The 72,089-nt window shown below is 46.3% G+C and overlaps 2 protein-coding genes and 1 non-coding gene across 3 annotated transcripts; 2 read left to right on the top strand and 1 right to left on the bottom strand.

The window, feature by feature from the left end:
• The first annotated feature begins 27,842 nt into the window (after positions 1 to 27,842).
• On the top strand, positions 27,843 to 29,939 carry LOC135398000 (coiled-coil domain-containing protein 97-like). The gene is made up of 4 exons (XM_064629458.1): positions 27,843 to 28,630; positions 29,445 to 29,563; positions 29,634 to 29,754; positions 29,811 to 29,939. The coding sequence occupies exons 1-4, from the start codon at positions 28,101 to 28,103 to the stop codon at positions 29,914 to 29,916; spliced, it is 876 nt and encodes a 291-aa protein (XP_064485528.1). The 5' UTR covers positions 27,843 to 28,100; the 3' UTR covers positions 29,917 to 29,939.
• Positions 29,940 to 32,244: 2,305 nt separating this feature from the next.
• On the top strand, positions 32,245 to 32,317 carry Trnat-ggu (transfer RNA threonine (anticodon GGU)). The gene has a single exon. It is a non-coding gene; the product is annotated as a tRNA-Thr (tRNA).
• A 1,040-nt stretch (positions 32,318 to 33,357) lies between these two features.
• LOC135396635 (thioredoxin-related transmembrane protein 1-like) lies at positions 33,358 to 58,405 on the bottom strand. The gene is made up of 9 exons (XM_064627709.1): positions 58,218 to 58,405; positions 57,821 to 57,936; positions 57,583 to 57,628; positions 56,030 to 56,158; positions 51,353 to 51,398; positions 46,143 to 46,244; positions 43,428 to 43,547; positions 38,914 to 38,970; positions 33,358 to 34,495 (listed from the first exon to the last, which is right to left on the bottom strand). Exons 1-9 carry the CDS (start codon positions 58,358 to 58,360, stop codon positions 34,391 to 34,393), a joined length of 864 nt encoding a protein of 287 aa, XP_064483779.1. The 5' UTR covers positions 58,361 to 58,405; the 3' UTR covers positions 33,358 to 34,390.
• Between the last annotated feature and the right edge of the window lie 13,684 nt (positions 58,406 to 72,089).

Raw genomic sequence — 72,089 nt, 5'->3', positions numbered from 1 at the left:
GCACTTCAAAGACGCGACAGCGTCGCTATCCCACCCTCTGATATGTCACGGACGAAAGAACTCCGCCCGGGGACTAGCTGGAGCGCCCAGAAACTAGCATATATACATCCGTGGAGCAGCGCGCCTGGTGGCCGTCTTCCGCAAGAGTCCCGCTCCGTCGGTAGGGGGCTGTGGGAGCTCCTCACACCAGACAATATTCATCTAGCCACCATAACTCTAGGAGCCTCCATGTGCGACCCCTTTTCAGGGAGGCGACAACTCCGTCGTCTGCTCCGAGCGCCAGCACCTTGACTCCCACACATAGGTCGGCGAATTCATTCATGATGGCCTTCACCGACTTCATTCACCATCACCTCATAGAGAATGATGTGATGTTGAATGAAGGGCATGATGTGATGTGAAGTTGAAGTTGAATCAACGGCATGATGTGAAGTGAAGTTGAAGTGGAATGAAGGGCTATGATGTGATGTGAAGTTGATGTTGAAGTTGAATGAAGGGCTATGATGGGATTTGAAGTTGAAGTCCGCGTGATGGGTTTTGAAGTTGAAGTCCGCGTGATGGGATTTGAAGTTGAAGTTCGCGTGATGGGATTTGAAGTTGAAGGCCGCGTGATGGGATTTGAAGTTGAAGTCAGTGTGGTGGGATTTGAAGTTGAAGTCCGCGTGATTGGTTTTGAAGTTGAAGTCAGCGTGTGTGGGTTTGGAAGTCGAAGTCCGTGTGTTGGGTTTTGAAGTCAGCGCGATGGTTTTTAAGGGGAAGTCAGCGGGATTGGTTTTGAAGCTGAAGTCTGCGCGATGGATTTTGAAGATGACGGATAGGTTTCGAAGTCCTCATAATAGGTTTTGAAGCCGACAATGTTTAGTCGATGTCTGACGTTCACGTGTCGTGACTGCTACTTGTGCGAACGCATGCGGAGTGAATGGCAAATGTGTATTGGAGTGCACCGAGCGCACGTAAACGCTTCGCGTTTCGTGTCTGGTGTGGGCGTATGGGCCTGACACTGCAGATGCCTGGCGGACTTCCTCCCCCCCCCCTTGTTGTGTATCGGCGGTCGCAGGGAGGGAAGTGTTTGGAACGCGTTACTCTCTGGTGTAGTGGGGCGCGGAGGGCAATGTCATGTAGCCGGAGGTAACTGTATGTTGCGAATGTGAGCGGTAGATTAGATCGAGATGCGATTTGGCGTTCTGCGGTCGCACGGTTTGCACGTTGCGGTTGTTCTGTTTGACTCATTTGCTCGCCTACAGCTATAATGTGCGTGTATATTGGATGGGTTTGGATTTGAGCCTCCGCCTTCGGTCGCGTACGCGCGTTTTACTAGACGACAGTAGATTGCTGTCGTGCTGACGAAGTGTGTTTTGTTAGGCTTATTTTGTGTCTTCTTAGATTACTTATTTTTCCTTTGTGTGATTGGGATCCAAATTGGACAAGATCGGGCTGGCATTGTTTTCGTGGACGTCTTTTATTTTAAATGTAATACACAGAGGTCACTATAGGTCCCTTATTTATCTGAGGTGCATAGGTCATGTTTTTGGGAATTATGTGTTCGGCATGCATGTAGCATCCATCGGACACAAGTGTTCCATCAGAGCACGCAGCTGCTATTTCTTAGATATTCATCGCCAATAAAGTACATTTCAGCAGAGGCGGGGAAGTTAATTACCACCCAAAAGTTGCTAGTTACGAGTTACGTCATTAAGCTAAATATATAATGAAGTTACAACCTTCAAGTTATCAAAATTAAATTAAGTGAGAAATGAAAGTTCTTGCAACCATGCCGAAAGTAAGTTCGGAGCGGAGTTCCGAATATACCTTGTCAATTGGGCACAAAGTGAGAATTGGAATTCCAAGTTCTGCGAGTTCCCATTTTCCGCGCACATTTCATAGAACGTTGCCAGTGGCCTTATCACCTTCCCCGTAAAAAAAATGCACTCCAGACAGGCTGCTGGCGCCGCGCACGTGCAAGAGGCGGGGTCACTGTCGTCGGATTTTTTAGCAGCAAAATAAAAAGAAAGGAGCCCGCGTTGTGCGCTCTGCCTGCTTGAACGTGAAGCGAAATAGAAATTTCTAACTTTGCTCATGATACTTTTGCGAAGTTACCTCAAAAAGTGACTAACACTACATGCAGTCAAGTGATTATAATGCGAGGTTGTTTCAAACATCAAATAACAGGTAAGAGTGGGAATTGTTGTGTCGTGGGAAATGTGTCGACACATATTTATTTAGAGATTGTGAGAGAGGAAAAGAAACTGTTTCACGGACTGTAAGTTGGTGGTCTTCCGGGCTCCTAGCAGTCTTCACTTCAATTTGTGCCTCACATTCTGTATGTATTACATGTGTCCAAACGCTTCGGTCGTTAAGAATTCACTTAGTATTCGTCCGTATATACCCTCCTCGGAGGAAAAAGAATACAATGGGTTACACTTTTCTGAGGACAGATTCTCAGTTTTTGGTGTCAGTGATTTATCCAGACCATGATACATCCCTGTGACACCCCACCCCCCCTCCCACACACACACCAAAGAAAAAAGTTTGGCGACACCCCCTGCAAAAAAGGGGGCTTGCCGTTTCAGCTGTAATGACCTGTCGGTAATTATACGTGTAAAGCTGTTATCACGTAGCTGTAATAATGACCACGCCCCCTGCTTGGGATTCCGGATAAACCACTGCAGTGGTGTATTGCTTGAAAGAATTAGAGTAAAAACATATGTCCAGCGAAGGTGATTACAGGCCGCTGAATTCGTTCATGACGGCTATTTTCAGTGTCAGTAAGCATCATATCACAAGAACTCATGTAATACTGAGTGGCTGGCCACAATGTATTCCGATGCCGAAGCTAATACCCCCGCGTCACGAGTGAAAAATGGCACGGCGGAAAAGCCAGACGTACGAAGCCACATGATCGTGCAATGTACCGGCAGAGACGGCGATCGTACAAAGTCATATGAACGTTCAATGTGCCGGCAGGCAAGGATATCGTACGAAGCCACATGAACCTGCAATGTGCTATGCGCTCACTTAGCTGTCAACAACGGGCGCAACATTGTGCAACAACCCTACCGCGTAAGCAACACACCTCCCGCCGCCGTTCACATGCGACAGCGGAGGTCAAACGTTGCATCCCTCCCTTTCCTCCTGTCTTGGTGCACCCTGCTTCCAAGCCCAACCCAGAGCAAGGCGACCGCACCCTCCAAACAGCATATCCCTCCTTCGCTTACGACTTCAATCACCGACTTCAGAACCCATCATAGGAATTCAACTTCAAAACCCCATCACAGACTTCAACTTCAAAATCCATCACCGACTTCAGAACCCATCATAGGAATTCAACTTCAAAACCCCATCACAGACTTCAACTTCAAAATCCATCACCGACTTCAGAAACCATCATAGGAATTCAACTTCAAAACCCCATCACAGACCAACTTCAAAATCCATCACTGACTTCAGAACCCATCATAGGAATTCAACTTCAAAACCGCGATGGGATCTGAAGTTGAATTCTGATGATGGGTTCTGAAGTTGAATGATGGGTTATGATGTGATGGATTCTGAAGTTGAAGTTGAATGATGTGATGTGATGTGATGTGATGGATTCTGAAGTTGAAGTTGAATGATGGGTTATGAAGTGATGAATTCTGAGGTTGAAGTTGAGTTACGGGCTCGTGATGTGATGGTTTATGACGGTGATGTGATGTGATGGCCTTTGCGGAAAACTGACCATGATGTGATGTTGAATGAACTCTTAGCAAAATGCCGATCTATGTCGGAGTCCCACATCGCATTGGGCGTCAGCGGCGGGGTTGCGTTTTTCTCGATTTTTCGCGACAGGAAGGGGGTAAAAGCAGAATGAAGGATACTAGCGTAGCAAAATGTCGTATATGCTAGTAGAGCTGGTCATGGGTTGTAAAATATGTGGTTAATGCTTTGTAATGTTTGTCTAAACTCGTCACTGCACCTGGACACGCGGTCGCGTCTCGACCAGCGAATTACAATAGTAAACATGGGAATGTGTATAGACAACAGAAATATGTTAATTGCAAGCAGATTTTATTATAACATCTCATTCAAGTGCAACGCCAGCTGCCGTTGTGCTTCAAAGCGACGTTGTTTTACCGATATATGCTCCTGTCGCAACTGCACCCTTAATCGCAGTTGTACAAATTTGCCCACGATTACATGACATAGTTCTTCTTTGTGTTGGGTACAAGTCGGAAGATTATTGCCCACATTATTATGAATAAAAGACGAATGCCTCTTCACATTTGTACGAAGAAACGTGTAGCACATTTCTCACGCTGCCCGAAATATACCGAAGATTCATTGCACCACGTACGTGTTCACGAAGCTCAATCAGCTTGTTGTGGCTTTGCGGAGATTTAACGCAATTGGCACACTTGGGCACACAGCACCCTGGCATTTCGCTGCACGACGTATGCGAGCAACGCGCATTGTAGATCTCCACGCACGCTTGTCTTCGTCCACCAACGAATGTATTTGCTCAATCAAGTAGGAACTACTCAAACAAGAGCGAACGTGGTACACGCAGAAAAAAATCTCTGGAACTCTGGTATTACCCGAGAAAATGACTCGTGGAACGACCGATTTCAGCGGTCATAGAGGAAGTTCTGACACGCTTGTTGCACGCTGGATTTAAAATTCCAGAGGGATGAGTTGCGATATTTGTTCCCAAAACGTACAATTACGCTAAGACACCGAAGAAATGCAATCACTTGCGTGTATGTGTGCCGGATGGCCGCTCGAACGCGCAAAATGCACAGCGGGCAATGGGCATCGCGTAGCAAGTTGGGAGTCAAAATGCGCGCTCCGCGTAAGGGCGAGGAGGAAAGACGGCGTTGGCACGGTTAAAGGGTGTCTCCTCCCTGAAAAGCGGAGAAGCCGCAGCAACCCATGGAGGCTCCCTACCCTACGATGCGCGTGCGCCCCACATGGTCGACGGATGGATACGGTCAAAATGTTCCGCGCGGTTTTTCCTGTGCTACGGCTTGAGGGCGACACCGAATGACGCGGTTTACGGGGCTCTGAGACGGTATTTATCCGTACTCACATTTTATGCTTCTTTCAAAGTTTTTTTTTTTCGAAATGGCTATAGAAGTTTAATAAACACCTGTTCAAAGCGGAAGGAGAAAAATTGTGTATTCTTTTCGCATTCGTGACGTCGCTGTAAAATACATACGACATGTATGATAAATCTAGTAGCATAATTCTCTTCATCTCGTCTTCCTCTTTATGATGAAACCACCCGCGTCAAAATCTGCGCGGCGGTTACCGAGAAAAAGCATAAACATAGGGCTGTTGCGCTAAAGTTTGAGGAGGACGATTGGAGCGCCACTCTACCCCTACCGTCAGAATGCTACGACACGCGGCGGCTCTCGCCCCGTATGCATAACTGATAGCAACGGGTAGGACGCGTCAAAGAGTGCGCCGTTTTTTTTGTTTTTGTTTTTCTGTTTTGTTTTTTTTTCGAAATCGAACTTTACTCGAATGGAATCGAACTCTACAAAAAATTGCAAACTGCTGTTGTTTCGTACGCATAGCAGCAAGAAGATAGCTACGGCAAAAACTTGCCCGCCCAAGAAAAGTCCCCGGAAAAGAGGTTCCCGAAAGAAATGTCCCCGACTGGCAGCGCTATTCCGGCTGCCGGCGATATGCAGGCGGCTGTATTATCTTTTGTACTCCAGAACTAGCTAATTCTGAAAATATGAAGCCCTGAAAAAATTATTCCTGACTGCTGCCGCCGTTTACCGTTTTCACTCATAGACTTACATTGCGGCTATGTAATATCCACGTATAATTATTATTGTGTAACCTGAAGAAGTGCAGTCTCGTGCACGAAAGACTTGTTAGCATGTGTAAATAAATAAGTTGCTCCTGCCGTTTAATATCACTCTTTGGTCTACTCATCACCGGCAACTTGACATCGCCTATTTTTCTGCCTTCGTATAATTATTGCAGTAGACAAATATCGGCATCCGTTCTCATGAAATAGAACACAAAAACTTTTACCAGATATACTTTTCGGTTTCTTGTATTTGCTTTGCAGTTTTCTGCTTTTTATATTAAAAGTCGACTGTGCAGCCGATGCTTCGGATTATTGTCGCTGTGTGACAGTAAGATCTCGAATCTAGGGACGATGAAAACAAACCACACACAGACAGAGTTTGGAGACATCTGTATGTGTCTGTTTTCGTCGTCCCTAGTCTCCGGGTCTTACTGTCATGAATTACACTCACCAGCTCACTTGTTTTTATCAATTCTTTCACTGGGTCGTCGTCACCAGAAACTCCATATATACATATACAAGGAAAAAATATAGCCGGAGCTCTTTGGAGCTCTTACAAACGTATACATATACAATATATAGCCTCGTGTATATGTGCACAACCTTTGTTTCCGTACGCATTAAGAAAAAGTTAGACGTCTGTTTGAACGAGGCGGACATATGATAGCTGATTCCAAATCTAAATAGTCGAGAAGTTCGCTCAGAGCTCCCAGGAAAGAGCAACTATTTGAGTGTTGAACCACAAAACAGTTTGTGTTTCTTTTAGATGTCCCGTTAATATTGTTCAACTATCTTCAATTATAACGGCGAGCGTTTTGCTAAGTCCCCATTAAATTCGATGAGCACCCTGCAAATTAATCTTTGCCACGTTCTTGTTAAGCCTGATTTTTCTCAGAATGAAATTTATACTTTGGCACCCCCAGTGCACCAGAGAAGCACACTAAACGCCCTAACAAACAGCATCATTCGCGACATACACGCGTTCTGCATATGTGCATCGTGCCGCGCATTGTACACATGTTTCAGCGGCGTTTTTAGAATGAATTTGTCCATCCTTTTGACTTTTTTCTATCCGGAAAAGATATGATAAACGATAACGCCACAGCAAGTTAGCCAGCGTAGACTGAGTGTCGTCTGCTAGGGAGCGGCCGTGTGTTGAAAAGGTCGCCACTAGCGGCGCTGACACACAAGGTTTGCTGCCACCTGGCCCAGCGCAACAGGCCTATAGGAAATACATTGGGACGGAGAGGATTCCGTGCCACTACATCCAACGTGCCATTTCATCCAACGCGTCGGTACATCCAAAAACGAGCCGTTACGTCCAACATGCTGTTACATCCATTGTGCCGTTACATCCATTTTTGGCCACTACATCCACGGGTCATTACATCCAACGAGCCAGTACATCCAACGAGTCATCACATCCATCGGGCCAGTACGTCCAACGAGCCATTACATCCACGGACACAGAATACTCGGGCAATGTTCTCGTCGCTGTTCTGTACTTGTTACGCAGCGACTTCCATCGACCATCTCAAACGCGGTTCATTCCAACATCGCTGTTCTGTACTTTTTTATCGCTCCTACGTCAGTGGCCAGGAAGTCTTGAGGTCGTTAATTCCTTAGTTGTTTCTGAAACTTAGGAAACTTAGTTGTTTTGAAACTGAGTGGTCCCCGTGCGAATGTCGCGGTTCTGCGCTTTATTGCAAATGATCTCCTTCACCTATGAGATAGTGTCCTGGGTGTGAATCACGTGGTGTGCTGTGAATACCAGATAGGGTTGGGAAGGTGCACACACCTGGTCACCTGAATCCGGGAAAAACCACGGGTTGACCCACAAACGGGTTATTGTTGCTGGACGATTCCACAGAGAAGAATTCCTCCGATACAGAGACTCAACCCCGGACAGCGAAATGATCGTCTTGTGCAGAGATAGCGACTTGGAAGCGCTTTTGTGGGCCGAGTAAAATTCATGAATCTCGTTGCACACCCTTCATGTGTCGATACGAGGAGAGTGTCACCCTGTGGTGTTTGCTCTCACCAGGCGACGTGACACAGCCGCCCATGAATAAACCCATGGTGTAATTCGTGACACACTCCTACACCGTTTCAGCCACTTGGGAACACTACAAAGCTCAGGTTACTGGATGTTTCACTTCGAAGTTGCAGCTATGAATGCAGCAGTAACAGTGTTCAGCGCTGTACGTGTGAATCAGCCGATAAAAATAAGTGCCTGCGCCTTTCATTATGCGACGGCGATATATGAAAAGCGGGACTAGCTTTGATGCTTGAGAACTGCCTGCAGGACAATGAAGAAGTACGAGAGTGGTTCAGGGTGGTAAGGCACCTGCCCTTCCTCCCCGAACATTTCCGTCTCCCGTTCAGCGAGGATTTTATTTCCTGAATCCGGGAAAAACCACGGGTTGACCCAGGAACGGGTTATTGTTGCTGCCTGGACGATTCCACGGAGAAGAATTCCTCCGATACAGAGACTCTACCCCGGACAGCGAAATGATCGTCTTGTGCGGAGATAGCGACTTGGAAGCGCTTTTGTCGGCCGAGTAAGTGTTTTGGGACGGAAACTTTAAGCATGACTCACCAGAATTCATGAATCCCGTTGCACACCCTTCATGTGTCGATACGAGGAGAGTGTCACCCTGTGGTGTTTGCTCTCACCAGGCGACGTGACACAGCCGCCCATGAATAAACCCATGGTGTAATTCGTGACACACTCCTACACCGTTTCAGCAAAAAGAAAGAAAGGAAACACACACACAGCAACCGCCTGCGGGTTGTAGTCGTCTTGAACACAGGCAGGTTACCTGTTCACTTCTGTCATTCCTAATCCGGGCTTCTCCTCCCGTCGACCTTCTTACCTCCCATCACCCCCATGGCGACCCAGATATTTTGACCGTTACGTCCATCGTGTCGTTAAATCCATCGTGTCATTACATCCATCATGCTGTTACGTCCAACGCGTCGTTACATCCATACCGTGCTATTACATCCAACGAGCTGTTACATCCATCGTGCCATTACGTCCATCGATGGATGTAACGACACGATGGATGTAACAGCTCGTTGGATGTAATGGCCCCGTACCGACGGGGAGCTGGTATGCTCTCTTAAGTAACCTCAGAAATACCGCAAGAGCTGAGTGATGCTGCCAGTATTCAAGGGATAGCTTCGTCCAGTCAAAGACTGACACAAGGGTAGAGTGCACCTATATTGCAAGCGTGAGATTTATGCGAGGTTGTCAGACAAGCAGGTCGCAAAAACACACGAGAAGGCATTGGAACTTTTTGTAAGCAATAAACAAACCATGTTCAATGCCTCCGGTGACAAAACGAGAAAAAGTTCTGCAGAAGATGTTCAAGGTGCCGAATTTAATTTACTTTCTCTCATTCTTATCCACTCATGCCCATTTTTTCATGTTCTCTCTTGGCCATCCACTGCGCTCATTCGCTGAATCATCTCGGTAGGGCTGTCACCATATTGTTTCATAACATGCAACGAACAAAAAGGGCACAATAGCGGCAGCGACTTTTTTAGCGACTTTCAGTTTCAATTTTAGCGACTTTTAGCGACTTTTCGGGGCGCCACTAGCGACTTCCTGCGAATGAGATTTGGCAACACTGCCACGATATTTCTTACACATTTACCGGCTCCGGTGTTTAGATGGAATAGGTGATACAATTACCAGTTCTAGCGAATGGTACTTACCTGAAGATAGAGCAGGAATTATACGATGTATAGGGAGACACTTACTATCAGGGTGAACAACTGCTTTTCCCTCTTTGTGACAAGCCCATGTCAATTTAAAAGCAAAAGTTATGATTTCGGACTCCAGAGGGCGCCGGCTCCCCCTATGTATATATCCCTTGCACCGGATGCAGAACCCGTCTTTCCGAGTAGAAGGGCCCTGTAAGTTCACCATGCGAGTAATGACAACCACAACAGAGTAGGGTGCGCACAGAAGGGTATTTATTTTCTCAAAGGTCCAAGATACTCTGGTCAAGTAATAGGACGTCCAATGGGCCAGGTCTAGTACCTGCCTCTGCCTGAAAGGAGAAAATAAAGGAATTATGGCACCTTCCTTCCGAATAGGTATGCCACAGGGTGGGAACTCAAACCCTAAGGGAAGAACGGGTGGTGAGACACCCTGATAGTGAGTGTCTCCCTATACATCGTATAATTCCTGCTCTATCTTCAGGTAAGTACAATTCGCTAGAACTGGTAATTATACTTCTGTATATGTCGCCACTTACTATCAGGGTGAACAACTGCTTGTTCAAAGCTCTGTGCACACCCGAGACAGCACCTGCCGACCAAAGCTAGCGCTGGGATGCGAAGGCCGCCTGTAAAAACGGTTGAACGTAGAATCTGAAGACCAGTCGGCCACTCTGAGAATTTCTGAAATTGGAACCCCTCTATCGAGAGCCGCAGAAGTAGCTGCTGCTCTAGTGGAGTGGGCCTTGAAGGTTGTGACGTTGACGCCCGCTAGTTCTAACGTGCGTTTTAGCCAATTGGCTACTGTGTCCCGAGTTGCCGGCTTGAACGGCTTTTGAGTGGTCAAAAGGATAAGGGGGCAGTCGCCCCGGAAGGGAGCTGTACGAGAGATGTAGGCTGTCAAGCAGAGTATCGGACAGAGGGTGGGCTCCTGTGGAAGGGCTGGGATGGAGGGCCAAGGCTTGGAAGGCTTGGATGTCTTTCGTGGCCCGTTGAGGGAAAGTTCCCAACCTAAGGCCTCACGACGGATGCCTTCCAAGGAGAGCAGGGTAAGGTCCGAGGAGCGACTCGCAGTGGTCAGGGCTAGCAGCATCGCCAACTTATAGGTTGGAAGTCGCAGCGAGAGGGACTCATTGGCCCCTAGAGAACCGAGAAAGGAAGTGACTGCTTCTACCGACCATGTAGATGAGTACCTAGGACGAGACGGGTTAAGATTAAAAACTCCTTTATGCAGCCTTGTTACGGCAGGGTGTTCTCCGAGGGAGTAGCCCTCACACGGGCCAATAACCTGTGACAAAGCCGACCTATAACAATTGATTGTTCGGTAGGCCAAGTGCTCTCCAAAGTGTAAGTGGGCCAGGAAGTTTAGAACCTCGGCCAGAGGGGGAGAAAATGGATTAAGCGCCCTTGCACTGCACCAGCTATCCCACTTTCGCCAGCAAGAGGAATAACTGAGCTTTGTGGCGTTGCGCCACGATGCTGAGATGAGCTTGGCAGCCTCTCCTGAAAGGCCTGTATGAGAAGAGGGTCGCTGGACACCCTCCACACTGCCAACTGAAGCCCTTGGTCTAACAGGGGGTGAGCCACGCCCTGCGGGTTCGTGAGCAGGTCTGGAAGCGCTGGAATTGTCCGCGGTGCCTGAAAGGAAAGTCGCAAGAGCGAAGGGTACCACGGCTGGGACGGCAAGATTGGGGTTACGATGATCAGAGAGCTCCTGGGCTCGTGCAACTTCTGAAGGCAGCGGCTCACCAGATTGAACGGTGGGAATGCATAGAGGCCGGGCCGTGACCAACTCTGGTTGAAGGCATCCACCCCTGCTGCCCCTGGGTCCGACTTCCAACTGAAGTATTGGGGCACCTGGAAGTTCGACAGGTCCGCGAACAGATCCACTTGGATTGGGCACCAGAGACTGTTGATCTCTCCGAAAATGCGGATGTTCAGCTTCCAACTGCTGCTGTCGAACTGCAGACGAGATGCCTGGTCGGCCAGCACATTCTGGTTCCCGGGGACATGTTGAGCTCGGACTGTTAGGTTCCGTTGCAGGCACCATGACCACAGCTGAGCGGCAACCTTGTTGAGGCGGGGGGAGCGCGTACTTCCCATACGGTTGATGGCTGCCACTGCTGCTTTGTTGTCTAGTCGAAGAAGAATACACCCCGAACTGTGGCTTCGGACCAGAGCCTTGAGGCCCAGGAAGGCGGCTAGTAACTCCAGCTCGTTGATGTGGAGACAAACTTGCTCCTTGGACCACTGACGCCCGAGTATTCGGTCCTGAGACCAGGCCCCCCAACCTAGGAGAGAGCTGTCTGAATGAATGGTCTGCACTACCGGAGAGTCGTGTAGCCTGCGAAACGGATGAGATAGGAGAACCTTGCTCCACCAGCCCAGATCCTCCCTGACCTACTGGGTGAACGTAATCGTGGTCTCGAAGGAACCCCGTTTCAGTGTCCCATGCAGAAGGGATTGGAGGGACCGGAGGCGCAGAGGGGCCTCTAGGACTGCCAGAGAGGTAGCGGGCAAGCGACCTATCAGCCTTGCCAGCTGTCTTGCAACTAACCGCTTTCGCAGAAGATTGTCCAGTTTGCTTTGATGGCTATCCCTTTCTCTAGTGGAAGGGCCATGGCTAAGGGGGTTGAGTGGATCTCGAAGCCCAGAAAGACGAGTCGTTGGGATGGAAAAGCTGAGACTTTGCTTGGTTCACAATGAAACCAAGAGAGTGCAGCAAGTTTACTGTGAGGCGTGCCGAGGGTGCTAGTCGGGATGGTGACTGATCCATGAGAAGGATGTCGTCCAAGTAAATAACAAGACGTATTCCTTGAGATCTGAGGAAGGCTACCACTGGCTTCATTATTTTGGTAAAGACCCGTGGAGCTGACCTCAGTCCGAAGGGTAGAACGTTCCACTGCCGCGCTGTTGAAAACAGAGCCAGCGACGGTCGGACGCTTGGACTGGGACAGACAAGTACGCATCCTTCAGATCTATTATTCGAACCAGGAAATGTCCCTGAAGGAGCAGACCTTTCACAGAGTCCCAACCTTCCATCTTGAAATGCTCCTGGAGGATGAACTGACTGAGGTGCTTTAAGTTTAGGATAGGCCTCCAACTGGAGTCCTTCTTTGGGACCACCAGGAAAGGGGACAGAAAGCGAGCTTCGTGAACCGGGATGGCCGATACGGCCCCTTTGTGCAATAACTCGTTCTAAACCTGCAGTGAGGCGTGCGGGTGTGCCTGGAGCTGACTGTTGGAGGGGGGAATTGTCTGCGGGGAAATTTGGGAAAACCCGAGCTGATAACTGTAATTGTCTGCATGACCCAAGGATCCCTTGTGAGTTGAGACCACGCTTGGTGGCAAACAGCTAGTTTCCCTGCCGGCAACGGGGACGGAGTGCGTAGACTTACCTCGAGAACCTCTGATTGGACTTCCATGTGGTACCCCAGGGAAGGGTCTGCTGTGAAAGGGCTGGTCCATGCGGGGGGCAGACGTGCTGGGGCCCGGCAGGCGGCTCCGCTTTGGAGCTGGTCCCTCCGATGGGCTCCTGGAAGGTCCCTGGCGAGCCTCTCGGAAGACCTTGTAGGTTTCGTTCCTGGTCCTCAGCTGAGTTAGGAACCCGGTTCCGAACAGGTGAGTGGCCCCCTCTTCTTCTAAATGGGGCTCCTTGCTCAACATGGAGCGCAGGTCCGGGGCGATGCGGGTCAGGACGCTCTCGCGGCGTTCCGACCCGAGGGAGGCGAACAGCCTGCCCAGGTGGGAGAGGGCGGTGGCTAAATGGTCTGCGACGACCCGGCGCTCCACCCTTGTATCGCCTGGCCCCTCCCCCAGGTGGTCGTAGGCATCCTGGCCCACCCCCAAACATCGTTTGAGGAGGGCGACCCACCGCAGGCACTACCGCTGCCTGGGCGTCGCGGCCGGAGTGCCTGGTCCCGGTGGTGAACTCCCCCAGTCTCCTGGTCACCTTCCGTCGAACCTCGTCTCCTGGCCGCCTCCCGAGCCAGGGCCCGCATTTCGGGGTTCAGTTCTGGCACTGTGAACATTACCAATTTACGTCGCGGGAAGTCCGCCAGGGCCTTCCTGCAGCGCTCCTGGCGGCCTTCGGGGCCCCAGTGGTTTCGGATGAACTCCATAAGCACAGGTGGGGTTTCCCGGGGCCCCACACCTGACAAACCTGTCAGCAAATCGTTTGGGGAGACAGTGTCTTCGTGTTCCGGGATGGGAGGGGTGGGTGGTTGTAACTGCGTCGACTGCGGGGGGTCCCCGGTGGGGAAATCCTCGTCGTTGCGCTCCTCAGCCACCGACTCCGTTTCGATCGCTACCTCCTCCGCTGCGAGAGGTGGCAGCCGCTGTACTAGGGAGGCCACTGTACACGCCAGCGACTCCACCATACGACGCAGGTCAGTGTCTTGCTTTTGGGGGGGACGCCATGGTGGACATGCCTACACAAACAAGATCGACGGTCGTCAAAAAGGGGCTACGGAACAAAAAAAAAAAAGAAGAAACGCGTTGGTTTTGGTTTGTTAGTGTCACTCTCGCTGAAAGGAGGTCACCTGACCCAAATCAGGCATTTTGGCCTTCAAACGTGACTATCCAGGCAAGAGGGGGTCATCCGACCCAAGCTAGGCACTTCGGCCCGCAAAAGCGGCTATCCAGCCCAAAGGTGGTCATCCGACCCACGCCAGGCACCTCGGCCAGTAGAAATAGGCAATCCAGCCCAAATGCGGTCGTCCGACCCAGTAAATATCCCCAAACCAGAAGGTTAGGGTTGACAAAGTGGAAGTAGCATCGCGCGCGATGATACGAGGTAGGATTCCGCGCGAAGGCTTCGTTAGAAGAGACGCACCGGAAAGTACCTACGGGGAAAAAGCTGAGCAACAACAACACACACGCACAAAAAAAAGGGGGAGAACCGAGAGTAAAGCGAAAGTAGGAAAATGCCGACTGTCTTAACGATAACACTTGACAGGGGCCTGTCAAAGAGGAAAGACGGGTTCTGCATCCGGTGCAAGGGATATATACATAGGGGGAGCCGGCGCCCTCTGGAGTCCGAAATCATAACTTTTGCTTTTAAATTGACATAGGCTTGTCACAAAGAAGGAAAAGCAGTTGTTCACCCTGATAGTAAGTGGCGACATATACAGAAGTATAATTAGATAGTCCGAACATGCCACACGAATTAGTCGAACTCGGCAGTATGGGTGTACATTACACACCAGACTGCCGGTTTATGCCACTGCATCATTTTTTGCAACACCTGCAAAGTACGTGCGTTGAACGCGAATGCTATGTGTGTATTAGTGTAACAGAGCATGAGACGTACTTACCTGTTTCAGAATTGCACTCGCGCGTCTTAATTCGCTTGGAAGTTGTGTACATTCACCTGGTGCTGCTGTTGCCTGGGCTGAGAAAAGGTCGACTTGCATTTGTTGCACTCTGCAGTAACAGAGCGGCCCATGGAACAGTTTTGTACAGACGCCCTCACCTTTTGAACCGAACATCCTACTCGCCGGCGTTACTGAAACGTTCCCTCACCTCGTGAACATCGATGGACGTCCAGCGAGGAGCCTGAACGGAATATTCAGCAAAGCTGCTTCGCTGGCTTCACCACCACCAGTCTAGTCTACCACAAATCCATCCTCAAGCAAACTGCTGTCTGCTAGCCTGCTAGCGCATGCGCACGTGAAGCCAGCAGACGGCAAGGCTATGGTGGCTAGCAAGGCGGTGGCGGTGGCAAAGAGCGACACGTGCCGTCTCTGCTGGCGCATGCGCAGCGCAAGCCATTTTCCTCTCCCGAAGGCCAAGTTTGCCCCGCGTGCGTTCTGGCCAGCAGTACTGGCAGTACCGTGTATTAAAAAGGGGAGTCTGCCTTTACCTGACTCCACCCACTTTTTGAGGTATCTAGCCAATCACAGGTCGAAATACAGGTGTCTGAACATAAGTAGCGCGTTGTCTATTACCTAGGCCTCCATGTTTTACACCAGGCCTGAATCAAGTGCCTCGCCAACCTGGGCCCAACAGCAAAGCAGTCCCTCCTCCAGCTCTACAATGAAAGGTGGCAGAATGGGGAAGTTCCCAAAGAATGGAAAATCGCCAGAGTAATTCCCATCAGGAAGGTGGACAAGGCACAAGAAGACAAACTCCTACAGGCCAATAACTCTCACAAGCTGCATAGGTAAAATAATGGAGCGAATTATACTGGCAAGAATGCAGTGGTACATGGAAGCCAACAGCACCCTCCCCCCGGAAGTTGCCGGATTTAGGCAAGGCAGATGCACGGCAGACTGTGTCACTGACCTTGTCACCACAGTGAAGCACAACACAGCCCTGTCCATCATCACTGTTTCCTGGGCGCTTTCGACAACGTCAGCCACGCCCATGTGCTCCAAGCAGCCAAACAGTCTGGATTCCAGGGTCGGACACTGGCATGGCTCCAAAGCATATAGGTCGGCGAATTCATTCATGATAGCCTTCACCGACTTCATTCACCATCACCTCATAGAGAATGGTGTGATGTTGAATGAAGGGCATGATGTGATGTGAAGTTGAATGAACGGCATGATGTGAAGTGAAGTTGAAGTTGAATGAAGGTCTGTGATGGGATTTGAAGTTGAAGTCCGCGTGATGGGTTTTGAAGTTGAAGTCCACGTGATGGGTTTTGAAGTTGAAGTCCGCGTGATGGGTTTTGAAGTTGAAGTCTGTGTGATGGGATTTGAAGTTGAAGTCCACGTGATGGGTTTTGAAGTTGAAGTCAGTGTGGTGGGATTTGAAGTTGAAGTCAGCGTGATGGGTTTTGAAGTCAGCGCGATGGTTTTTAAGGGGAAGTCAGCGCGATGGGGTCTGCGCGATGGATTTTGAAGATGACGGATAGGTTTCGAAGTCCTCATAATAGGTTTTGAAGCCGACAATGTTTAGTCGATGTCTGACGTTCACGTGTCGTGACTGTTACTTATGCGAGCGCGTGCGGAGTGAAGGGCAAATGTGTATTGGAGTGCATCGAACGAACATAAACGCTTCGCGTTTCGTGTCTGGTGCATAGCTGGGCGAACTCACTCATGAGGGCCCTCATGAGTGCCCCTCACCCTCACCTCACGCCTTTGAGGTGAGGGTGAGTGAGGGCAAGCCCGCGATGAGGCCATCCGTGAGTGCACTCATGAGGTTTTGCCCCTCACGAGGTCTCCTGTGAGTGCACTCATGAGGTTTTGCCCCTCATGAGGTCTCCTGTGAGTGCACTCATGAGGTTTTGCCCCTCACGAGGCCTCCTGTGAGTGCACTCATGAGGTTTTGCCCCTCATGAGACCTCCTGTGAGTGCACTCATGAGGTCTGAGGGGCGCCAGGTCTGTGTGAGTGAAGTCACTGGTGAGGCCTGAGGGGTGTGAGGTCACTATGAGTGCACTCAGAAATGAGGTCAAATGACCCATGCGAGGCTTGCGCAAATTATGAAGGCACTCACACGTGAGGCCTTCAGTAACGCGAAGCCTATTGACGACGCTCAAGCCATGAGGAATCTGGTGAGTGCACTCACCCTCATATGTGGGATGGACAGGGTATCTATTTATTGATGACGAAAAAACTAGACCGTGGCAGGGACCGCTTTGTCCTGCGCAGCCATCTGAAAAGTGCACATGGTGCAGTTTGAAGGGGTGGTGTGCACGTTTTTAGAACTTTCGTCTACGTGGCGCTGGGAACACAGCGAAGCGCCCTAAGCTGACTGATTGATTACTTGGTGATATGGTTCCAATGACCCAACTACCAGCAGGGTGGACATTAAAGGGCTGGTGTGCACATTTTTAGCAATTTCGTCTATGTCTCGCTGGGAATACAGCTAAGCGTCCTGAGCTGACTGCTTACTTGATGATATGGTTCCAATGACCCAACTACCAGCGGGGTGCACATTAAAGGGCTGGTGTGCGCATTTTTAGCAATTTCGTCTATGTCTCGCTGGGAATACAGCTAAGCGTCCTGAGCTGACCGGTTACTTGGTGATATGGTTCCAATGACCGAACTACCAGCGGGGTGCACATTAAAGGGCTGGTGTGCACATTTTTAGAACTTTCGTCTATGTTGCGCTGGGAACACAGCGAAGCGTTCTAAGCTGACTGCTTACTTGATGATATGGTTCCAATGACCCAACTACCAGCGGGGTGCACATTAAAGGGCTGGTGTGCGCATTTTTAGCAATTTCGTCTATGTCTCGCTGGGAATACAGCTAAGCGTCCTGAGCTGACTGGTTACTTGATGATATGGTTCCAATGACCCAACTACCAGCGGGGTGCACATTAAAGGGCTGGTGTGCGCATTTTTAGCAATTTCGTCTATGTCTCGCTGGGAATACAGCTAAGCGTCCTGAGCTGACTGGTTACTTGATGATATGGTTCCAATGACCCAACTACCAGCGGGGTGCACATTAAAGGGCTGGTGTGCGCATTTTTAGCAATTTCGTCTATGTCTCGCTGGGAATACAGCTAAGCGTCCTGAGCTGACTGGTTACTTGATGATATGGTTCCAATGACCCAACTACCAGCGGGGTGCACATTAAAGGGCTGGTGTGCGCATTTTTAGCAATTTCGTCTATGTCTCGCTGGGAATACAGCTAAGCGTCCTGAGCTGACTGGTTACTTGGTGATATGGTTCCAATGACGGAACTACCAGCGGGGTGCACATTAAAGGGCTGGTGCACATTTTTAGAACTTTCGTCTATGTTGCGCTGGGAACACAGCGAAGCGTTCTAAGCTGACTGCGTACTTGATGATATGGTTCCAATGACCCAACTACCAGCGGGGTGCACATTAAAGGGCTGGTGTGCGCATTTTTAGCAATTTCGTCTATGTCTCGCTGGGAATACAGCTAAGCGTCCTGAGCTGACTGGTTACTTGGTGATATGGTTGCAATGACCGAACTACCAGCGGGGTGCACATTAAAGGGCTGGTGTGCACATTTTTAGAACTTTCGTCTATGTTGCGCTGGGAACACAGCGAAGCGTTCTAAGCTGACTGCTTACTTGATGATATGGTTCCAATGACCCAACTACCAGCGGGGTGCACATTAAAGGGCTGGTGTGCGCATTTTTAGCAATTTCGTCTATGTCTCGCTGGGAATACAGCTAAGCGTCCTGAGCTGACTGGTTACTTGGTGATATGGTTCCAATGACCGAACTACCAGCGGGGTGCACATTAAAGGGCTGGTGTGCACATTTTTAGAACTTTCGTCTATGTTGCGCTGGGAACACAGCGAAGCGTTCTAAGCTGACTGCTTACTTGATGATATGGTTCCAATGACCCAACTACCAGCGGGGTGCACATTAAAGGGCTGGTGTGCGCATTTTTAGCAATTTCGTCTATGTCTCGCTGGGAATACAGCTAAGCGTCCTGAGCTGACTGGTTACTTGGTGATATGGTTCCAATGACCGAACTACCAGCGGGGTGCACATTAAAGGGCTGGTGTGCACATTTTTAGAACTTTCGTCTATGTTGCGCTGGGAACACAGCGAAGCGTTCTAAGCTGACTGCTTACTTGATGATATGGTTCCAATGACCCAACTACCAGCGGGGTGCACATTAAAGGGCTGGTGTGCGCATTTTTAGCAATTTCGTCTATGTCTCGCTGGGAATACAGCTAAGCGTCCTGAGCTGACTGGTTACTTGGTGATATGGTTGCAATGACCGAACTACCAGCGGGGTGCACATTAAAGGGCTGGTGTGCACATTTTTAGAACTTTCGTCTATGTCGCGCTGGGAACACAGCGAAGCGTTCTAAGCTGACTGATTACTTGATGATATGGTTCCAATGACCCAACTACCAGCGGGGTGCACATTAAAGGGCTGGTGTGCGCATTTTTAGCAATTTCGTCTATGTCTCGCTGGGAATACTGCTAAGCGTCCTGAGCTGACTGGTTACTTGGTGATATGGTTCCAATGACCCAACTACCAGCGGGGTGCACATTAAAGGGCTGGTGTGCGCATTTTTAGCAATTTCGTCTATGTCTCGCTGGGAATACAGCTAAGCGTCCTGAGATGACTGATTACTTGATGATATGGTGCAAGCGACGCAACTACCGGCGGGTGGATTTTAAAGCGGTGTTGTGCGAGTTCTAACAGATTTCTCCAAATCGAGGTTTGAATTTGCGACGTATCTTGTACTTTTGCCACGTTTCTAATCCTTTTCTCATCTGGAGACCGCATCCTAGCGTCGTAGCGTCTCTCGCCTCTTGCCACGTTTTTCTTCATTGCAGTGCAGACACTGATACACAGTTGTGGCTCCGTCGTTTATGGATCCGAGGTACTTAAAATGTCTCTTTAAACTCCCAGGTACAGCATGCGTAGGGTCCTTAACAAGTTCGCCCTCTGCGCAACGCTTCTTCGGGCGGCTCATCGTTCACGACCACTTTTGAAATAGCACTGAAGGTGCACGACACTGGCGCAATACGTTACTGGCCACAAGAAACACCCGAAATCACAAGGACTCCGTGTTACCACCCGTATACGCGGCAAAATTATATTGCACCCACCGTACTAATCCTTTTTACTTTATGTCATTTATAGCCCCCAGGTGCCTCAAACAAGCGATATCAGGAGGTTTCTCACAGCCTCGCTATGCGCAGACAGACCGGCGTCGTCCTTGTGCCGCAGTTCAACGAACTACAACCTTTCATAGCTTCGCTACAACCTTCTTAGCATAGCTACAACCTTCAAGGCTTACACTAGGACATATGCAGCGCTCGCCCTTAGTTCCGAAAAACGTGGCGCAGGAACCCTTTAAAGCGGTTGAAAAGGCTCCTATCGCGGTGCAAGAGCGATATCTGTAATCATGTGGGACATTTTCCCACAGGGACTTCGGTAGTGTTGGACGCGAACACCCGAAGAACGCGGCACACCGGCCCTTTAAAATGACCGGAAAGGCTCCTATCGCGGTGCAAGAGCGATATCTGTAACCATATTGGACACTTTCCCACAGGGACTTCGGTAGTGTTGGCCGCGAACACCCGAAGAACGTGGCACACCAGCCCTTTAAAACGACCGGAAAGGCTCCTATCGCGGTGCAAGAGAGATATCTGTAACCATATGGGACACTTTCCCACAGGGACTTCGGTAGTGTTGACCGCGAACACCCGAAGAACGTGGCACACCAGCCCTTTAAAACGACCGGAAAGGCTCCTATCGCGGTGCAAGAGAGATATCTGTAACCATATGGGACACTTTCCCACAGGGACTTCGGTAGTGTTGACCGCGAACACCCGAAGAACGTGGCACACCAGCCCTTTAAAATGACCGGAAAGGCTCCTATCGCGGTGCAAGAGAGATATCTGTAACCATGAAAAATTTTCTTTGTGAAAAAAAATGGCAGTGTTAGCCGCGAATAAGCCGCGGGCCAGTAAAGGCACACATTTGAGGGCCGTGAGGTGAGGGCGAGAGAGGGCGTTTGTCCGTGAGGGTGAGTGAGGGCATATTGCCCTGAGGGCCGTGAGGGTGAGGGCGAGTGAGGGCCGTGAGGGTGAAGGCGAGTGAGGTCATGTGCCCGTGAGGGCCGTGAGGGTGAGGGCGAGTGAGGTCATGTGCCCGTGAGGGCCGTGAGGGTGAGGGCGAGTGAGGTCATGTGCCCGTGAGGGCCGTGAGGGTGAAGGCGAGTGAGGGCTTGCGCTTGTGAGGGCCGTGAGTGTGAGGGCGAGTGAGGGCATGCGCCCGTGAGGGCCGTGAGGGTGAGGGCAGGTGAGGGCATGCGCCCGTGAGGGCCGTGAGGGTGAGGGCGAGTGAGGTTTCACCAAAATGCCCACCTATGGTCTGGTGTGGGCGTATGGGCCTGGCACTACAGATGCCCTGCGGACTTCCTCCCCCCCCCCCTTTCGTTGTGTATCGGCGGTCGCAGGGAGGGTAAGTGTTTGGAACGCGTTACTCTCTCGCGTAGTGGGGCGCGGAGGGCAATGTCATGTAGCCGTTGGCAACTGTATGTTGCGAATGTGAGCGGTAGATTAGATCGAGATGCGATTTGGCGTTCTGCGGTCGCGCCGTCTGCACGTTGCGGTTGTTCTGTTTGACTCATTTGCTCGCCTATAGCTATAATGTGTTTATATATGTATATTGGTTGGATTTGAACCTCCGCCTTCGGTCGCGTACGCGCGTTTTACTAGACGACAGTAGATTGCTGTCGTGCTGACGAAGTGTGTTTTATTAGGCTTATTTTGTGTCTTCTTAGATTGCTTATTTTTCCTTTGTGTGATTGGGATCCAAATAGGACAAGATCCGGCTAGCATTGTTTTTGTGGACGTCTTTTATTTTAAATGTAATACACAGAGGTCACTATAGGTCTCTTATTTATCTCAGGTGCATAGGTCATGTTTTGGGGAATTATATGTGTTCCGCATGCATGTAGCATCCATTGGACACATGTGTTCCATCAGAGCACGCAGCTGCTATTTCTTAGATATTCATCGCCAATAAAGTACATTTCAGCAGAGGTGGGGAAGTTAATTACCACCCAAAGTTGCTAGTTACGAGTTACGTCATTAAGCTAAATATGTAATGAAGTTACAACCTTCAAGTTCTCAAAATGAAATTAAGTGAGAAATGAAAGTTCTTGCTAAATGCTACCATGCCGAATATACCTTGTCAATTGGACACAAAGTGAGAATTGGAATTCCAAGTTCTGCGAGTTCCCATTTTCCGCGCACATTTCATAGAACCTTGCCAGTGGTCTTATCACCTACCCCGTTAAAAAATGCGCTCCACGAACTCCAAACGAACGCTCTGCTGCGACCTAACTCAGAAGCACGTCGGAATTGTGGTAGCGTACATCCAGTACATCGCGCTGCAACAAGGCGGAGCAGACAGGCTGCTGGCGCCGCGCACGTGCAAGAGGCGGGATCACTGTCGGATCGGATTTTTCAGCAGCAAAATAAAAAGAAAGGAGCCCGCGTTGTGCGTTCTGCCTGCTTGGACGTGAAGCGAAATAAAAATTTCTAACTTTGCTCATGATACTTTTGCGAAGTTACCTCAAAAAGTGACTAACACTGCAGTCAAGTGATTATGATGAGAGGTTGCTTCAAACATCAAACAAAAACAGATAAGAGTGGGAATTGTTGTAAACTGTGTCGACACATATTTATTCACAGATTGTGAGAGTGTTAAAGAAACTGTTTCACGGATTGTAAATTGGTGGTCTTCCGGGCTCCTTGCAGTCTTCACTTCAATTTGCGCCTCACATTCTGTATGTATTACATGTGTCCAAATGCCTCGGTCGTTAAGAATTCACTGAGTGTTCGTAGCTGTATCTATCACGTAGCTGTAATAATGACCACGCCCCCTGCTTGGGATTCCGGATAAACCACTGCAGTGGTGCATTCCATGAAAGAATTAGAGTAAAAACATATGTCCAGCGAAGGTGATCACAGGTCGCTGAATTCGTTCATGACGGCTATTTCCAGTGTCAGTAAGCATCATGTCACAAGAACTCATGTAATACTGAGTGGCAGGCCACGATGTATTCCGATGCCGAAGCTAATACCCCCGCGTCACGAGTGAAAAATGGCACGGCGGAAAAGCCAGACGTACGAAGCCACATGAACGTGCAATGTACTGGCAGGCAAGGATGTCGTACGAAGCCACATGAACCTGCAATGTGCTATGCGCTCACTTAGCTGTCAACAACGGGCACAACATTGTGCAACAGCCCTACCGCGTAAGCAACATACCTCCCGCCGCCGTTCACATGCGACAGCGGAGGTCAACGTTGCATCCCTGCCTTTAATCCTTTCTTGGTGCACCCTGCTTCCAAGCCCAACCCAGAGCAAGGCGACCGCACCCTCCAAACAGCATACCCCTCCTCCGTTTATGCTTTCGCCGCCACTACCGGGAAATCCACGCTAACAGGGGCGAGGAAGACGCCAACGTATCCTCCAGTAGCGGGCAGCCGGGCACACCAACGTAGGCCTTCGTTGGTATTCAACTTCAAAACCCCATCAGCGGTTACCCGAAGCCACATGAACGCGCAATGTGCTATGCGCTCACTTATCTGTCAACAACGGGCGCAACGTTGTGCAACAACCCTACCGCGCAAGCAACACACCTTCCGCCGTTCACATGCGACAGCGGAGGTCAAACGTGGCATTCCTCCCTTTTCTTCTTCATTGGTAAACCCTGCTTCCAAGTCCAACGGAGTGCAGGCTGACCGCACCCTCCAAACAGCATACCCCTCCTTCGCTTACGCTTTTGCCGCCACTACCAGGAAACCCACGCAAACACAGGCGAGCAGGACGCTACCGTCGTAATCCTGCAGCCGGGCACACCCCTCGTAGGCCTTTGTTTGAGTTCAACTTCAAAACCCCATCACCGACTTCAGCACCCATCATAGGAATTCAACTTCAAGACCCCATCACGAACTTCAACTTCAAAGTCCATCACCGACTTCAGAACCCATCATAGGAATTCAACTTCAAAGCCCCATCACAAACTTCAACTTCAAAATCCATCACCGACTTCAGAACCCATCATAGGAATTCAACTTCAAAACCGCGATGGGATCTGAAGTTGAATTCTGATGATGGGCTCTGAAGTCGGTGATGGTTTCTGAAGTTGGAAGTCGATGATATGTTCTGAAGTTGAATGATGGATTCTGAAGTTGAAGTTGAATGATGGATTCTGAAGTTGAAGTTGAATGATGGATTCTGAAGTTGAAGTTGAATGATGTGATATGTGATGTGATGGGTTATGAAGTAATGAATTCTGAAGTTGAAGTTGAGTTACGGGCTCGTGATGTGATGGTTTATGACGGTGATGGGCTTTGCAGAAAACTGGCCATGATGTGATGTTGAATGAATTCTTAGGAAAATGCCGACCTATGGCCATGCCAGTGTCGGTTAGGAAACTTTGGAGTCCAAAGTTTCCTAACCGACAGGAAAGTCTTCATGGGGACAATGGACGCTGAGACGGAACAACGACAAGGAGTACCCCCAGGGAGCGGTGCTCAGCAGCCACGGGTTCAACCTGCTTATGGCACAGCTGGCAAAGAAAATGCCCCCAAGGTCCACCTCACCATATATGCAGACGATGTTTCTATGTGGACCAGCGGACGGCAGTCCCGGCACATACAGAACACACTCGACCATGCCCTTCTGACCGTCGCTCTCTTCCTCGAAGAATGTGCCCTAGACCTCTCCATGGACAAGACGGTATACCTGCCGTTCAAACGGAAAAGCTTCAGGGACTTCAAACTCTCAATTGCAGGAAGAAAGGTCAAGCGGGTAACCAGACACAAGTTCCTCGGAATCACGATCACGAGGGATCTCAACTGGAAACAACACATCAAATGCCTCGTTGGCAGGACAACCAAGTATGTCAACATCTGAGAGTAATAGCAGGTCATCGCTGGGGCCATGGAAAGGCACTCCAAACTGTTCACTGTGGTCTGGTCAGGCAAGCCATTGCCCATATACCTCACCTGCACAACCTGTCTGCAACCCAGGAAGCAAATCTGCAACGCGCCCTTAGCCGGAGCCTACGGGTGGTCCTTGGAGTCCCCAAAGCAGCCCGAACAGACCTTGTCTTAATGGAGGTCAGAGAACCCCCGATCCAAGTACTGCGAAAACAGGGGACGGAAAGACCCTTATCAGACTCCTTACCAAGCACACCACTCACCCTCTCGTGGAAAAGCTCAAGAAGAGGCACAAGACATCATGGCACATGTCCTACAGTATGTGGAGAAGACACTCCCCAAGAGGCGCTCCCACACATACAAGCAGGACACAGCCCCGTGGACATTGACAGTCCCCGTCGTCACGACGGATATCCCCGGGATTCAAAAGAAGACAGACGCCCTAACCGCGGCTCTTAGGACACTCTTACTATCCCACTTGGACGAGCAGTACCCAGGTTCCACACAGGTTCGCACCGATGGCTCCTGTGGTAATGGCAGATCATCGAGCGCGTTTGTCGTCGGCAACACAGCCAAAGGCTATAGGCTGAGCCATGCCACATCGTCCACAACAGCAGAGCTCCACGCCCTACTCAAGGCCTTCCGGCACATACAGAATTCCCCAGCGGACAACTGGGTCATCTGCTCAGACCCGAAGGCTGGCCTCGAAACCCTTCAAAGACAGGATCCAATCGACATTCTCGCATACGAAATCTCGAAAGCAAACACCTCTGCTACAGCCAAAGGCCACATCATGCGTGTGCAGTGGGTACCATCGCACAGTGGGATTCCCGGGAACGAAGTAGCAGACCAAACAGCCAAAGACGCCCTCACCAAAACCAGGCTCTCGGCAGTCCCCTTTGCGAAATCAGATACAAAAGCTTTCCTTAGGAAGAACACCATAAGGCGGGCCCGCAGAGCATGGAAAGAGTCCCTTCGACCAGAAGGCTACCTCTCCTTCATAGACCCTGAAGCCACAGCCTTCATCGCCTATGACATCAGCCGACCCATCAAGACGGCAATCCATCGAGCACGACGGGGAGCCATGTTAACGGCCACTACCCTAAACAAGCAGGGAACATCCACCACAAGGTTGTGCAGGAGGTGCACAGTACCGCAGGATACGCTCCATATCATGATCCAGTGTCCAGACTCCAGACCACAAAGACGACAGAAAACGCCTCCAAGCAACACTGCAAAAGATGGACAGCAGGACCTTTCTCCTTCTGCAAAATGGTGGGGACCTGGCAGAAGAAGGAACACAACATCCAAGCCCTTAAAGCACTATGTGCTTTCCTAAACGACAGCGGCATAGCAAGCCGCTACTAACACTAGCATCACGTGAACCACGTCTTTCACCCATATGAAATGGAGCTGCAGGCGTCCGAACGGGCAGCCACCCTGCTCCAACACCAACACAGATACCAACCAACCACCAGGCCTGAAAGCTTCGCGATTTCCCCATTGAAAGCGTGTGCCGGACTTAGTTCACTTATCTGCCATATGGCGCTCGCTATGGCCCTTGCCAGGTTTCGGAGCTTCGGCACAGTTCTGCGCTCTGGGAAATCGAATGTGTCGTGTGGGAACTTCTCAACGACGATGATTTGGTACTGTTCGAAAGAAAGAGAGAACTATAACTCGCATGCGTGAGGATTTTTGAACAATGCGAATCAATTTCACTTGTGGATCTTGTCATCATAGTGAACGAAAGGGAAATGGCACAAGCAAGACTCTCCCCCCCCCCCTTATTCTTTCTTTTCATACCTCAAACTCGACTTTTTCTCTCTTTCTCGAGTGAGGAGGCGGCAGGGCTAGCTTTATGACCACTGATCTGTGAAAAATATATTTTCAACTCCGAGAGCATTTCGTCAGAAGACTGCGCACGTGATTTCGCAGGCTAGGTCTCGAAAAAAATCAATTACAGCAATTACTGAAATTTAACATCTTTTATAACCGAGGAACTTGTGTGATAACGATCATGGTTGTCGTCTGTTAGCATCGCCTGCTAGTCCCGAATGCGCTGGGCAGACGGTCCACAACGAAATCAATGCTCTTGGTGAAAAGTTTTCTGGACAAACGTTTATTCTAACACACGGGGACAGTAATTCATTCGTGAGTAGAGCACACAACCGCCACAATCCGTGGAGGAAACTGCTGCACGCTGTACCATGAGCGAAGGTGGTGATGTAGTATAGTCTTTCGTCATTGCGGGTCGCGGTCTGCTTAGCAGCCTTTTGGACCATGTACGGAGCGCCAATGTGGCAGGTAAACGAACTAAGTGCGGCACAGCTTTTTCTTGGGAGCTTTCAGGGCTGGTGTAATACATGAAGGCCTAGCTATTACCACTGAGTGTGGCTATTACATCTTACATCCATCCAGTACTCATACCTCACCCTTATTTACTGGGCACCACCATTTTGGTGAAAATTGATGGATTTGGATTGAAACGGACATGATGACAGACGAAAACAACGGATTTTGCGCCCACTTTTATCAACGCCATCTGCACGGAGAGAGGCAACATGCTAACCAACGCTAGAAGAAGCCAACTGTTCAGCAACGTGGACCCCACCTGCGAACTATGTATCAGCGCCCCAGAGACCATATACCACGTCCTGGTGGAATGCCAGGACTCAAAAGTGATGACACCGAATAGTAAAGAGGAAGTAAATGACACCAAGGCGATCATCACTTGCCTATTGTGGAAAAACGAAATCGAAACTGAGGAAACCAGCGACCGACTCGAGACACTAAAGAGCCACCCCGTGAAGTGGGAGCAAATGAAGCGGAAGAAGAAACGAAGAAACTGAAGGACTCCCGTTAATATCTCGAATATTTTTGTGTCACCTTGTACATACTATGTTTTTCTTTTTCTTTTTGGCACCTGTGGCGTTCTTTTAACGACTGCCCTGATTCAAAAGGGATGAGGTGCGTCACTTCAGTTCACCACAAGCGGTGTTCACGGGATCACGTGGTCAAAACATATACATGTGCGTTTCGACCATGATTTCGACCACTGATCAGTGATTTCGACGTTTTTGTTTTACCGCGCGTAGTAAGTGATGTTGTCTTCAGAACACAGTTAAATACTACGAACTACATGCACCAGTGCAGAGTTATAGTTGTGATAAATGCGATGTTTCGATAAATTCCATCGTTTCAGCAGTAGATCAGGACAACATGTCTACGTTTCCCCAAACATGCTCTGCCGACACAACCGAAGTCGACATGAAGGACGACACAACAAGCCAGAAAAGTGACGATCTCCGAACAAAAATACTGGACACAGTGGCCGCATCTGATGGGTTTTTCAAACACCAGCAACGCGGGGATCCTGACCTAACGTACGACGAAAAACGCAAGATCGCGGAAGACCTGTTGGATAGTAACGTTGTCCTGTTTTTGCAAAGATTCGCCCGATTTCTATGCGAGGAACACGCAGAATATTTTGCGACCATTCGAGAAGGAAACTATGAAATAGAGTTCTACCTGAAAGATGTGCAAAAGAGGCGTGCGAACTCTAAGCGCTTGAGTGTGCAGACGAAGAACCGGAGATACGAAGCCCTGCAGCGGCTAAAGAAAGACGGCGAGTACTTTAGCGACAAAGAGATGCGTCGCAGAAACCCGTTGTTATTTGAGCAGATGGTGGGAAGGTATATGACTGAGAGGGAAAAGCAAGAACTGGACAAGATGGATGTTTCTACAGTGACGTCAGTGACAATATTACTTACACTACTACTAAAACAACGGAATACACCTTTCACAAAAAGCAGTTCCATAAACCACCTCACATGGCCAGTACAAATTAAGCTCTCCGCATTTGTTCTGTTCTCTCCCATGCCCTACCTCTCGATTTTCTGTTAAGTACTGTTGGTCAGCTTGCCTGACTTCAACAATGTGCAGTGCAATAACTAAGGGAAACAGCATATCAAAACTACTCGCTTTGGGTGCACCTCATGCTAAAAATACTGGCCTCTTGTTAGACAAATTTTAAGTTGTCATAGGAGTAGCAGCAGCAGCCTAGTTGACACCATACCAGTAGCACCAAACCTATGACCATGTCATATGAGAATTGATTAGTTTTGGTGGTTGCAGTGGATGCATGAGCAACTAATGTTACCATTCTTGCATGATGCACCCTTACTATATTATGAAGGAAAGGCTGTGACATATTTCATCATATTTGTTTAATGATTTATTTATATTAAGACAGTGGGCAGGTGGTATTGTGTTGCGCCCAAGCCCGAAGACTTGTGTCATTGGGTGTGGCAACAATGGCGGATGTTACAGAGTAACAAGGTATCAGTAACAACATATGCACCATATGTGGGGTCACACAACAGGTATCGTGAGCATAGAGAATCACTGGCACAACAGAGGGAGAAATGAACAATATCGAAGGGAGGGCGACAAGCAGATAAATTCCTTAACCAATGTAGTACGTACTTACATTTTAGTATTTTAGCTGTCATTGTGATTGTATGTCAGTAGTCTCAATTTGATTAACACTATGAATTTCGGCAGATTTTCAGCCCTCCTCATGGAGCACATGGACCGGACAGAGCTGCACAGCATCAGACGTAGGCAACAGGATGCTGAAGAAGCTGCATTTGAAGAAAACGACACCGACTCTGAGGAAGAAGGTCAATATCATGTTTGCAGTTCTTTTGTTAAGCAGAGAAACAACTCTTCTCAAAGGCTTCCCACTTGCAGAGCACGAAGACTTTACTGGAGGGACGATATCTAGCAATGAGAAGAACATGCTGAAGAACGAATTTGTCAATATCATGTATGAGTCTTTCCTGGCTGGGAATGATGGAGACTACGACTACGGGTGAGATTTCACCGATTTGCCATTTTGGTATACTCTAGCCCTTATTTCTCTCCCAGTTCCGTTGACAACAATGCTGAATTTGACTCCTTGAAGACATGCCAAGAGGATGAAGAAGAAAAATACTTTGACTCTGAGGAGCCTCAAACAGCAACTATGGAATAAAAGAAGTAAACTTGAATAAATGAGTATGTGTTATGTAGATCTTCCAGTGCAGGGTTGTCGGAAGTCCCTCGCTGCAGCAGGGTTGAGCTGAAATTCGAAAGATTGGTACAGTGAGAACATCCAGCAAAAAAAAGGAAAAAGCATTGTATGCGCTGGTCTGGCGCTCAACAACGAACACCTTTTTCTCTCCTGTAGTGTACACAAAACAGAGCATTGTGTGCAACATAGAAAACCTCTTTCACTGTGTCTGCAAATCTGAAATACAAAAAATTAAGGATTCGAAGCAGATCAAATAGTTACGGGTGGAAATTGTTAGTGGTAATTTTTAACGAATTTAAGAGCCATGGAGATGCTCTCACAGCAATAGCCGCATCAGGGAGGTTTTGCAGCACTGACAGTGACTATGGTGAACATAGCAGAAATGAACTTTCATCGCAACCTCACTTAGTACAGATAATGCCACCAATGACATCACCTGCAGGGATGCTGCCGGCCGGTGCAGTAGCCAATTAAAGCGCAGGTAGAGGGAAATAAACAGTAGATGCACCAGTATGGTCGCTGTAGTCATCCACATATTGCCCAGAACAACGCAAGTGAGCGTCACAAAGTTTATGCACAGCCGTTTCCACGCAGTGTGTCGCGAGAACGTAGCCATATTCATAACCACTGGAGGCACTTAACATCGACATCAGTGGCCGAAAGAACAAGTGGTTTTGCAGCCCTCTCGCTTTCCAATAGATGACTTCAGAAAATCCCAGTGCTCTTTGCACACGCATTGCTTGCTGAGTGGGTGAACGAAGAATAATCCTTCACATTTCGCTCTCACTGACCTTGACACGTCTTAGACAATGGACCAGTAGGGGAGAAATCGGAACAGTTTGGAGGCCACCCGTTTCTTTCGTATTAGTAAACTCCCACAGTTCGCCGCCGCACTAAGCACTCTGGGATTTTCTGAACACATCCGCCACTTGCAACAGCATAGATGCATTGAACTCATCACTGGCAGGAACATTCCCACGGAGTTGCAGTGCCTCGCCTTCCCGACATACTTTTACTGATCATAAAGGTTTTTTGTCACTCTTTGGACAAAGCAAGTGTTAAATCAGCTGCATATGTGTGTGTGCAGTGAGCACAACCGTGAAAACATTGTATTTCATTGTGCGAAGATGATAAAACTTTTGCTATCCGTTTCTCACACACTTTGGGCAAAACAGTGTTTTTTTAAAAAATGTTTACTCCGATTTCACAGGCTTCTTTATCCCATACCCCCTACATAATGTCGCAGTATCCTGTGTTCCATGGTGTAGAACTTATTTTTGTCAACAGGCCCCAACATTTCTAACCACCATTTATTTTAATTGGTGTTGTGGTCTAGTCTCGTAATATGGTTCTGCAAGTTTCAACATAGATTAACGGATGTGTTGTTGCAGTCCCTGTTTTAGCATTGTTCATGTTTTTTCTTAGTCCATTTATTTTGATTATTGAAATTTTTTATTATGTACAGTTTGTTTTTGTTATCAGTGTTAGTTGTGTATTGTGTTCTAGTGTTTATGTAATGTACCCCTGCTATGCAGCAGTTGATTATCCTTTTTGTGGAGGCACATGAATAAATATGTTTACCTTCAGAAAACTTTTGCCACTTACTTAAAGTGATTTTATCAAATTTTAATTAAAAACTTCATTTATTGAATTGAGCTCTGAAATGTGCCGAGCAAAAACAACATTGTTTTGCCTGAATCAGGAAGCGCGCTGCAGATTTACCTGGATCCACTACTAAAATATGCTGCCTTGTGAAAAGATTGGAGTTTGAAAAAGTTCATGAAAATGGATACTCCGAGAGGGGGGGCCGCAATTCATGAGTCGCGCCCAGTCCTCCGTCAAGAAGCAATGCAAGAACAACATGGATGTGCCCCCTTCGGTTTTCTTTTCGTGGCCCACCATTTTCTTCCGCTGCTTCTTGCGTAAACTTGACAGGAAATTGAGCACGGCCCAGCAACTCAAGCAAAACTTATCACTCATTTTTCCAGCTGTTACGATTGCACTAGGTAACGTAAAGCACTTCTTTATTCTGGCAAGAAAACGTTGCTTAACTTGGCAAATTTCACAGTTAAATTAAAAAAATTAAGAACATGAGAAATTGATGTTCGGAAGCTGGAACACACAAAGGACAAATACATACAAAGCCTCAAAGCGCCTAAGAAATTAATGATGAAAGATGGAAGTCACTGGGGAAAAGGTAAAAATGTAAGGGTGAAAGGGGGATGAGTGAGAGAGTGGTTGGTTTGTCCCTTCAGATGACGCGCCCTTTAGAAGTCGCTGCGGAGGTGTGTTAGCTTAGCTCAATTGGTAGAGCCCTGGATCGGTAATCCAGAAGATGTGGGTTCGAGTCCTACAGCTAGCTAACCTTTTCAGTGACTTCCATCGTTCATCATTAAAAAATTAAATTTCTCTTGAAGGGGTTGCGACAGTTTATCTCAGCCTATACTGGATAGATGTAAAATGCAGTTATTTGCACTGATGTGAACCCCCTATTCCAAATTTTACGGCAAACGGGGTAATTGACACATAGAAAACTGACACCATGAATACCAAAATCTATGTGTCTCCGATGTGATGGCAGGCGTCTCCACCAGTGAGGAAGAGAGAAAGAGAGAGAGGTCACATGCTCACCTATTCTGGATAGACGTAAAATGCAATTATTTGTGCCGATGTGAACCCTCTATTCTAAATTTTATGGCAAACGGGCTAATTGACACGTAGAAAACTGGCTTCATGAGTAACGAAATCCATGCGTCTCTGATGTCATGGCAGGCGCCTCCGCCAGTGAGGAAGAGAGAGTGAGAGAGAGGTCACATGCTCACCACTTCCAACAGAAATGGCCGGAGCTCTGGAGTCAGAGCTCGATGAGTATGTGTGTTCAAGTGTTTATATCTCGTCAAAATATGACATGTAGAAAAATTTTGTTCCTCAATGCTCTACTGTGTAATACAATGTGAGCATGATGGAATGAACCACATCTATTAAAGTCTCACAACCACTTTAATTAAAATCTGACCAAGTTCTTTGTGCGTAGCAAAGGTTCCCTGTGGTAAATACCTCAATTTCAAGTAGATTGTTAAATTGACTTTTGTGACATGTTGGGTGAAACACGCTGTGTAAGGCTGTTCCAAGTGTATACTGGAGAAAGCTCAACTGATCAAGGAAGGAAGAATTATAACCAACATCCACACCATTGTGATGCACACATCGTATTACTTACGCCAAATACCACGTCAAATCCTCAAATCCACGTCAATCAAAGTTCCTGCACCCCAAAAGTGGCCACCATTACAAGGTAGCTCTCCCAAAAGTCCTTCTGGCACAGTATGCAGCTCCATCATTCAAAAGTTGTCCTGTGTGCAAATTTCATTGGTGGAAAAGAACACACGAAGAAGCAAGGACTACAAAAGTACAAATCTCCCCTTTATTACAAAAACATTTCTATAAAATCTTCACACATGGTGCAACATTTGTACACCTGCCTTGTACAATATCTGGACAAGAGCTTAAAACTTTAAGTAAGGGATGCATCTGATAAAAGATCTTGTTCTTGCAGAATTTCGAAGACATAGCGGTCACAACGTCTGGACATAAGGCAAAGTCTTGGATGTTTATGTGATCGACTAGCACACTTTTGAAAAATGCCCCTTCAGTGCTATTGCTATTCAGTACAGTATCACAACATTACGTACCATAAAATGGTGTGTGCATGCAAGATGCTTTTTACACGTTGATAAAGACAATGAACTTTGGAATTTTGAAGGCTTTCTCTGCAAGTACAAGAGAGCTATAGGCAAAATGTTTTTACTAGTTAGTTAAACTATAGAATTACCTTGTACATTTATGGTACTAGCAGAAATAGGAGGAAAGAAAGGTGATGTTGTGTGACTCAGAGGCCAAGCACTTGCCAGTTCTTTTTTGTACATTGTCATTAAAGCACCAACTTTCAAGTTTATAAATTATTGTATATCATTAACAGCACACACATGTACCTTCAGTGAAACCGTACCATCAGGCACAGTGTCACAGCAGTTAGCTGAACCCCACTGAAGCAAACATGGACCCTCAAAAGTTGCCCACAGTGTGTCTAGATAACAACTGAACCAGCTTGCCTGCTTTCTTGCCGTTTTATCGGACAGTGCAACAGTTTCATTTATCTTCCATGTTTCTTAAAGTAGCAAATTATATACAATCATGGATTCATAAAGCATAACAAGTCCTTCACAACAATAAGGAAAAAGTCACAACTCCTAGTTAAAGGTGGGTGCAGAACAACAAAAAAGCTCCAAGTTGTGCAGGCAAGAGCTGTAAGATCACATAGAAGTTTCGAGCTATACAAATGCTTGGACAATGGCTTTAAACAGTGTGCACTTGTTGTCCTTTAAATTTCATGGACGAGGTAATCAGACAAAAAAGCTAAAGGCAAGGCAGCATACTAATCTGCTGAAGTTCCTTCTGGGGCTTGCACTTTGCGTCTCCGCACTTCGGCACTGTCGCCTCTTTCTTCAGTGTCTTTCTTCTCATCGTCTACTTCTTCCTCCTAGACAGATGAAACACAAAAATGATGGAGTGGAGCATTCCTGAATGAGATCAGGAAACAGAGACAAAAAGACTGTGCAAAAACAGAGATGACTTTCAGGTCCATGACCTTCATATCTCAAAACACAATGATTGAAGGCGGCTTAAATGTAAACAGAATTTTTAGAGCACCTGTGAGAAAGCAGTCAACAGCATAAATTCAAATCATAGTTACAGTAGACTCACGTTAATTCAACTCCAGAATTTCGAATTTTTGTTTGGCCTGCTATATTGTCAATGTAATGATAAACTCCTTAAGTCGAACGTCACTTTCACTTAATTAGAACTTTTCGCTCCCTGGTAAAGTATTTGTGCCTGCAGGAAGCGGCAAAACAAAGCCAGCGAAGTGCAAAGCAGCCGCGGGGGAAATACAGTCGCTGACCGATCTTGGACAGTCTTGGATAAAACTGCTGGCACCGTCAAACGCCCCATAGAACCAATGTATTTCCACATCCAATAATTTGGACCCTACTCATATCGCTTAAAACCTGCATGGTTTTTGCAACTTCCCATCTCCCGAACGCTTGATATCACGTACGGCATTAAAATGAAGGCCATTCCCGACATTATGGAAGCGGAACTTATTTTTGCGTGACTGAAGCTGAACAGAACACTCCACTTCAGGCTTGTTGCAAGAGCTCATCTTTCAATACGCATGTCTTCAACTGCGAGTACGTTTGAGTAACGGATGTACTGAATGTCATCCTCAACTTCAAGTGAGGATGTCGATGATACTGCAATAGGTACATTTACACAGTAGAGGAAACATTGAAAAATGCGCTTTATATGTGCAGATACATACATAAGGAACCATAATTTTATCATGCAGCATATATGTAGGCAAAACATTGCCAATTCAAAAACATTCAATAATTTTTAAAAAAGTCTGTAGTCCCCGGGGTTTTAATTAATGAGAGTCTATTATATTTGCATTCTCGATGTCTATTAAAATCCAGAAAGGTTTTGTTATTGCTGTAGTGCTTTTGATATGTCATGTGTGAATACTATTCTTCATGTAAATTGGAATGTGTATAACAGGTGCATCAGGTATTTGAGAACAAAATTATAATTTCCTGGTCCTGCTGGAACCTACACCGGGCCATGCCCTCTGTCCACCACCACCTGAAGATATTGTGTTGTGCCCTCTTTGACTCCTTGGGGTTGACAATGGTGAGATCCTGGACTTGCCTGATAAACTCAGCCACTGCGTGTTCAATGTCTCACCAAGGACAATGGTCAGCATAATGTTCAGCTCTTGACTACAGATGACACATTCCAGCCAAAGGTCAGGAACTGTCTTCTGACCCTGACAGGACATTGCCATACGCAAGAAGGTGGGGATCTCCAAATCACTCTGGTTGGCAGCCAAGGTGACAGCAGTGACAAGGACAATGGTGAAGTGAACTGGTGCAAAGTGACAAGGACAGCCTATCTTTTCCTATCCTGTGTCATACTCAAAGCTGCCATGTTTGAATAGGAACATTAGATATGACAAGCAGAGGCAGTGCAAGCTAAAGCTCAATAGAAATATGTTTACAGTTTAGGGCATTAAAGGCATCAGGTATTCGGGCACCGTGCACACTAAAGCTGCATTCTCAAATACCTGGCAGACCTGGCATTAAAATACTTCACAAAACAGGGAAGCTTACAAAGGCAGGCAATATGTCATGTACCTGAACCTGAGTAGCTACACCATATGCATATCTTCTATACATATGTTCTACCGTCCAGTATGCAAAATCAGCGGTTCTCAGAACTAATAAATAGTACTCAAGAAATTACCACACGCTAAATACTAAAACAACTACTCACATCAACATGTCATAAGTCAACAAGTAAAAGCAAGGGACATGCAAATATTTTAGCAGTCGTTACCTAAGTCCTTTCATTATAGCTTTTGATTTCGACACATTTTCTGTGGTTTAGTTAGAAATCTAGTTGGCATACTTTCTCAAATTAGTTAGCTATGCGAAACTTTTGCAATTCGCAATCCCTTGTTGGTTTTGTTTCTTCTCCATAAACCATACTTTAAACATGTGATATAGTGCGGTGCACGCAAGGCTCATTTGTGTAATTATAATGGATTTGAAACACAAGTAAACGTTCATTCTCACCATCATTATGAGTGTGTACTATTCATGGCATTAACTGTTGGTTACACAAATTTGATCAAACATTTAAAATTTTCAAATCGGCACAGTTCCCCTTGAAGTCAGCCCAGGACCCATACTAACCCCCCCTCTGTCCCCAACTCCTTCCTGCTATCCTCTCTCTATCTATCCAAATCTGTATGCCACTCATAGCCACAGTTGCTTCGCTGCACTAACACGAAATAAGAATTAAAATTAATTAATAAATTAAATATTAATCAATTAAAATTTTCAATATTTGCTCATGTCAAAGCTTCAATGATTGCTAGTGTGGACTTCAGGAAACCATGGAAACAAACAGTACTAAGCTTATCTCCAAAATTTACTCAGTTAAAAAAAAAAAAAAAACACAGTTTTGACACACAAGAGATGGTTCAAAGTCTGTATGTTTTTTCTTTGTAAGTACATAATAGTATCACGACTGAGGAAACATGTAGGTTGCGCCAATACAGTCAAACTCCTTTACAACGAAACTCAGGGGACAGCGAAAAAAATTCGCAGTAAAGGTATTTTCGTTAAAAAGGATGTCCATTATTGGACCTATAGGGCTCCAACGGGACTGTAAAAAAATTCGCTGTAGTGGTATTTTCGTTAAAAAGGTGTTCGCTATAAAGGAGTTTGACTGTAGACGAGTTCAGAAAATCCCAGTGCTCTTTGCGCACGCATTGCATCCTGGGCGCTTGCTGACCGGGGGGACGAAGAATAATCCTTCAGATTTCGCTTTCGCTGACCTTGACACGTCGTGGACAATGGACCGGTAGGGGAGAAATCGGAACAGTTTGGAGGCCACCCGTTTCTTTCGTATTAGTAAACTCCCACAGTTCAAAGCGATGCTAAGCACTCTGGGATTTTCTGAACTCGTCTATTGTGAGTGAGCAAGAAATATCACGCTTTTTAACGTGAATAGAGGAATGCTATTGCTAACTATATCGCACGTACGACAGCGGCTATGCCATACCAATTCACATTATGTGATTACCTTCACCAGTGCGTATAATGCCAATTTCAAAACTATTTGTTTACGAAGAGTGTATGCTAATGAACATGGCATGCATGCAATTATGACTTTTGATTAAAAATTGAGTATCAGGCACTAAAAGGACCGTAAGGTGAATAGTAAACTTGTAGAAAGTATGTATTTTTTTTAAAGCTTGTGACTTGGATGTTTCGGATATGTAATAGCTCTGCTATACATTGAGCCATTTTTTAGCAATCTAATTTCAAAAATTGCTGCGCCAAGCACCATCTCCTAGCACCTTCTCCTGCGAGCACAAGCAACTAGGCTAGACAGCTGCAATGTGCATTTCATGATTGAAGATGCAGGCTGGTTTATCCCGGAAAACTACAACGTAAACGAGGCATCCACAGAAATTGGCTGGGTGCGAGGCTTTGCGCACAGCAGCGATAGCAATGGGACCTTCACAGCTTTCACTTTCTGATCGCTCTACTCACGCTGAGGCAATGGGCACGTTAAGTAGGGGCTCTAACCAACGCGCTCGGTGTGCTCCGTCCTTCATACTCCGGTGCCTCAACTGAACAGTCTTTCAGAGCCACGAGTGCGATGGTGGCTCTGGTGAAGTTTCCAAGGCGCCTAATTGGTTTTGTGGCGTCCACTTCCTCCATACGTCACGGAGCCAGAGCAGCACTTACGCTGCTTTGACGTGCAAGCTGGAGCGCGAGCGTGCACCAAGAGTACCACGATCCGGAAAAGGAGTGATTCCGTTTACTAAAAAGGAGCACGCTCCCTGCGCATTCGAGCCACTACTTAACACACCCCATGGGTAGTGGCAGAGGAGCAGACAACGCAGAGAGAGAGAGAGAGAGAAAAGGACAACAGATGGCGTACATCGTGCAGATGTTCTTACAGGTTACAATAGTTCAAACCAAACTGTTCAAGAGCTGCTGTTATTCTTCAAAAGAGGTCTAGTAGTAACTAGTAACCTGTCTCAAATGCATTATATAGTACTTCAATATCAGGTGATACCTATTCACCAATCTGGGGCTGCCTCAAACTGTTTCTCGTAGCCGATGTCTGTGGACGCTGCAAATGCGACATTATCAATCGTTGAAATTCATTAAGATGAAAAATATGAAGAACTGCAGCGTAATGGCCTGTGTGTGCAATCGCAAAGCCAACGTTAAGGGAACAGCCTTAGTATGAGAGATGCCGATATTTCGAATGGAGAAATTAGGTAGCACTATGCAAGCGTTATGTTATTCGTCCACGTACCTTTGAGCTCTCGCCTTTCTCTTCAGAGTTCTCGTCCACGAGGTCTTCTTCTTCATCCTAAAAGAAAAATGCAGAATGTTATGGAACCAAGTCAAAATCCGAACACTGACATATTAATCAAACATATCTTCCTTCACGTGGACGATTTTTCGTGAATCTTCAAGTTGCCTGTTTCTAAACGCTTTCCTGGGTATTTGATTTCACAATTAACGAGGCAAATTTGCTTACAAAGTGCCTCAAAGTTATTTCTGCCAAAAGGGAGCTAAATCTTCGTTAAAAATTGTTCGGGAAAAATGCACGAACTGGTACACCACACATGTAGAAGGAATAATGAACGGCTTTTTTCTTTCCCGTGTCAAGGTGGACCTAATGGCGGCCACCATCAAGCCCCTCCACGCTACGTGTTTAAAAATTGTTCGGGACAAATGCACGAACTGGTACACCACACATGTAGAAGGAATAATGGACAGCTTTTTCTTTCCCGTGTCAAGGTGGACCTCAAGCCGGCCACCATCAAGCCCCTCCACACTACGTGGTTAATAAGAGCCTTTGAAGAACGTGAATATACGATTTTATCTGGGCATGTCCAAGCAGGGCTGGCTTTGGCTTACAGAGCACAAGATTCAGCACAAATAAAGATGTTTGTTCTAGCAGCCTATTCCAGAATCAGTGACACTTTATTTGTGAGTACTATGCATCAAGATAATATAGTTATCGCCGTGAAAATTAATACATCACAAATATAAGTATGCTTACTGTAGTTTATTGTAATTAGGCTGCCCTAATCTCAGTTGTTCACAATGCTTTTTTGTGATACGTTGTTACCTTTTCGACATACCTTACACTACAGACACTATTTCACGGTTTCAAGGACCTGGAGGACATCAACTCAAATGATACCCTTCCAAGCTACCCCAATTTTACCATATTGTTCGAAACGTTCAAGCCACTTCATACGGAAATTTTATCGTCCCAAGCATTCCACAAAGCTGGTATGTGCCTGTGAACTAGAAACATACATATGCGGAAAACACTGACCAACACTGCAACCAAATAAACTAACCCTTGAACACAGTACACTTCGCAAACATCTGAACACATGAGGGGAAGTAGAGCCAGCTAATTTTGGGGGGGGTGGGGGGGGGGGTGATAATGATGTTGGCGCATGTCATCAACCAACATTTTGACCTGGGTGTGTGCTCTTGCACTGAAGTAAAATTTTACAGCCTGTTGCAAAATTAGTATCTAGCAGACTTTTTATGTGACCTGGTCAATCTAAACTGGTCATGTCAAGAGTTCCTTTCTGACAAATATCTACTAGTTTGCAATTACATAGAGTATATATATCTGCTTCAGGTGCATTTTACCCTTCTATATCATGTAATTGTGCTTCTGATAGCACCTAATTTATTTCTGATCTCTCCAGCAAACTTTAGTAGGTGCTGAAAATACAACAGGCTGTAGATAGTGCAGATGTGGGGGGGGGGGGGGGGAGACACTAACAGAAGCAGAAGAAGAAACAATGCGAAAAAGAAACAACATGGCTTCAGATAAACACTTCACAAAACAGCATGGCTGCTTTCTGAAGACTTTTAATTTTGAAATAAGTCTTGAAAATTGTTGTGCTGCCATTGGCTACAGATATTTGCTGCTTGCGACACTGTTGTCTGGAATCGCCTGTCAGTAGTTCTGCAGCCCATATTTCTTTGGTTGCCCTCAGAAATGTTGCTTCAACATTGTATTTAAAGAAAGACCATATGCTGCACGTGTGTATTACTCAAAATAAATCATATTGCAACACCTGGAGATTTGAGATGGGATAAACCACAGGGTGCTGATTTCAGACAAGCGCGTCGCAAGCAGTACGTAAATCAATTATCAAAAACCTCCTTCAACCAAAAACCTTCCTTCAATGTGTTGTCTCCGGAGACATACGAGCGTCCTGACTCTAAAGTTCCTTCCCAATACTTGGGCATTTTTTTTAAATTCTGCGATATCGTCACTAAGCAACTGTGCCTATGAGCAGCATACGGATGTCGACAGATGGAGAGAGGACAGCGGACTTATGCTCTACCCCAGTACTGGCGGTAATGTGGTGAAATGGAATAATGTCTCACAATGAGGACCAAAGTCCTACGGTGTCCAAAACGTTCAAAACTGCCTGTAGAGCAGGGCGTTGGTGGGCTGGATTCGGCCATGGACTAAGCAATTTTGACATAGTGAGAGGGCGAGAGTCCAGGTGACAGAGAGAGACTGAAAGTGTGGTTCTCGAAGGTTGGTAGTGGGGGCAGTGAAGAAGGAAGTGTTCTAGATCTTCCGGATCCCCGCAGCATGGTCTATTTTGTTACATAAGTGTTCTATACCTGGACACATCTCCTTATTTCAAGGAAAAAAGATAAAATTTGAACCACACAGTATGATTGGGAGGATCTACGCCCATGGTGCATGGCACTAATGAGCTTTTTTTTTTCATATTTAGCTTGGTGCTTAGCATCCTGAAAAAGAGGACGAGGGGTATGTCACGATATCCCAGAGTTCGAAATCCCAGATCTCAAAATCCAATATACTAGAGCGGGGCGAATAGCAAAATTTCCATTGTGAATAGTCGAATAGTTCACGAATATTTCACTTACACTGCGAATCGAATTTGAATAATCAGAAAAGGCAAAATTTGAATAATTTCGAATACTTCATGGTGAAATATTTTGTGGTGTTGTGCTCATTAAATGATGTTCTGCTCCTAACGTGTGAGCCTTTTCACCCAGCGTAACTTATCGTGATGGAAGGGTCACTCTGTGTTATGTATAGTAGACTGCATTAGTGGGATGAACTGCATTGAGAGGTAGTCAACATGATTCATGCAGCCTGCTTTGTGTGCATCTACTCATTTCTATGTTTACAGAGTGAATTTCCTGTACTTTTTTAGAAACTGCACATATTTCCATATGTTACTGAACATAACTCTGGAAGTTGGAAGTACATTTATTGGAACCTGCAACGTCCCGGGTACAGTGTTGTCCACGAGGTCACAAAATTTGTAGACTTAGTGACAGAAAAGTGTGGACAGTGTAAAGCGGGGTTCCCCTAACACTCGAGTGTAATGGGGACAAGCCAACTTGCAGAATGGAGCCGCACACCAAAAGAACAATGGCGGTAACGTAATGTGGGTTTCATCAAAGTCTTAGACGTAATGAGGCGAAGCTGACTTGCAGAATGATGATACCGATACCTCGGTTCAGAACTATTCAAAAAATATTCGAATATTCGCACAGCTCCACAATATTAAAAAAAGAAAGTCGCAATCTCAAGGCCTGTAGTTGTGAGGTAATACTTTTACGCCATGTCCGTCCTCACAGCCCCGCCCTCTCCTTGTGGCACCTGTGCCATCATGAGCCAGTGATGGTTGGCATGAGCGAATAAGATTGGGAATGCTTGCCTCCAACTGCTTTAGTCGGCTACGAGACGCCCACGCGCTCTCCTGCCCTTCTGTTGCGAGCGCTCCGGGTCAGCACTAATCAAATATTCTGCCAAACACAATAAGTGTCAATTGTCTAGTTGGTGAACAAACTTGAAATTAAAGTGCGAGGAAGGCGGCTTCCCCGGCTGTCCGTAATGGTAGCAAGATTACGCTACTTGATTTCTAGAAAGTTGCTTTTGTGACACTATACGCCAATCGAGGGACACAGAGAATAATTATGCCAAATTTCGGAAGAGACAGAAAAATTTCGTTCTTGTGAAAGACATACATGACTTGCCGTGGTCCACTGGGAGGGGTGGTCGTCCCCCCCGCCCCCTATATCCCCTTAAATCCGCCCGACTTGCAGAGAGCTGACCCTCATTTATGTTAAGAGAAATAACAGTACATTGCAAAAAATACTTACAGAATGCTCAAGTTTAAGGGCAAACCATGACATGCGTATGCAATTTAGTGCCTGATTATACGCAATCTTTTGTTGTGAAATTTTTCCACTTAACGACCAGTGACCATTTTTGCGCTAATCTTTTCCTGTCAAAACTACCTAGCAAGAACTTACCATTATTTTAATTTTGTATGCAGAGAGGTTAACCAAAATTACCTTCTAGAGATCTTCCGATTTGAAAGGTGACATGTCAAGAATGTTCAGTGGCCTGCTACAGCCATATGAGAAATAAACAGGACAAGGACACCAACTGTAACGTTTGTGTAAGGCTGTTTACAGCTGTTGTTGCGGCTGTTTACACGGGCAGTGAAATTCTCCTCCATATATTTTTAGTTTTCGGCTGTGGCACTTAGTGCAACTAATAGCCAACCAAAGTGCTCATGAAAGATTAACACTCTAGCATAAGATGTGCTTTCAAGATCGTGTTCATCATAGCCCAAAGAAGACAGTTGTCATTTGTGAATTTCCACATAGAAGTACAGTCACTGCCACAGAGCACACATTTTACCGAAAGGCAACTTATATGGACATTCCATATCATGAATGATGCAGTGCACTTAGAAAAATTATACAGCTATCCTGTGGACAACTTACAGACTTTGTGCCACTTTCAGAATTGCGTGCGTCGCCCTTGGACAAGTCGTCACCCTTTGCTTGTGTAGGGAAAATTGGAGGCTTTGGTGGGAAAACAACGTCGATAATGAACACGATCAGCTGAAAAAGAAGATCCCAATTAATCTTGCCCATGTTGCAGTATTTATAGGCAGACTTAATAATTATAATGATTGTTAGTGCACGGGAAACAAATATTATTATCATTATAATTTTCACATGTAGACTAGGCAAGGAAATAAGGTGGCCTTCCATACCAAAAAGCATAAAACAATACAGAAGAAAGCAGGGGCTGAGTATTTGTCAAACTCAGGAATTTGTGATAATTGGCATGGATGACGACGGGCAGCAGGATTACTCCCCTAGCCCAACAAAGTTAATTGAGATGACACATGAATCCACCAATTTAATTACAAAATGTTCAGGCAAAGAAAATTTCCAAATCACGCCACTTGGGAAAACCAAGACTCACTAACGTACACATGTACAGACAAATATGCATCGTAATGCATCCTATGAGGATGCATTAAAAAAATGTCCTGATCATACTTGACATCATCTGTAACAAAGACCGTTTTTTTTTTCTTTGCACAGGTTTCTTGAAGTATGATATCCCTACATTCAAATGAAACTAAGGTCTAAAGTTCAAGGAGCATTTCCAGGTTAGCCTTAGTATGTTAATGGCACATATGAAGGATAGTACAGCTGAACAAACTATATTGTACATGCATCCTCTAAACTCCAAATTACCGTACATGGCCTTCTGTAGCACCAGGGACAGAAACCGAAACGAATATCGGTTCGGTTGCGGTTCAGCAAAGTTCGAGGTAACTCGTTACTGAAACTAAGTTCCTTTTTTTGGTAACTAACTTTTGGTAAGTTGTAACTTAACTCTGAACTTTTGCGCTGTGGTAACTTTCAGAGGAACTCGTTCCTTTTTCAGGTAACTTTGCCAAAGCAACTTAAGTTAAGTTCCAAGTTACTTTTCACTCACGTCCACATATTTTCTTGCTTTCTCTCCGGTTCCTTCATGGCATTTTTTGCCATAAAACGTGATATTCAATCACAGACAGTATTTTATTCAGGAAGTAAGAACCGCTGCCATTGAAATGAAGCTGAACCATTGTGCGTCCACAGGGAGTAAGATGCGAAGCGTTCGAATAGACCTCTACCAGAGAAACGTCATCATGACATTGGTAGACACACTGCCGAAACAAATGGGAAGGAGAGGGCTGGGTTCCACGAACTGGCACTTGTTCGCTGCCTCTCATTGAAAGAAAAGTAGGAGCGAGCTTTAAGGGACCATATCTTAATCCCCTAAGACCGTGGCTTTCGGGCGCTACTTTGTTCAGCTCCAGCTTCGAGCGTAGTTCAATTCCACCAAATTTTGGCGCTGTCGAACACTATGACGTCATTTGCTTACAAACAGGGAGAGGTCTATTGTTGGACATAAACGAAAACGATCTAAGCGTGTTGCACTCCTCCCTTTCATTTTTTCTTTTTCTTTTTTTCTGCCAATAAATCCCCCCTCCGCAGGCAACTCAAGGTCTAACTCAACTGCTCACGTGCGCTGCACCTGCGTAATGCTATTTTGTGTCCGAAGTAACTTGGAAGTAACTCGTTCTTTTTTTTAAGTAACTCAGTAACTGCGAGTTACATTTCAGGCTGAAGAACTTCGTTATTAACTTAGTTGCATCTTGCACACAGTAACTTAACTGGTAACGAGTTCTTTTTGACGGGTAACTTCTCAATCTATGCAGTTCAGTGTCGGAGCTCTGACAGCAGTTTCAGTTATGGGATTCGCCGTTTTAATAGTTGCAGTTACCAGTAGCCAAACAGTTGAACCAGTATTTTTTTCTGTTTTCCCTAGGGTGTATCTGCAGGCTGCGTGAATGCCGAAAATGAGCTACAAAGTGCAAACGCAGCTCAGAAGAAAAGTGTTCGCCAAACTCCTTGGCATTCCGAGCTATGCAGAGAGCATAGTCTCAAGACGTCAGCGCGAGCTTGCGAGGATTTGAGGAGAAGGAATGAGGGGAGCGCACTCTGAAAGGGTAGTGCAGTGTCATTTGTCAGGTCGAACAAAGAGTGAACTCTTTCTTCTTTATATCTCTATTATCTTGTGGACATTCATTTCGCTCGTGCTGCAACTAGCTACAAGGCCAGAAAAACTGTGTGCGTTCAGCGGTTAAGCAAACATATGTGGGGAGAAACAACGTGCAAAGCTTGCAATAATACAGTTCATTAAAAAGTTCGCAAAAGGGATGTACGCAATACATATAAATATGATGCGTATGTCATCCGATTATGGGTCCAAGCGCATAAGATCGTATGTTGTCTACACAACTTCTGAATGAAAAACACATGATGAAGAGATCTACTTTAACAGAAGCACGTACATCACCACTAGTCAGAGATGTAAAGCGATACAAATATCACATTCAAAGTTGTTTGCTTTCACACTTGAACCAATTCATATGAACCGGTAACCAAAATCAAATTTTTCGGTTCAGGTTACAGTTTCGGTTAATTGCCGATAGTGAATTGCAGTTACGTACGTTCCGGTTCCGGTTCTAGAAAAAAATTGGGTTCCAAGCGGTTCCGCTCCAGTTTCAGTCCCTGCGCAGCACCTCATGCAAGCCATTCGGCATATTACAATAAATAAATTACAACAGTGTTATAAGAATGTGTCATCCTTACCAAACCCAGTAGGGCTCCCAAGACAATGGTGGCCAGAGCAAACAAGATGTACGAGCCCCAGTAAGGGATGCCATAGTTATCCACGAGGGTGGTATGAAGGCCCTGGAAATATATTCCAACTGCACACAACTCCACCACATGTTCAAGGAACAGCACTGCCAATGCACGATTTTCAACAATGACCCGGAAAAACATGCCAGGTATCACTGTAATAAAAAAATGGTGTCACTATGGTTCATTGACATTCACAGCACCCATTTTTCTTATGTAATACAGGAGTTGCTCACTTTGAGACTGACCAAGTTCTCAAAATGGTTGTCCATTGCACTGTCACAGTGGGTCAGAGATAATAATTTCAACATTTGAGAGAAATGAGGGAATAAGAAAAAAAGACAAAAAAAAAAAAAGAAGACAAGAAACAGCTCTTCCAAGAACAACTTTCCAAGATGATTTTTAGTCATCAGGGTTACATAGCGCACTGGTTGAAGGTGAGTTTCACAATGGGCATCAGTTGGCCAGCCAAAATATTGCTCTCATATAACACAGACACACCATAGCATCTTTCGAGTCTGCACACTCGAAACAACACACTACTGCTCACAAAGGCCATTTTCGTAGGCCAGGATTGTAAATAAATGTCGCGATTAGACTTTGTCTAGAAGCTTTTGACGAATAAGGGGTAAGCGATAGCTATTGCGTGATGCAGAATATTGCCAAGCTGCAGATTGGGACTCTGGTGTAGCTGCCACCATCATGCCTTAAGTTCTACAACTCCATCCTCAAGTATGTTTCACCTGTTTCTTTGCTTCTACGAGTGCAGCTAAATCACACATACGATGTAGCCATTGGTTCTACAACACCTGTGGGGACAGCTACAAATGGTCTCCAACGTACAAATATGTAGGCACACGTAATTGGCCACCTTTCAGGACTGTTACGTGTCCTGTAACACCTGAGTTGGTGAAGCTATAATTTATTTTCAGGATTTGGTAACATGTAATTTGATGCTACTAGGTATGTTACTGTGGTTTAGGTCTAGGTAGCTTGTAGGTAGAGTAGAATCTCGATGATACGATCACGGATGATACGAATTTCGGGATGATACAAATTCTTTTCCGGTCCCGGCCAGAATGCCTATTTTTCCCATGTATTAGAGTTCGGATGATACGAACGCGTTATCTTGCCTTTACGGATGATACTGTCACGAAGCGAAATGGGTCGTCGAGTCGTCGAATAAACAGCGAACGGTTTATTAGACTGCTTGGTAGCAAAACACAAGAGTGATAGCTCTCTGAACACAAGTGAGTCCAAAGAATGAATGCTCCAGCTTGGAGAGCACAAGCATTTAAGCGTCGCGCCGAAAAGTCTAGAAACAGCACGTGCGTTTGCCAGAGAGCAAGCGACGTGTCTGGAAGCTTCTTGCTTCTTGTTCAGCATGCGCCGGGATGAGATGTACCGTGCTTGCCCTGGAAGTTTCGCAATGATGATTTGTGGCAATAAGAATGAGCCGAAGATGCGACAGAGGTCGTTCCCCCGTGACGCGAGAGCGCGAGAGTCATGCTGCCGCGTCTTTCGAAAAGGGAGGGCGATCCTCACCACGAACTCCCTTATATCGTGTAGCACAATGCAAGCAATGACTTTCCTTTCGGTGGTGGTGGTGGAGCGATAGACCTGTTTCGAAATACTGCCACCTAGCGGCCGTGGGCAGCGGCGGCCGCCATGTTGCGGGAGACGGAGCGCATCAGACACACGCACGCACCTACGGGCGGCAAGAACGGTGTACGCAATTTAATGCTCGCCGCATGATATACGTGCTTGTTTTTTTTTTAATTTTCTTTTTCGGCATATCAGTGCAAATTCTTCTTCCTCGTGGCTGGATGGGTGACCGATCTATCTAAGTTGCCAAAATTTTCGGAAGAAAGCATGGCGTGGTTTCGCTAATTGTCACAGCGAAATTTCACAAGTTGCAACTTTTACATTGAGCAGTTTGTACACAAGGGGAGTGAAGATAGTATTTGGCTCACAGCCTGTGTGTTCACATTTCGGAGAATTCAGATTTTGACAGGAGCATATTTGGGACACTTTACACTATGAACAGTGAGTTAATTCGTTCGTTTTTCTTTACAAACAAACAAAGAAACATTATTATATACAGGCAAGGTATGTACTTCATCAAGGCATCGTGCTATGAAGGTAAGAAAAAGGATGAAAAAGGATATGACCCCTACGTGTCGCTGATCAATTTGGCTCAGATGCACTGTTCATGATGGCGTGCGTGCCTTTGGTCTGCTGTGGCATAGTTGCTTCACAGAAGCTCATCTTTACTACAGGGCAGCAACTACTTTTTGTAGTTTAACTACTAGTGTAACTACATCATAGCACCAATGGTTAAAACTACTTTGTAACTACTGCCAACGCTGTTTAACTACATTTTAACTACCTCGGCGTCTTGTGCGCGTTGCTATACATGGTGTCCGCTGTCCAGCCTAAAGTACACCGACCGTATAAACAGGACGATGTGCTCTACATGAGGCAGAACTGCTGGAGTATTCGATGCCCTGTGTTTTCATAGCTTTTTTTTCCCGCTTAATTATTCAGGCATTTATATTGATTCATATGATTAAGTTTTTTTTAACTATTACGTTGATTGTGTTTTACGTATGATTACGTTTTCAAGCTTTTTTAGTGACGACCGGAGGTGTAAATTAGAAATCTGTAGAGCGTGCCGACCAAGTGCAACCCTTCCCGCGAGTACGGCTCACGTAGACATTTGCCCGAGATAAAAGACTATCCACCTTTTCTCCAGTTAACCGTGCTGTCGGTTTCTTATACCGGCATGTGACGCACACAGCAGAAAATTTAGTTTTGCCCATCCAAAACAACCTTGAGGAGAGCTCCGAAGCAGGTTGGAGAAGAAGTCATAAAATGCGAAGTAGTTGTAGCCCGAAGTAACCTAACTGCTAGTTAACTGCAGAAAAATGTAGTTTAACTACTAGTTATAATTACATTCCCAGAGATAGCTTCTAAGAACTTTTTAACTACTATGCAGTAGTTTCACTAGTTGTTTAACTACATGTAGTTAACTACTTCCCATCACTGTCCACAACCCTGAACCCCCAACACTGGGGTTTTTAACTTTTTTATGGTGTTCTACCAACACGCCCAAGTTTTATCGCTGATTCACTAAACAGAAATCACGAGAACAACAACCAAGTTCTCTGGCAAATGGCAGTTTCAAGGACACGTGGGTCGATTTTGTTGTGTAGCCTAAGCTGACACATTTTGATTTTCAAACACTGTCGCCTATATTTTCTAATTGTCAAGTACAAAACAAATAAACACTTGAAAAGAAAACATAATTAATTTACACACATTTCAACGAGGAGAAAAGGAAAGATAAATTCACAACAGCTCATAGGTTGATTTAGTCTGCAGTCTGCTGCTGCGTCGGCTTCTCCCGCAACATGGCTGGCGCAGCTCAGTTCGACGAAAGCGCAACAGGTGGCGCTCATTTTTGAAAAGGGTCTATTGAACGGCCCGGAACCTTATCTCTGCTTTGACCTTTTTACCCCCCTCGCAACAATAAACCGCGAAGCTGTGTGACATCGCTCTGGCGGAAAACAGCGACCAGAACACGTGGAGGGAACATATCAGGACAACTTGTGGCTACATTACGCATCACCATTCCGAAAGTCGGCTTCACCTAATGCCTGCTTGCTTTAGGAGAAGCTCGCTTTAGATCACTGTCGCTCAGATATACTCACTCACCCCCTGCAGCCTACCAACACTTGCAAGAACAGTACTTTTAAAATCATTTATGAGGGCCTATGACACAGCAATTTGTGTGGTCAAACAATAGGAAAGTTCACAGACATGAAATTTTAAGAATTAGTGCTTCCAGTCTCCCATCATAAATGCCCCACATTGACAATCTCAAATTTAATAGCCACCATGCTACTTGCTTGTGCATGATTTTCTGCATAAAAATACTGAAAAAAATGCAATATATCTCCCAGGTTTCCCTGCCTGACCTGAAGCCACCCTGCCAGTAAGGTTTCCAGAGCTCGAATGATCGCATTAGTATCAAGAAGGTAACACAAACTGTGCAGGTACAAAAAACCCGGATGGAATGGTGCTCTTGGAGAAACTGGCTTACTAAATGTTTGCGTTAACTGCAAAGCCCACACCCTACAGGTCATCAAACAGGTTATAAAACTGCAAAATTAATTATCTCCAATGTTAGGGGAAAAAATTATACCACTAGGGAGATAATGGTTCCCTTCCTACAGAGCCGTGTAAAAAAAGGGAGTCTGGCCATTTGGGACTCTCCTATACCTGTACCTCCACCCACTTTTTGAGCTCTCTGGCTAATCACTATTAATCCGAGGCTATCCAAGCTATGTTTCACCTGTATTCACTGGATGCCGCCATTTTCGGGAAACTGGATTGGATGGGATTGAAATGGATATCCCTAGCCACCTACTAAAACAATGGGTTTTGCAGACACTTTCATCACCGTCACCTGTATGGAGAGAGGCATGCCGAGAAGACGCTGAACGGCAGAAATGCTCGGTAGCAGCCGCTTTTTGGTAACGAGACGGCTGCCGGTCTGACCCTTTAGTTATGAATCATAAGTAGATGGAATAAACAAGGGGCAAAGACGTGCCTCTGAACAAAATTCAGTAATACAACGTGAAGTTTTATGCATAAGTTGCGTTCTTCTTACAATTTTCTTGGGATCACTGTTTTTACTAGGCCTAACGACGACAAAACGTTCTTTTCACATAAAAATCGACACTGAAGCGTGACTTAAAGGTAATTTTCGAGAAAGTTACAAAAGAACATATGCTTGCAGAACAAAATTGAACTAATTTACAAAAAAAAAAAAAAAAAGTCACAAAATTCTCGTGTCACTGTTCCAAGCAACACCGCCATTTTTAGGAAATTTTGGTGTCATGTCGGCCCCCATAGAAAACAACAACCAATAAATTGGGCTCAAGTTTGATTGACAGGTCGAGTCCCTTTTTTAGGCTCCTCCTAATGGCCAGACTCCCGTTTTTAAACACCGCTCTGCCTCCCTACTTCTAGTATAGGACACACCTCCACCAGCTCTGCAGCATAGACAACAACAAGTGAAAATTGCCATTTGTCAATGCTGGTACCTGTGACAATGCCATGTTCTGACGATGCTGAAGAGAAAATCTACTCACCCGAACAGCCATAGAGAGCTTGAAAAACTGGGCAACCAGAGACATTCTGGAAGACACAAAAAGCAAACAGACACCTTTTATTAGTAATGAATGAGGAAAAGCATTTGTTGACATCCAAGTCGAGATCAGCTTTATGTGTGTTTAAAAAATAAAACAAAATGGAACAAAACCAAATAACTCAAAGTGGTCTGGCTGTTTGGCATTAAAGGAACAATGTGCACTCAAACACAAGCTAGGAAGCCACCGTCACATTTTTTATATGTAGTACTGCCCTCAACCACCGTGGCAGAAATACCAAAATAAAGTTCTTGTTGTTGTAACCACCGTGGCAACCACTGTACAGTGGAGAAGCTGGAGGAAAAAGAAGTGTGGGCGATACACCCGAATGGATTGGAGTTAGGCAGATTGTCATTACTAAGCTTCTCGAAAATTGTGAGGGTTTGTAGAACAACATTCTGTATATGTATTACAATCAAGTGCAGCCACTTTCTGAAAGGGGGCTGTGGTGGATACGACGACGAGTTATTTTTTAAAATTCCGTGTTAGCGCATTTATTTTTAGTGTATACATGAAAAGTAATCAATAGCATTCCCTAGATATGGATGTTTGTTAGGTTGTAAATTAGGCGAACTTGTGAGACAGTTTAGCCACCAGAGAGTTCACCGGAGAATGAATGGGTGACAGGTAAAGATGACGATGACCCTTCCTCAAAACCTCGCATCACATAGGGTGTTTTCACATGACGTCAACGGAATCAGTCACTTTTTCTGTGCAGCTGCCGAGATTATCTAGCATTTGCTCAAAAACGAAGCCTAGTTATGGTGTTTTGAAATCCAGTAGTGTCCGTACCCTTCTTTTATACCGAAGATACTTCGTCATTGTCGTTCCCACATTTTCTTTTATGAAAACTATGGTTGTCGCATTGGAAAATAGCGCAGTTTGTCATCTTTCGATGCCGCTAGCACGAAAAGTGACCTCCAGTGGGACGAGCTTACGAGCATGCCACGTCACTGCCACGTCACACTGTGACGTAGATGAAAACTCACTATACCATGCTGATGTAGGGCACAGAAAAATAAGCTGGTCTTTCTTTTCTCCTAATATATTATCACTGGGTGATTCCATCTCAATTCAGGCAGGGTGGTCCATCACCGATTTCCCTTGAAAAGATATATGTTGTACCACGACACGCATACACACAGGAGCAATAGATATTTTGGCTCTATGTTTTGTGGTCCGCCCGAAAAAAAATCCCAAAGAAATTGACTCGGCGACGGAGCTTTCTGACGGAACGACTTTGACATTTTATTCCTCGCCATCGGACGGTCCCAAACTATAGATTTTGCAGTTTGCTCGCAAAAGCCCGTCCACAAATCGGCAACATGTTCTGTGTATGATGTCACGGCCAGTTCGCCTCGGAGGCGGGCTGTGGCAGCTGCCGTTCACGCCCGCGGTAAATACAGTAGAACCCCTTTATAGTGAAGTCGTCTGGACCATGAAACATCTTCACTATATCAAGGTCTTCACTATATCAGTAGTTCACTTTTTTCTGGCATGTATGACCCACAGAATGCCTGTAAGCGGCAGATATTGGTTGTAATGGAATACACACACTTTATTTACTTGAAAACATATGATAGCAAGTACATTTGGAACTGGTGCTATCTGAAGTGGTGCACTAAGGTGGTGCAGCAACACATGGGGATGTTCATTGCGCGAGCTTGACCAAACCACTTGAACAGCGCCATATCCTCGCCGTATCGCCATATGTCCTCGTAAGGGGATGCCCTCATTCTTTGTCTCTTTGCACTGCACCCACCTGCAACAGCGTCTTCGACAGTTGCTCGCTTCTTGACTATGCCGGACCCTGTCGCTTCTGAAACTCCAAACTTCTTCGCAATATCCTTGCGCTTTAGTGTTCCAGTGTCCACGTCGTGAAGCAGCTGCTGTCTTTCGATGACAGTGAGCCCCTTTCTCTTAGACATGCATTGCATTGCCACACTTACGAAGCTCAAAATGCACCGCAATGCACGGTGCTTTTGACAACGCCAAACAAAACAAAATGGCGAGCCTGGCTGGTTGGTCATGACTCATGACCACGCCTTTCATCCTACGTCATTGGTCACGCCCAACTTCCGGAACATGGCGGCACCACATGAGTTCCGTTTTCGACCGCGATGGCGGAACGAGTCATTTTTTCGGGGAAATCTCGAAGTTTCGGCCGACTTTTCTTCACTACATCCGGTTCTCGCCCAGAAAAGTCTTCACTATAAACGGATTGCAAATACATGGGCGTCTATGGGCATTCAATCGGGACCGAGATTTCCCTTCACTACATCCGTTTCTTCACTACATGCGAGTTCACTATAGCGAGGTTCTACTGTATAGAATATCTTCGCTATTTGAACCATTTTCAACTTCATATTTCACAGAGTGAATGCTTTAGTTCAGGGGAACAAATTAAAAATGATCATGGGCTTGTCAAATATCCTTTCATGGTCCCTTTAACGTAGCTCGAAACTCTTTCTCCTCTGTCAAACTGTCCATCAGGGGTCAGCATGCAAAATATTTTCACTGTGCAGCGCACTGTCACTGCACAATTAAATTTAGAAAAAAAAAAGCAACAGGAGAAAGCAACCACGGACTGATGGACGAAACGATTTTCGTGTGACATTGAAAAGTCCCCATGGCTTTCTTCTCAGCTCAAGCGCTGCTTATACCCGCTTGAGCCATGCCGGTAGTGATGCAAAACTATCGATAAATCGACTATCGATAGTGTCGAAAAACTATCAATCGTTCACTGTCCATAGCACTATCGATACTGTTGAAAAACAAACGACAGTCTCACGATAATTGGCTATCCATAGTACTGTTCTTTAGTTTTTCTTTAACATCGATAGCTAGTTTTGGTTCTCACTATCTATGCTTTCGTTCCTGTGTTCATTTTCGCACTGGCACGGTGACAACGAAAACAGATTCATGTGCGACACAAGTTCTTTCCGCTTAGCTGTAATGTATGAATGAGGCAATACAAGTAACGAAATAAGATGATCATCATAAAATCACACACACCAGTGATGGAAGTGCCTTGAAGCATTCTGGCGCAGCCATTGGCACGGGAAAAATCGAGTTTTGGCGCAGCTCCTGATTCACCGTTTGAGGGCCCGATGCGTGCATGGTTACTAATTTATGATGTGCAATGGCGTTTTCCATGTTGATTTCGGTATCATTGTGTCTTGGGCAATTTTCCACTCAATTTAGAGGCGCGAGATCGGGGAGCCATGAGCCTGACCTGCTTCCGAGGAGTCAGTGCACAGCAGGCGTGAACTTGCGTGTCCACATACGGAATGTGTTTCGTTGTCTAAGAGCCTAGCGATCCTCAAAGGTAGCAAATTAGAATGACTGCCAAATAGGTCTAAACGATATTTTTAGAAACACGCCGAGCTACCCATAGGAACCGAAAAGCGGTCTTAGCGTGAAGATCATCTCATGCCTCTCAGCGTGGATTGCGATGAACATAAAAGCAAAATGCAAGCTAGTTGGTGTATACTTGATGTTGGCAACATATCCCTGAGCTTGGGGAAAACACAAACGATAACACAAAACGAACAGCACAGGTGTTGAAACGTCAACGTGACGGTGCACATGTGCAACCCGAGACTGTTTGGCTAGGGCTAGACTAGGGCTAGCTGGCATCGGCTTTGGCTGATTAGCAGGCTAGTAAGTCACTGCGATAGCTCCCTCTCATGTTCAAATTTCGTCAACCACTGGTTCACCTCGTTTACTTTGGGTTTCGTTTTCTCGTGACGTGCGCGACCGCCGTGGACCGCGATGTAGTTGCCTGCTCCACGCTTTGGCGCAAATGCAGCAAAAACACCCTCTACGGCGCAGGATGGCACAGCACTTCCACCACTGCACACATTCATGAGACTGCAATGCCAGTCAATCCAGTGCAGAGAGTACCACGTGACCTTGTGCGGTTGGCTTGAGCGGCATGAGAAGCTCAAGATCAGCATCGGAGGGAAAGCTGCCCGGGGTTGAACGTATTACAAAACTTGTAAGAGTGAGGAATATTCTTTGTCTATTTTTATCTGTTCCACGATAGTTTTCAGATAGTTGACTATCGATAGCACTAGACTATCGCAGTCATGTTCCTAGTGAATCCTAGGTGTCCTATCATGCACAGGAGTGAATGCCTAAGGCGGCAAAAAAGGAGGGCAACACCAAAAGTCATAGGGAAATGGTAAATTAATAGCAAAAATGGCAGTTTATGGATCCATGTCTGTCAGTACACACATCTAGTGCTAGGGAAGTGCCACGTTCGTGGCTACAGTGTGCAAGCCTTCCAGTTTACTGTGTGCTACTGCCAAAGATTATCCGCACTGAGAATGGGTAACTGTCACTGCATGAACGACAATCGAAACCTCTGATACAGAGAATCTTGCGGGTACAGATCAGATTATTATAACTACGTCCGAGTAGAAATCATGACATCCTGAAGGTACAGAGCATGCAATTTGCACAGGCTTTTCACCCACAAACACTGAAATAATGAATCTGCATGTACCACAATTTTTCCAGACTGAGCTTTAAATGGCGTGTTCCATGGATTTCTTGCAGAACACCTACTTATCAGGGGTGGGTGGAACAGGAATAGCCATGGTCGACAGCACTTACTGGATAGATTGTGGACTTTTCCATGCAGAAACTGGCTCCACACCTTGCCATTTCTTTTCTTCAACAAAGCTGATGAAGGATTCTTTATCTCTTGATCCTCGATACTGGCGGAAGACTCCATCCTTCACACTGGAATAAGAGATATTGAGTGCATGCTACTGGATTGCCACTTTTGTAAAATAATAAGTTTCAGACAATATGTGTGACATGTTCATGACAGAACATGTACTAATAAAAGTATACGTTTAGACATTTTGCCTAGCAAGTGCAGGTTAACTTTCAAGTTCTGCAAGGGTTCAAAATGTTGTGGCTCTACATAATGTTGTGGCAATACAAATGGCCCTGTTTGGCTTGTGACAAACTTCCTATTTTTCTAACTAAATAATAGCCAAAAGAACCACTAGATCCCAGTCTTGTGCCAGATTTGTAAATAAAAGTAAATGAATGTACTGGACCCCCTTTCCCCCATGCTCAAGGAAAGCATTTAACTTGTAAATAAGTGAAACTGCACATAGACAGTGAACCCTCGTTGATATAACCCCCGTTAATCAGACATGCTCGCTTTATGACAGTTTTTCTTGGGAACCGCTTCGCCACCACGTAAATCCACCTCATTAGTATGACAATTTGCTTCTTCGACAATGACTGAGATTTGCGTCACGAGTAGGGTCAAATCACATGTATTATCCTCTTGTTATTATAACCGCAGCACTTAACCCTGAGACTGGCTGCAAGGAGACGCTAGCATGTATCTCTGGGAGATGGTAACATGTGTAAAAGTAGGCCGACAAGGTTTGGGATGACTCCTGATGTTGTTGACCTCGGGATCGCGTATAGCACTTTTCATACAGCCAAAGCGCTGAAGTGCTTAAAAAGGCAGTGACCACAGGACCAGGTCACACAGTGCTGCTGACGCAGACAGTGCTATCCGAGAGTGACATATTGGGTTTGCCCACAGGTCGCCCAATAACGCTGCGGATGGGATGCCCTGTGGTGAACTGAGTGGGCCCCCACACGTCACTGCGAGGGAGGCAAGCGAAGCACTCAAGGTTGCACTGTTATTCTTTGAGCAATAGAAGGGCACTTATAACGAATGCACAACTGATGGTGCTATTGTCCATTTAGAAAACATGATTAACTGATAATGGCTCTAAGTAGACATTGGTAAGAGCCTTCTTCAGAAAATAAATCAACATAACCATGGAAGCTCTTGCTCTGCGCAACGGTCAGTCTGGAGGGTGCGTTTCTCATTAGTATGATAATTCACTTTATGACCAAAATCCACAGGAACGACGGTGGCCATAGTAACGGGGGTTCACTGCACTGGGTAGAAACTCAGACGCACTATTTGCACCAATCCGTTTCCTCTCACTCACTCTTTTTTCCTTTCTTTTTTTTTTGCTGCTTGCAAGATACAACTCACAACATGTTTGTGTTTATATGTATGGATCTGTCAGAATAGAATGTGTTTGTACACCAGTAGATGTCAGCTCTTTTCATCTATGCCACTCATATCAAAATGCAAGGATTGATTAGAAGGAGATGGAGCTTACTGGTAAATGGTTGGCAATGCAGTTACCATGAACCGACCACTGAGACCTGAAAATCACATGCAGGGATTTGGAAGTGAACATGGAGAATTATGTATACTAGGATAACGTAGCTGCACACATTCAGAGTACTAAGGTACAGCACTGGGATCACAAACACTGTAAGGTAGTGTTAAGGGTGGGGCTCTAGAACTGTGCAACCAAAAATTACAATCCTTCGAAAAATTATGTATCTACTTGCCAGGATTGATAGTGACGTCTACATGTGCAATCTTGACACCCAAATCATTGCTCCATTGAGAAAAGTCTTTCCAAATGGGCCCCAGAGCTTTACACGCTGGACACCAAGGCGCAAAGCTGGGAAAAAATAAAAGCAGCGATGAGTTGCACAACACTTCGTACGTCTTTGGGTGGATGTCACTGAACTTCTCGATGTAACGGTATACTCGACAGGACATTGAGCAGGAATTTCTACAAGACATAAGCTTACATTAGGGCAAATATTGCTGACACGGGCAATACTGGTTACAGATAGCACACGACTTTTGGACGCAGGAAATAGCTTCCGATAAACCGGTCTACGTTAACGAAATGCCATAGTACGAAATTGAAATGCGTGGGTTGGTTGCGTTACTTACAATTCTACCATCCATTCCCCTTCTAATAGCTGGTGCCAGCTGTCTTCATCAAGTTCGACAAGTTGCCCTTGTCTGCTGGCAGAAAGACTTGCAAGCGACAGTAATAAGAGTATTCGCATCAACGCGAGCAAGGAGATCGCCATTTTGCGACCGCAAGCCGCAAGTTCGGAATGACTGGCGTTCCGGCAGGGGGCGACAGTTGCCGTGCTCCACTCTGCACTGCATGTGTAGCCGGTAGCCGGCATGCCTGGCTATGCAACAGTTCACTTGCACAAGAGAAAGGTGGCACTAGTTACGACCACGACCTACTAGATTATAACCACAAGGCTGGGGCTGGATCGCGCATAGGAGAGGGCGGAGAGGGGCTTGTGGGAGAGAGGTGCGGCAACCGGCCGCCATGTTGGAGGGCCCACTGGCGCCGGCTGCTCCCATAGGAAACAATGGGAAGCGATTTGATTTGGAGTATTTATTGCGCTTTAGACGCTCCTCATTGCTGATTAGCACGCATCTTTCTTAGGAATCAGTGTGCTGATGTATTCCAAACGTGCTTCAGCCGTGTTCCTCTAGTTTTTAGTGGTAATTTCATTCTTTTTCTTCTCCGCTGCATGTATTCCGAATAGGGGGTCGAAACCACTGATCTCTATAGTATAGGCTGGATCGCGCATAGGGTGCTTCACAGCGTGGTCATCGGCCGCCATATTGGTGGGCCCATCGCATCCTGTCGTCTGCATTTAGTTCAAGCGGTGCTGCCCGTATTTTTTAAAATTTCCTTTAAATTAAAGGGCATGTCATGCCAGTTTGTGGCAGCTTTGAGCACACTTCACGCGGACAGAGAAAGAGGGATAATTTTTCGCAGGTAAACTCTTTCTTTTGAAGAAAAATCTGTTTCGCATCGCGTGCATTTGACAACTCGGACTTGTTTGCACTTCGCTGGTGCCATTGCGTACTAAGAAAGTATGTGGGACTGCTCCTACAGATCTCAAGACCATGTATTTTCTATAAACAGTGCGCTTGTGCTTGCGGGTTCCCCTTACAGTCACTCAGCTGTGCCGAAGAACCAGATGCAGACCCTACGTCACTATGCCAATTTGTTCCACTGTTCTTTTAATCTGTGAGGTACGGTGGAAGCAAATAAACTGCTGTGTTAACCTCGTATGTGCAATTGCTCCTACAGCGTGTGTGATAGGTCATGCATGTGCATGCTCTTCGTGCACAGCGCTTCGAATTTCTGAGATGAACTACGCTGAAAGCTGAACAACTGCAAAGCACTCGTGACAATAACGTTATTTTAAGGAGGAATGGGGAGTTTCATTGCCAAGGTCTATACTCCACCTCATTGCTGGTGGCGATGTGGTGAATAAATTAACGAGCCCCTTCAGAATAAGGATTGAGGTCTTATTGTATCACACACACACAGACACTCGTAGAACATAATACGATAATGGAAAAAAGTCAAACGACAACCGTGCAATACCAAATCACATAATAACGAACGAGAACCGCGGAACACCACACGAAAACCGAACAACAAACGAAAACAAACAAAAATATAAGAACGGAGGTACCTTCGAATAACAGACAGTGTGAAACCTTTCTGAGTAAAAATAATTAACTTTATAGGTTGACATTCACCAAATTCACCTTCATGCGTACGCGCCCTGTGCGCGACAGTTACGACCACTGATCTATGAAGGCTGGATCGCGCATAGGAGAGGGGCTCGTGGGAGAGAGATGTGGCAACCTACCGCCATGTTGGAAGGCCCACTGGCGCCGGTTGCTCCCGTAGGAAACAATGGGAAGCGATTTGATTTGGAGTATTTATTGCGCTTTAGACGCTCCTCATTGCTGATTAGCACGCATCTTTCTTAAGAATCAGTGTGCTGACGTATTCCAAACGTGCTTCAGCCGTGTTCCTCTAGTTTTTAATGGTAATTGCCTTCTTTTTCTTCCCCGCTGCATGTATTCCGAATAGGGGGTCGTAACTGTCGTGCACCACAGGGCGCGTACGCATGAAGGTGAATTTGGTGAATGTCAACTTATAAAGTTAATTATTTTTACTCAGAAAGGTTTCACACTGTCTGTTATTCTAAGGTACCTCCGTTCTTATATTTTTTGTTTGTTTTCGTTTGTTGTTCGGTTTTCGTGTGGTGTTCCGCGGTTCTCGTTCGTTATTATGTGATTTGGTATTGCACGGTTCTCGTTTGACTTTTTCCCATTATCGTATTATGTTCTACGAGTGTCTGTGTGTGTGTGATGCAATAAGACCTCGATCCTTATTCTGAAGGGGCTCGTTATTTTATTCACCACATCGCCTCCAGCAATGAGGTGGAGTATAGACCTTGGCAATGAAACTCCCCATTCCTCCTTTAAATAAAGTTATTGTCACGAGTGCTTTGCAGTTGTTCAGCTGTCAGCGTATTTCATTACAGAAATTCGAAGCGCTGTGCACGAAGAGCATGCACATGCATGACTTATCACGCACGCTGTAGGAGCAACTGCACATACGAGGTTAACACAGCAGTTTATTTGCTCTCACCGTACCTCACACATTAAAAGAACAGTGGAACAAATTGGCATATTGGCGTAGGTTCTGCATCCGGTTCTTCGGCACAGCTGAGTGACTGTGAGGGGAACCCGCAAGCACAAGCGCATTGTTTATAGAAAATACATGGTCTTGAGATCTGTAGGAGCAGTCACACATACTTTCTTAGTACGCAATGGCACCAGCGAAGTGCAAACAAGTCCGAGTTGTGAGATGCACGCGATACGAATAAACAGATTTTTCTTCAAAATAAAGAGCTTACCTGCGAAAAATTAACCCTCTTTCTCTGTCCGCGTGAAGTGTACTGAAACCTGCAACAAACTGGCATGACATGCCCTTTAATTTAAAAGAAATTTTAAAAAATACGGGCAGCACCGCTTGAACTAAATGCAGACGACAGGATGCGATGGGCCCACCAATATGGCGGCCGGTGAACACGCTGTGGAGCACCCTATGCGCGATCCAGCCTATACTACATCAGTGGGCTCGATCCGCTGCCGCTTCTTGCGCCCTCACGGCCATGTGACCCCATGCGCAAAGAGCGCCTGGGAGCGCCGGGAGTTCCCGCGATGACCGAAATTGGAGCAATCTGGCAGATACAGAAAAAAATGTGGTCGTGCTGATACATCACGCTTCGGAGATATGATTACGACGGATGGACGAGTTCGCGTTTTGGAATGTTGTGGTAAAGGCAGTGTTTCAATGCCTTTCGATTCCTTCTTGGGGTAATCTGGCGATAATTTTCTTCGGGGGATAAGGAATACCTCTCGTTCTGCTACATCGCTTCTGCGCGAAATCCCCTAATTAAAGAGGATAATTAATGAATTTTAGGTAATTAGTGACCTTGTAGTTACATACTTTCTTCGCGGGAATGTTCGCCTAGCCATATATAGCTCAAAGAAAAAAAAGCAAGAAATAAATAAAAGGGAGGAAGGGAGTGGACTTTCACTGCTGCAATATACCATGGAGCCAAGCTTGTACAAGATACTAAATACTGCCTTTTAAAATTATTTGTAAGATACCAACTTACTCCCAAAAGCACTTAAGGTAAAGTAACTTGAGTAGAGTATTTTTGTTATGTACAATTCTGTCTGAAGCTCTCACATATGTTTTGCGAGATAGCACAAAGGCATTCCATTCCAGTCTCCTTGGGTACATCACACATGTATAGATGAATTTTTTGGAAGTGCCTTTGATAGTCATAATGGTATACTTGAGGAAGTTTGCATTCACAGCAGAGTACATAATCGTTTGCTGCTTGCTGCTTGTCTGTATATGCCCTGACCCACTTGAAACATTCAAAGAAAAAGTCACTCAGCTTATCTTCCGTTTTGAGACATGGTGGAAGGCTGCGAAAATTTTGGCTGCAGGATTTTTTTACACGCCATTGTTGTACAACCCAACGTGATGCGCTTGTAGTATAATGCAATGATACACTGGTGCACAATGTATAAAGTTTTTGGGCGCGACAGACTGACCATCGTGATACACGCTCTGAAAGTCACACAAATCTTTCCATACTCACGCTGAAATTTTGTTTAAGACGCCATTTCCGAAAACAGCGTCATGTACTAATAGATGCAGAGTATTGGGAAAATCAGTCAGATACCTAAGCCAATTCTTGACATCAAATTGTGAAGGACCAGATGTGACTGCACCGGCCTCGGTGGCTCAGTCGGTAGCGTGTTCGCTTTCTGATCCCGAGATCGCGGGTTCGAACCCGGCCGAGGACGCCAGCAGCTTGGTGGCAGGGTACAAGTTGCTTAGACACGCCGTCTTCCGCGAGGGACGTTAAATACGGGGTGCCGTGTGATGAGCTTTCATCGCACGTTAAATAACCCTCAGGTGGGCAAAAACAATCCACAGACCGACCGCTGTGGCGTCGCTCATGATCTCAGTTGTCTCGCGACGTAAACACCCAATTATTAATATTATTAGATGTGACTGCTTAACTGTAGAGTGAACAGCGAAGCCGTTACACAAACGTTATTTATGGTTTCGGGGGCGCCGTCCAGTTCCTACACTCGAAAGGGGCGTAACGCGACACCGTCGATCGGCCCCGTCTCTGACGTTTCTCGGAAAGTGTCCGTTTCTTCGGTTTTTGGTCTCGAACTCTCGATCACCATCCGTGGGGGAAGGCAGTTGTGCCAGAGCTCCCGAAGGAAGAACAAGGGTCAAAGATCGAAACAGCAGGAGGGAGAAAGCCAAGAGACAAGGCAGCGGCTACTGCAACGACTCGAAAGACAGGCCAACCCATCGACAGGGCGAAGACAACGATTTGTGAGCCAGCCTTTTTACTCCGTGCTCATATTAAATATGTGTGCCACAAAATTGGTATGTCGTGTACTTCCTCTCAGCGTGGACTCACGTGTCGATAGCGAGCCTTCACATTGGTGTCAGAAGTGGGGTTCTCGCTGACGTACGCAAGGAAAAGCGCTGAGAGTACGGTTGGCTTTACCCCAACCGTTAGGTACATGACTAGGAGATTGAGGCGTTTCGTAGTCTTGTTATGACTGAGACTTCTGGAAACAGTGTGCCCTTAGGGGCTGGTGTCTTTGCTGCCGCGACTCTTGTGCAACCGTTCTCAGGGGATGGGAAAGGACCGTCAATTACAGAGTACTTCGATGTTATTGAACAGATCGCTGTTATGTCCACATGGTCGGACACTCAGAAGCTTGGTATATCAAAGTGTCGGATGACCGGATGATTTTGCATGGAAGGACGTGCGCCTTAAGAACGCTAAGACGTATCAAGAGTTCAAAACGATTGCAGTCAGTCGCTTCGATACGGAGACGGACTCCATTCGCCGCCGTGGGTTTCTAGAAGCCAAACAAGGGCTGGACGAGGATGTCAGAAAATTTGCCAGCCGTATACAGAGCTTAGCCTATAACACGTTAAAGTCGTCTCAGCGAAGCTGATGCCGCCGAACACGACCGTTACACGCGGGAAATTTTGGAGGATCAGTTGGGGACGCAGTTTGTCGCAGGACTGTGGGACCCTGTCCGGCGGTTCGTCCTCTGCAGAAAGCCTGCTAGTACGTTCGATGACGCGGTCGAAGGCGCGACTGACGAAGAAGAAAACGAAAATCTTTCCCGTTACTTCTCTGTGATAGACCTAGCGGCAGGCTTTTGGGAAATCGAGATGGACCCAAAACACAGTGAAAAAACTGCATTCAATACTCCCACTGGCCATTACCAATGGAAGCGGATGCCAATGGGGCTCGCGAACAGTCCGGCAGTCTGGCAGCGTACTGCTGATGTCATCTTAGCCGGAATGCTTGGGAAACAATGTTTCGTTTATATGGACGACATCATTATTTATAGCAAGGACTTCCAGGATCATTTAAGGGATATTCATGCCGTCCTAGAACGGCTGGATGCCGCAGGGCTAAGAATAAAACCAAAGAAATGCCAGTTTTTGCAGTCGGAGGTGAAGTACCTGGGGCACGTTGTATCGGAAAAAGGAGTAAGCCCGGATCCGTCAAAAATAAAAGCTGTACAAAATTTTACGAGGCCTACTAACGTAAAGCAAGTGAGGGAGCTCCTCGGACTCGCGGGTTATTACCGTAGACATGTAGGCGACTTCTCAGGCATCGCGAAACCCCTCACGGCTCTGACGAAAAATAATACATTTTTTAAATGGACACCAGAGGCGGAAGAGGCGTTTTCCGTTCTTATACAGAAATTGGTCGAGGCACCTGTGTTGCGCTACCCTGACTTCCGACGTCCCTCCATCTTAGCCACAGACGCATCCAAATTTGCGGCCGGCGCGGTGCTCTCACAGCACTTCGACGACGGTGAACACCCGGCAGTTTAGCGAAGTAGAGCAGCGGTACGGAGCAACTGAACGGGAGTGTCTGGCCGTAGTGTAGGCGGTCCGCCATTTCATGTGCTATTTGTACGGGAGAAAGTTTCAACTTCTCACAGATTGTCAGGCCCTGAGGTGGCTTATGTCGGTCCGCGATCCAAGCTCGCGATTAGCCGGATGGAATCTCCTTTTGCAGGAGTACGACTTTGAGATAAAACATAAGTCAGGTCGGGTGCACACCAATGCGGACGCACTGAGCAGATCAGCACCAGTGCGCACCGTGCAGCAATTCGTTCCTGTCCTCGATAGCGTTGAAATACAGAGCGAGCAACGCAAAGATGCAGAGCTGGCGAAGATTATTAGCACTCTCGAGCGGGGTGTTGGCGTTCAAATTGGAGGAAACGCGTATTTTCTCTGTCGGGAGTGCACACTATGCATTCGCGGACGGCGGCGCTGCTTGACGGCATCTGGGAAAGACCTGTCGTTCCCAGAGCTCTAGTGGGGAAGGTTATGAGGGCCTTCCACGATGCTCCATTTTCGGGTCACTTCGGAAAACGCAAGACGCGTAAGCGCATCGAGCGCCACTACTTCTGGCGGCAGATGGGTAAGGGCGTGACCACGTATTGCAGGCAGTGCCGTTCATGCGTGGAAAGAAAGACACCGAAAGGTAGAAAGGCAGCACCTCTGCAGCCCTTTGATGAGGTTAGTCGTTCGTACGAGCGCACTGCCATGGACATCGTCGGGCCACTGCCGGTGACCACAGTCGGCAACAGGTACATGCTTGTGTTCGTGGATCATCTCTCTCGATTCGCGGAGGTGATTGCAATGCCCGATCAGAAAGCGGACACGGTGGCGAGGCAATTCGTGGAAAAAATTGTTTTGCGACACGGAATGCCGCGACAGCTATTGACTGACCAGGGCACAAATTTTCTTTCAGAACTGATGAAGGACGTCTGTAAGCTACTAAACATCGACAAAATTTAGACCACGCCCTACCATCCGCAGTCCAATGGTGCTGTGGAAAGATTCAACCAGACGCTGACGCATATATTGTCGCATTACGTGACCCACGATCAGCGTAACTGGGACGAGTGGGTCCCTTTCGCGATGTTCGCTTACAACACTGCTGTTCACGATGGCAATGGAGAGACTCCGTTTTATCTGCTGTACGGACGGGATCCGGATTTGCCGACCTCCATAATCGACGCGCCGCGAGAGGTGTCGTACTCTTGTATGGAGAATTCTCGAGAGGAATTAGCCAAGCGAATGCAGATCTCGCATGACATAGCGGCCAAGGCCCCAAAGGAGTCTGCCGAAAAACGGAAACGGCTGTACGACAAAAGGATAAAAGAGGCGACTTACAGAGTAGGAGACAGGGTTTATCTTGGCGATGATTATACCCCTAAGGGCTTTACAAAAAAGTTTAGTCCGAAATGGAGGGGTCCCTACAGAATTATAGAAAATACGTTTCCGGTAACGTTCAAAATAAAAGCTATGCATGGGAGCGATGTACGTCACGTGCACGCAAACAGATTGAAGTCGGCGTATGAACTCCGGCCAGAATGCGGCGGTGTGGAGGTAGAGGACGAAACGCTGAGGACGCGTCAGGTTCAGGGTGTGCGGTTCCATACACAGAACACCGCTTCACAGGGTGTCCGCCAACCTGATCCTCCCATAACTGTAGCATTTGGGCCGGATGCGATGCAGCCCTATCTAGCAGCTCTTGTGGAAGAAGAGTTAAACGTGGCAGGCATGCAGCACCAGCTGAACGTTAATGGAACCATTGACGGTGGATTAACTTGTCCTGTGAGCGCACCCCTCATTCGACCATGTCGCTATCCTTTGAGAAGTAGAGGTGGCGTAGGCTGCGAGTAAACGTTTTGCATTCACTTTGTGCAACAGTTCATGAATATTGTAATCCGCATAGATATATTATTATTATGTATTATCATTATTATCATTATATGTATTATTATTGTATTATAGCCCACATAGAATGATGTTATGTACTATGCGCCTTGTCTTAATGGTTATTTCAATTCGTCGGTATTCAGCTGAGTAAACCATATTGGAGGGAAACCATTGTTTTGTTTGGTTGTTTGATTTGTCACGCAATACAAGCATGCTGGTGTTATTCCATTTCATTTGTTTGGTTTTCCTTTTTCTCTTAAGATTTAGTTCATGCAGCTGTGGTTGCATAATATATGCTGTCTCATGTGTGATACGCATTGTAATAGTGCTGTTGTTTTTCATTGTATTCATAGCGGTGTGAGAAAGTGCCATATCCTGTGTTAATCTGCTACGTGCATTGGTCATCAGAGGTTTCAGTCATATATTCAGTTAGAAATTGGTTTTTAAGGCGTTTACCGTTTGAAAATGAGCACGGGCTGAATCGGTGACTCCATAAGTGTCTTCCCCCGTATACCGGCCCAAGGAACAGCTCAGTGACCCCTTACTTTGGGTGAGCGCACAGTGCTTCCACCATACGTGTCTATGAAATGACCTGAGATGTGACCAAGAGAGACTGGCAGAATATTTCAGTGCAACACCTGCATTGCTCCCAGCCACCGAGCCGTTCGGCATTCAACGTATCGGAACGCTCTCGGTGAGAGCATTCCTCTAGAAAGTGTGGGCGGATGTGAAGGACCAGATGTGACTGCTTAACCTCACAGCCCAAATGGACGTAGAGTGAACAGCGAAGCCGTTACACAAACGTTATTTATGGTTTCGGGGGCGCCGTCCAGTTCCCCCCTCGGAGATCGTCAACGACAGAGGAAGACAAATTCGAGTCCGCCCTTTTTCACGCACTCACGGAGCTCCTAGGCTGCTTGCGTTTCCGGACGACATCCTACCATCCGGCAACTAACGACCTTGTAGAACGCTTCCATCGCACCCTGAAGGCCGCCCTCATGTGCATTGGAAACACAGCCGAATGGGTTTCTTCTCTTCCGGTCGCGCTTCTAGGCATCCGCACGGCCTTGCATGCCGAACTCAATTGTTCCCCCGCCGAATTAGTCCATGGCACCACGCTTCGCTTGCCGTCGAAGTTCTACGCTTCCCAGACCACGGTTTCCCCAGGTGACTCGGCAGCCTACCTCGTCAAGCTGCAGCAGGCCTTCCGCTGCCTTCGACCTTCCCCGCCTCGCGAACGGCACAGGCAGTCTCCCTACGTCAGCCCCGATCTCATGAAGTCCTCCCACGTGTTTCTGCGGACCGACGCCGTACGTAGGTCTCTGCAACCGCCGTACACTGGGCCTCATCCCGTTCTCCCGAGAACCCCCAAGACCTCGACCGTCAAGGTCAACAGCAGAGAGGAGACTGTCTCTAACGACAGACTAAAGCCGGCCCATGTTTTGAATCCGGACGTCTCTACTGAAGCCTTGGCGAGCTTCTCTCCACTTTCTCATCCCCCGTCCAGCCCATCACCCAAGGCCAAGACAGTCACCTGGAGACTATAAGTCTCTTCCAGCGGGGGAGGGGGGGGGGGGGCTATGTAGCATCATTGTCATCGCCGCGCACCGAGCTTAGCACGGTCCCCGTGAGCTGCGAATAAATCTCTTTTTGGTTGACCTTCCGAGGCTTCCGGTTGTCCCTCCTTGGATCGCGCTACACCTCTTTGGAGGAAAGAATATGAAAGAGAGAGAGAGAGAGAGTTCCCCACCCCATAGATTAACAAAGGACGTGCCGTTTCTTCACTTTGGGCTGTACGGAGAGAGAGCGTGATCCCCACCAGGCTAAAAGTAGCAAACGATAGCTGGCTTGTAGTGTGTCTGCTTTCTGTGTGTTGGATACCTCCGTCAAAGTAATGTTTATAGTGTCTGTTAGAATGAAAATTGTATAGTGCTCGACTAGATTAGATCACAAGGATGATTTTATGATAGATCAAATGATAGATTATTTCCATTTCAAGTTAGTAAATTTGTAATGTTTCTTGTTTTGATAGATTGTTTCACTATTATTTTCCTGTATGTATCTGTTGTTTACACATTGGATGATGCGCCGTTTAGAGTGTTTCTCTGTTCTTCAGCGTTAACTCTGTGCTAGTCATAGTATTACATTTGTAATGTTTCTTGTTTTGATAGATTGTTTTTCAATTATTTTCCTTCATGTATCTCTTGTTTACGTGTTGGATGATGCATGGGTTTGGCTCTCTATTAGTGCTAGCTGTTGATTGTGTTTCTCATTATTTCCTTGCATGTGCGCTATTCACTTCATAAGAAACTGATTAATTGTGTCGTTTTGGAATATTCAAGTAATGTTTCTAGTCCTGATAGATTGTTTCGCTATTATTTTCCTGCATGTATCTGTTGTTTACACATTGGATGATGCACTGTTTAGAGTGTTTCTCCGTTCTTCAGCGTTGACTCTGTGTCAGTCATAATATTAAATTTGTAATGTTTCTTGTTTTGATAGATTTTTTCGCTATTGTTTTCCTGCATGTATATCTTGTTTACGTGTTGGATGTTGCATAGGTTTGGCTCTCAATTAGTGCTAGCTATTGATCGTGTTTCTCATTATTTCCTTGCATGTGCGCTATTCACTTCATAAGAAACTGATTAATTGTGTCGTGTTGGAAAATTCAACTTAGCTTCCCTATTGTGCTTGAAATTACGTACATCTATCAGAACTTGTAATCAAAACTCCACTATTGCAACGATGGTGCTCACATATAGGAATGTTAGACTTTTTATAATAAAACTTGTAATTTTGATTGTAATCGTATTGATTAAGAATATCTTCTTTGATTAAATGTGCTACTCCATTTTAATTCTGTTTAATTGAAAACTTGTGTGCATGATTACCGTTAATACAAAATATTGTGTTTGATGTGGGATACCTCTTAAGTGCTATTGCTTCATACCTCTAATAAGTAAGCATATTCTTTATTATGTGTATTGTATTGCGTTTCTTCTGTTTCATGTTTTTGACTGGGTTTCTCTCCTTCACACAGAGTCACAACATAGTTCCTGCCACTATTGGCTTTAATAAATATACTTCATCTTGTACTTTTGTGTATGATTGTCCATTGCATGTCTATACTTGCATGTAAACTGCGCACTGCGCGGCTGTTGTAAGGAAAAAATGCTTGTGAAGTAGGTCCAGATGTGATGATAGCATCGCTTAGGTGTGTTGGCGGCGTGCATGTCTATACTTGCATGTAAACCGCCCACCGCGCAGCTGTTGTAGCGGGAAAAAAATGCCTGTGAAGCTGACCCAGGTGTGACGGCACCGTCGCTTGGCAGGGTTGCCAGTTTGCATGTCCCCACTTGCATGTAAACCGCCTGCCACACGGCTGTTGTAGATTATGAATGAAGTCGGCCCAGGCGGAAAAATTGCCAAAGAAGTCGGCCCAGGTGTGACGGTATCATCGCCTGGCTGGGATGACATTGTGCATGTCCCTACTTGCATGTAAACCACTCACGCGCCACCTGAAAAAAATTGCGAACGAAGTCGGCCCAGGTTGAAAAATGCAGGGACCACCGTGTCGACCACCGATCGCTTCATAAAAAATCTGATTAATTAAATTTGTGTCATGAAGGAATATTCAACTTAGCTTTCCCTATTGTGCTTGAAATTACGTACATCTATCAGAACTTTTAATTCCAATATTGCAATGCTGGTGCTTACGTATTGGAATGTTAGACTTTTTATAATAAAACTTCTAATTTTGATTGCAATCGTATTGATTAAGCATATCTTCTTTGATTAAATGTGCTAGTCCATTTTAATTCTGATTCATTGAAAACTTGTGTGATTACCATTAATAAAAAATATTGTGTTTGATGTGTGATACCTCTTCAATGCTATTGCATCATACCTGTAATAAGTAAGTATAATCTTTGTTACGTGTATCGTATTGTGTTTCTTCTGCTTCAGGTTTTTGGCTGGGTTTTTCTCCTTCACACAGAGTCACAACATAATTCCCAGCAGTAATGACTTTAATAAATATATTTTCACTTGTCCTTTTGTGTATCCCTATCCTTTGCTTGTCTATATTTGCATGTAAACCGCCCGCCGCAAACCTGTTGTATCGGAAAAAAATTTGCGAGTGAAGTCGGCCCAGGCGTAAAAATGACGAAAGAAGTCGGCCCAGGCTGAAAAATGTGCGAGGGTAAGCGCACGCGCAGCCCTCCGGTCACGCGCCGCCCATCGGTAGAGCACGGACAACACTCCGCTCACACGCCGGCCGCCGGGCGCGGGAAAAAATATGCGAGTGAAGTCGGCCCCGGACCAGGGGTCCATGTCTCTGATTCGCCTTGTTTGTGAATCAGCATGACCTATTACTACTGCAGCCGCAACAAAAAAGACAGCCCCAGGTCCAGATGGGATATCCTATAACCGAAATAACAGGCGGGTCGCCAAGCAAAGATACCTGGGAGTCATCCTCAACAGGAGTACAGCATGGGGTGACCAAGAAGTCCACAAGAACCTACACGAACATAATGAAAATCCTTTGCGGATACCGATGGGGTAACAACAAGGCTCTTCAAGCATTGCACCATGGCCTCATCAGGCAAACAACATCCTTTGTCTTCGACATCTCTCTCCGTCTCAGGATAACAAACTGCAATGTATCCTAAGTCACAGTCAACGCATCTGCCTGGGACTTACTAGAACTGTCAGAACGGATATAGTACTTGCGGAAGGAAGAGAGCCTCCCATCCCAACCCTTCGCAAATAAGAAACTGAGCGCCGCCTTATCCGTCTCCTCACAAGACACTTCGGGCACCCGCTCATCGACAAGATAAAGCAACGCACCAAATGTAGCATCTACAAGGCCATCCGATACATAGATCGCATCCTCCCTAAGCATCGTGCAAAAGGACACTATCAGGACAGGCCCCCTGGCTCCTGCTCCCACCCAAGATCTCCACTAAAGGGATTGACAAGAAAAACGAAACATCACAAGTGGCTCTAAAAGCACTAGCCATGTCACAAATTGAAGAAAACTGCACGGTGGCATGCAGGTGGACGGATCCACATCGAAAAGCAGATCATCAAGTGCTTTCGTAACCGACGGCACAACAAAAGCGTACAGGTTATCCCAAGACAACATCCGCAGCATCGGACCTACATGCAATTTTGAAAGCTCTACGCCACACCAGAGAATCCCAAGCCGGGACATCGGTAGTGTGCTCCGACTCCAGAATGGCCCTCTACTTCATGCAAAAGCAGGACTCACAAGACCGTATTGTCTACAAGTAGTAATAGTTGGTTGAGAGACTCAAACAATGAGAAACTCAGACATTGCCACCAGGGCAGCGCTACCGTCGCGCCGACTTTTTTTCGCGATTTTTTCCTGTGCGCGGCAGGCGGCGCTCGGGTGGAGACTCTTACCGGTGGGCGGAGCGTGGCCGGAGGGCTGCCTGCGCGCTTACCCGCACACATTTTTCATCCTGGGCCGACCTCTTTCGTCATTTTTCAATCTGTGGTGAATGCAATCGCAATTTTTTTTCAGCTACAACAGATGTGCAGTAGGCTGTTTACATGCAAAGGATAGCCATACACAAAAGTACAAGTGA

This window comes from Ornithodoros turicata, chromosome 6 (assembly GCF_037126465.1).
Source record: "Ornithodoros turicata isolate Travis chromosome 6, ASM3712646v1, whole genome shotgun sequence".
NCBI lineage: Eukaryota > Metazoa > Arthropoda > Arachnida > Ixodida > Argasidae > Ornithodoros > Ornithodoros turicata.
This window is presented reverse-complemented; position numbering and strand designations above follow the sequence as displayed.

What these genes read in the sequence shown, in the direction of transcription:
- LOC135396635 (XM_064627709.1), bottom strand. Translation starts at nt 58,360, where the DNA reads ATGGCGATCTCCTTGCTCGCGTTGATGCGAATACTCTTATTACTGTCG. An exon ending in AGACGTCACTATCAATCCTG is followed by an intron (nt 57,629 to 57,820) that starts GCAAGTAGATAC and finishes TGTGATTTTCAG; the next exon opens with GTCTCAGTGGTCGGTTCATG. An exon ending in AAAAGTCCACAATCTATCCA is followed by an intron (nt 51,399 to 56,029) that starts GTAAGTGCTGTC and finishes TGTGTCTTCCAG; the next exon opens with AATGTCTCTGGTTGCCCAGT.
- LOC135398000 (XM_064629458.1), top strand. Translation starts at nt 28,101, where the DNA reads ATGTCTACGTTTCCCCAAACATGCTCTGCCGACACAACCGAAGTCGAC. An exon ending in ATGGATGTTTCTACAGTGAC is followed by an intron (nt 28,631 to 29,444) that starts GTCAGTGACAAT and finishes GAATTTCGGCAG; the next exon opens with ATTTTCAGCCCTCCTCATGG. An exon ending in GATGGAGACTACGACTACGG is followed by an intron (nt 29,755 to 29,810) that starts GTGAGATTTCAC and finishes TTTCTCTCCCAG; the next exon opens with TTCCGTTGACAACAATGCTG.